At 33.2% G+C, this 72,089-nt stretch overlaps 2 protein-coding genes across 2 annotated transcripts; both read left to right on the forward strand.

The window, feature by feature from the left end:
* Positions 1–15,052: 15,052 nt before the first annotated feature.
* On the forward strand, positions 15,053–23,649 carry LOC131642295 (uncharacterized). The gene is made up of 3 exons (XM_058912572.1): positions 15,053–15,556; positions 23,397–23,454; positions 23,573–23,649. The coding sequence occupies exons 1-3, from the start codon at positions 15,053–15,055 to the stop codon at positions 23,647–23,649; spliced, it is 639 nt and encodes a 212-aa protein (XP_058768555.1).
* Positions 23,650–54,431: 30,782 nt separating this feature from the next.
* On the forward strand, positions 54,432–55,583 carry LOC131642296 (uncharacterized). Its single transcript, XM_058912573.1, has one exon. It carries the CDS (start codon positions 54,432–54,434, stop codon positions 55,581–55,583), a length of 1,152 nt encoding a protein of 383 aa, XP_058768556.1.
* Positions 55,584–72,089: the final 16,506 nt, after the last annotated feature.

Here is a 72,089-nt window from a genome sequence, read left to right on the forward strand (position 1 = left end):
ATATCATCAGTGGTACGGTGGTATATCTCTCTTCATATCATCAGTGGTACGGTGGTATATATCCCTTCATATCATCAGTGGTACGGTGGTATATCTCTCTTCATATCATCAGTGGTACAGTGGTATATTTCCTCTTCATGCCTTCAGTGGAACGTTGGTATGTGTTATCGTCAGTGGTACGGCGGTACATCTCTTCAATCATCAGTGGTACGATGGTGTGATTTCTGTTAACGGAAGATTGGCGTTCTAATTCAGGATGCATACTTCCTCATCCCTAGTGAAAGAGGATGATCCCCTTTTCTCATCCCCAGTGAAAGAGGATACTGTAATCTCTCTGACGCGAAGTGTTTTTCCAGAGAAGTTTCTTTTCCCACCAAAGTTCCGTCTCTCCAACAAAGTCCTGCTTTCCCCAGTGGAGTCTCTACTTGCAAGACATTTGTTTTCCCAGCGGAGTTATAGCAAGACATTTGTTTTCCCCAGTGGATCACTTGTTACTCCCCAATCTTGTCATCGCATGCATTCATTAACATTGCATTGCATCTTAGGATCAAAAATTGTGTCTTATATATTTAAGTCTCTTCGATTTTTGTCAAAACGAAGATTTCCAATCATCGTATTTCCAGATCGAAGAAACTTAAATAGGGGCATCTGTCATACCCCAATTTTTGACCCTAAGATCCTATATCATTCATATCCCAATCACTAATCAAGAGCTTCACTTGGAAGTTTGTTTATGGTGTTGCACTCACCTCATCAATGAGAGGGACCATCAAGCACCAATGATTGTTTACCTTGTATGCATATTATACTAACCCAAATACCAAAAATATTGCTTTGTTTCTTTGTAGGCTTTTGTTTTGTAGGTACCAAGCCAAGACATGCAATAAGCAAGGCATTTTTCACATTTTTGACTGATGAAATCGATTTCCCTACTGGGTAAATCGATTTCCCTGCAGCAATCTTCAACAAAATCACATTCTGGACAGCATGAAATCGATTTCCCTCCTGGGTAAATCGATTTCCCTAGTGTATTTTGCGCCAAATTCTCTTCTGGAACAGAGTGAAATCGATTTCACTCCTGGGGAAATCGATTTCCTTCAGGCGAAATTCAAAAAAAATAGAGAGGGAAGCTTGATTTGATTTTGGCACCTATTTTCTTTGACCATCTTTGTCATTTCACCAATTTTCCACCTCATCAAAATAATTCTCTTCATTAAACCCACTTAAACCCCTTTTTACCACTTTTTACCATTTAATTGCCACTTTAATCACCAATTAAACACAAGCTAATTACCAAATGCAAAAAGACCAAATTGCCACTACTCTTGCTCCAACTCTATAAATAGAGCCCTCTACTCTCTCATTTCTCAAGCTTTGGAGAGCCAAAAAACCTCTTGCAATTTCTCTCCTCATTCCTACCAAATTCACCAAAGCTCTTATTCTTTCATAAAGTTTGTGAGTTACACCTTGAACCTCACAAACTTTGAGCTAAGCCACCATCCATTTCACTCTTTTTTCTTCAATTGTTGAGAGATCAAGATTTGTGTTGGTGATTCTTGAAGTAGATCTAAGTTTTGTTCAAGATTTGGTAAATTTTCTTCATCCTTTTTGTATATCATGATGTAGATCTTTGTTGCTTGTGTGTGATGCATCCTTGATGCTATATTGGTGCTATTTGATGGTGATTTGATGGAAAATTCGTGCTCCAATTGATGATTGATCATAAGGTGCTTGTACATTTGTTCAAGTCAAGTTTTATGCCTCTAAATGCTGTTTTTGCTGATTTTTACACTGAGGAAATCGATTTCCTTAAGGCTGAAATCGATTTCCTGCTGAGCGTGACTTGTTTTTTTTGAAAAACTGCCTTATGGAAATCGATTTCCCTCTGCATGAAATCGATTTCCTGCTGGCAGAATGTGTTTTTTTGCCTTTTTTATGCTTGTTTTGGCTTCCTACTTCCTCCATTTCATTAATATCATTGGATCTAGGATGTTGATAGGTTTGAAAGAACCAAATCCATAATATTAGATGAATGATATTAATGATAGTGTGAGTTGATTCTTTTTTGTGTTTTCATTCTTAATTTCATCTTATCTTTCTTTTGATCGATGAAAGTCTTAATATCTTGAGAATTCTATGGATTCTTGATGAAGACTAGATCAATTTGTTTCTATTCTTATCTATTTCATCTTATCTTTCTTTTGATCGATGAAAGTCTTAACATCTTGAGAATTCTATGGATTCTTGATGAAGACTAGATCAATTTGTTTTCCTTATTATCTTTTCATCACATTTGCTTTTGATCGATGAAAGTCTTAATATCTTGAGAATTCTATGGATTCTTGATAAAGACTAGATCAATTTGTTTCTATTCTTATCTTTTTCATCTTATTTTCTTTTGATCGATGAAAGCCTTAATATCTAGAGAATTCTATGGATTCTTGATAAAGGCTAGATCATTTCTTCTTCTCCTTCTTATTTCTTTTGATTGATGATCTTGATACATGGAGAGTTCTCCTACATTTGTCCCGACTCGATAAAAGATCAAACATGGAAGAGAATTGTATGCGGTTGATTTAAGACTTGTGGAGGTTTTTTATCGTGTAGTCGCTATGATTTTATCAAGCTTCTGATAAGCCCCATTGACTTTAAATCCGAGTACATCATTCACTCACCATAGATCTTCCTACTAACTTTGATAACATACTTGACAAGTTTCAAGATGGTTATCTTTAACATTTAACAACTAACTTTAATTTCCGCACCTTTACTATACCGCTCTTTATATTACCGCTCTTTATATTTCTCGCTTTATCGCTTTACTTTATCATTTCATCATATTTACTTTCCGTCATTTTTTCTTTGTCCACTTGGACATATGTTTATGCTTCTGTTATTTTTCTTTTGTCCACTTGGACCATACTTTATTTTTCCGCTAAAACACTAATAAATAACCAAAATCTAAAAAATACATAAGGCTCTCTTTGGACTATCAGTTACTATCCCTAGCGCTTTGGAGATTCGGACTTATGGACCTAGTACCTCTGGACTCATTCTATTGCTATCCTGTGATTGTTCTGTCTGTCTGGCATTGTTCTGTTGTATGTTTATGTGTGCAGGTATTTCCTTGAAAGCCCTTGATGGTTAATTCCAAGGCATTGAGATAAGGATTTTACCCGAAAACAGCCGTTACTCTGCCCGATTTTCGTCAGAATCTTAATGTGCTTAATGAAAGAGGGTTCTAAGACAATAAGTTCATCTGGATCCCCAAGTGTTAATGTGTTGGTATTGATAAATCCAAAGGATGGGAAAACTACCTTGGCTTTTAATGTCAAGTGTTGGCTTTTGGTTAGACCGTTTCTTTCCTTAGCTTTTATTTTATGCATTCATCTCCTCCCATTCTTAAATTTTCAAAATCTTCTCCCTTTTTCCAAAATATTCTTATGTTTGCAAACCTTTTCAAAACCTTTTTCTTAAAAATATCTTTCGCCCTTAGTGGCTTTTCTTCAAAAGTTTAGACACCGTTAATTGTCGAAACGAGTGGTTATACCCCACGATTTTGAAATTGATTGATAATAACGAGATCTTTCCCGCGTGAGAGAGCTAGTGGCATACTCGTTGATTTTATCCGAGTTGGCGCCCTTCTTTCATTTGCGATGCAAAGAACTTGTTTGTTCTCATGCTCAAGATCAATGGCTGAGTATTTCTCTCTAACGACAACAAAGTGTTTATTCGTTTTTAAAACGTTTTTCCCAAAAGCGGAACTACATTAGCTCTGACTTCTCCATTGCACCGAGGAGGTATGTAGGCCCAAAGCTTAACGCTTTGCCGAGCTTATTTTAAAAATAAAACAAACCCTTTTTTTTAGCACACACACAACACAGATTTTCAAAAAGGTTCCCGTGGAGTACCACGGATATGAGGGGTGCTTTAAACCTTCCCCTCATATAATCAACACCCGAACCTGAGTTCTCTTTCTTGTTTTAAAAACAAAACTTTGGGTTTTACGTTCTTTTCCCTTTTCCTTTGAAAAAATAAAGCGCGGTGGCGATTTCAAAACGGAATATTGATTCGAGTCAATCCCATGGCTTCGATATCAGATTTTCCCCGCTACAAATACTCCAAAGTTGGTGATTTTTGACATGTATCAATTATGGAGTAGAAAGTGACCACATTTTTCTGGATTCCTTTATCTATTATTTCAATAGGCAACATTATAGAAGATTATACTAAATTTTTTTGCATAGTTCATATATGATTTCAGTATAAAACTTAACATATACTTTTAATCACGACATCTTAAAATCTCGATAAATATTCATCGCTTCCTAGAACATTTCCCATTCTGTGTACACGTCGACCATTATAGAGTAATATAAAGGATTTGGATTGTTTTGCTCCTTCATCTCTTCAAATAGTCTTTTAACTTCACCATAAATACCCTACCATTGTACCTAAACAGAAGAGCATTGTAACTTACAACTTCTGTTTTGATTAAGCTATTAATAAGGGCATAAAGATGGACATATTTGAATTAAAACAAATGTTGTAAAATATAAAGTCCAATTGTTTAAGTACGGAAGGAGTGACATGTATGATGAAGTTAGAAGACTATTTAAACAGGTGAAGGTGTGAATTATATATATATATATATATCCAAATACACTAACTTACTCTATAATGATTGAGGTGTACACTAAAGGAAAAATGTTTCAGGAAGCGATAAATGTTTATCGAAAATTCAAGATGTCATGATTAAAAATTGTGGTGTCTTTTATAAGGCAATCACTATTTGACATAATAATAATAATATTAACAATAAATAGTTAATCACCAATTAAATTTAAATTCAACATATACCAGATCCGGTGTCAAGAGCAACCGCATCAGTGACGAAGAGGATATCGACTTTGATAGAGGTGTCGATCTCGAGAAGAAGTCGAAGACAACTATGCGACTAGAGAGACCATGGCAAGAACTATCGTGAGCAGTGTTTTAAAACCCGGACCGGTGATTGACCCGGTCAATGTACTGGGTCACTGGGTTATTGGTCGAACCAGCGGGTCACTAATTAACCCGCATGATTATTGACCGGTCTCTTTAAAAAATTAAAATAATAAAACATGTGCATATACAATTTAAACATATTAAACTTAATAATAACTAATCCAAAATATAATTGATCTATATAGTATCTTAATATATTTAAATTCAATACTTTTTATAAATATACATGTATGCTATATTATAATTTATTTAAAAATAATATTATATTTTAATATATTAGATTTAACTAAAATACTATTTTATATATCTATATATAAAAAAGAAAAACAAAATAGTATACTACTATTATTTATTTATATAGTATTATATATGGTTTTATCTCTTATTAAAGTATATCTTTCCGGATATGAAATATATATAAATTATCTTATTCTTAACAAAGAAATATTATTGATCAAACGGTTGAAACCTTGACATATGAAAGGTAGGTTGTGTGTTTGATTCTCTGTTGGGCCTTTAAATTTTTTAATTAAATATTGAAGTAGTAATAAGCTAATGGTCTGACCGGTTCACTGGTTTGATAAAAACCGGCCGGTTATACCGGTTTACACCGGTTTCTTTGCTTGTCCGGTCCTATACTTTGATCAAACCGCTCATGTTACCGGTTTCCAATCAGACTAGTTCGATCGGCCGGTCCGGTTCGGGTTTTAAAACTCTGATCGTGAGGTGCTTTCTTCGCCACAGAGACTAGGCACTTGGATCGGAGCGTCGAGTACCAAAAACAAGAGCAACAAGAAGAAGCTGGAAATAACTAGAAGAAAAAAGTGACGAGTTTATTGATTTTTGTTTAGGTGAAATTTTGTGTATGAAGAATCTAAAATGCATTCAAATCATAAATAGAGATGAAAAACAATCACTTTTAAATATAAAAATATTTCACTTTTTAAGTTTATTAACAACAAATGTATTTAATCAACTATATAGACTAAATACACATGCTTATTAGGTAAAAAAAAAAGGCAATTTTATAGATTAAGTATTTTAATTGATGCTTTCTAAAGACATTATTTTTTTGGTTACATATCAAGGAAATCGATTCTTTTTGTTACATAAACAATATTTTTTTGGATTCATATCAAGGAAACATATTTTTTGCTGCTTAGTTTGTTTGATTTGTTTCTATAAGTTAAAATTAGAGTAAATTCAATAGTATTTGAATTGATGCTTTTTTGGAAACATATTTTTTTTTGCTTAATATGCTTACTTTTTTTAAAAGTTAAAAATAAATTTAAAAATCAAAAATCATTTTTATTCTTAATATTAATGCTTTTAAAAAAATTAAGTTTCAAAGTATGAGCAAGATCTTATATATAAAGTAAATTATGAATCATTTGATTGTTGAATTCAAAGTTGTTATCATAAAAATTATATGTATAAATTTATAGAAAAAAATTTAAAATTACAACTATGTAATTCTAATCCAGCTGGCCCAAATTACACTATAACAGGACTTATTTGATAGGACAACCATAGAAAGTGTTAAAGTTTGTATTGAAAAAGGCCAAGATAAATTGAACCAATTGGAGGAGGACATGCTAATGCAAAAGGCCAAGATAAATTGGTACAACTTGGAGACTTCAATAACTTCTTTTTCTGTGCCTCTGTCAAGGAGAAAAACAAACATAAAGGTATCTCTTTCTTGACTTCAATGGAGGGGGAAAAATCATTACACCAGAGGTCATAGAGGATGAAATTTTGCTCTTGTACACAAAGCTAGTGGGAACCAATGCTGAAAGGTTGGAGTGCATAGATATGTCTGCCATCAAAAGTGGGAGAATGCTGACTAGAGAAAGTGCCCACAACCTTATTAGACCTTTGAAGGAAAAGGAGGTGAGGGATGCTTTGAGTAGCATTGGCAATACCAAAGCCCCATGTATGTATGTTTTTAATGCGTACTTTCTTTAAAAATGCTTAGAATATCATTGGTAGAGATAGGGGTGTTCGCGGTGCGGTTTGGTTCGGTTTTGAGCATAAAAGTCATCCTAACCGCGAGATAAAAATACATGCGGTTCGGTTGATTTTTAAAAAGTCATCCAAACCAAACCAAACCAAACTAATGCGGTTAGATCGGTTCGGTGGACCGCGGTTTACACTATAAAATAAAAATGTACTAAAATAAAAGGAAAAAAGAAAGTAATTCAATGTCAATATAATATATGATATTATACCATACAAAAGAAATTATATTACAAGAACAATTATATTACAAGAACAGTAGAGAACTAAAAATACATTATAAATGAAATATATATATATTAGATAGTAGAGAATTACATAAATATGTAGCTCAATAAAATACAAAAACTAAGTGGATTATGCCAAAACTTAAGTTAATAAATTAATTATTAAAATTCAAAACGTGAGGTGTGGTTGTGTGCAATTGGATTTGGAAAGATAATAAATTAATTATTAAAATTCAAAACTTAAGTTAAATATGCGGTTCAGTTCGGTTTGGTTCGGTTTTGTGAAATAAAAACCGCAAACCAAACCGAACCGCGCGGTTTAGTCCAAAAATCATCCAAAATCATCCAAACCAAATGCGGTTTTTTGCGGTTTCGGTTTGGATTGGTTCGATTTGCGGTTTTGCTTTTGGATTGGTTCGGATACGATCACCCCTAGGTAGAGATGTGATACAAAGCCTTCAATTGTGCCATTGTGACCCTAATACCCAAGACTGCTTCAGCAAAAACTGCAAAAGATATGAGGCCCATTTCCTGCTGTAGCACCTTCTATAAAATAGTGTCCAAAATTCTCACAACATGTTAGAGGGAGTAATTAATGAGGTGATTGATGATAGTCAGTCTGCATTTGTGCCTGACAAGGTTATTCAGGACAATATAATGATGGCTCATGAGTTGATTAGGGGTATGGAAGGAAAAACATTTTACCTAGATGTATGGTGCAAATTGATATTTAGAAGGCCTGTGATACAGTGAGATGGTCCACACTATTGCACATCCTCAGAGAACTAGGCTTCCCTCAATTGTTTATTGACTGGATTTTTGTGTGTGTTACTACTGTCTCTTACAGGTATTCAATCAATAGAATTCCTTCAAGAGTGCTCAAGGCTAGGAGGGGGCTGAGACAGGGGGACCCCATCTCCCAACTTTTGTTTGTAATGATCATGGAGTATCTACACAGAGTGGTGCAGACACTAGCTAAAGTCTCAGACTTCAATTTCCATCCAAGATGTGACAAACTGAGTATTACTAACTTGTTCTTTGCAGATGATTTGTTACTATCTACTAGGGGAGATGTGATTTTAGTTCATCTTATGAGGCAAATATTAGAGCTCTTTAATAACAAATCTTCACTTTTCAACTTGTGAATCCAACATTCACCAATTTTCTCTTTTTCGTATGATAATAGTTATATGTGTTCCATGTTTGTATATATGTTCATGTACATATTTTATACTTGTGTTTTCCTTTATGTTCATTTAATCATTGTATATATTTGTACCCGTAACGTTTGTTGAGTGTTTTGGTTAGAAAACTTTCTTTAGGCTTGTGCGGTGAGACGTCACCATGGCATGACAGAAGGAAGCTACTTTCCAAACACCGAAACAATAAAGGCGTCGAGCTAACAACGTAAAACAAGCGCTTGTTGGGAGGCACCCCAACGGTTGTAAATGTTGTTTATGTTTAGGATTAAGAAGTATTTAGGTGAAATGGAGGAAAATTGGAACAACTGTTTCTGTTCTGGTTTTTCTGTCATCTGCTAAGCGAGCCTAGCTCCGCTAAGCGATGACAGTAAAATTTTGTTTTCTTGCTTTGTACTAGTGGGGTTCCCATTCCACTTGGTTCACTCATTTTTCCCACTCTCACCAAGGCTATTTAGTAGTAGATACTAGTTTTGTTTTTCTAATTCTTTTATTGGTGGTTTGTACTCGAATTTTGTCGGTAATTCGAAGATTTTTGAGGTGATTTTCCAAAGCTTGAGTGTTTCAACTTGCGAATGTATGGTAGGATATTGTTTTTGAAGTTGTATCATTCAAGGTACTCATTTATCGCTTTCTATAGCATAACATGTTTAGGAAACTTTTCATTTATACAATTACCATGTCATTCATTCTTTTGCATTACTTGCTTATTGATTGAATCACTTTAGTTCCCAAACCATAAATGTGATGAAGCTTTCCATTGTTTACATATGCTGGAAGCCACAATCTTTGTTTTAACTGGATTTTATTATGCTTAATCTTTTGTTTATGTTGATTTTATGAAAGCATGGAAAGGATCAAGGCATTTTGTTTCATTTTGAGCACAACCACCATAACCAAATAGTCAATTCACCTTGTGAGTGTGTGAGCATTTGTTAACCCTTTTGAGCTTTTTTTCAATGTCCATGTTGTTTTTGCTAAATGCTTATCTTTGAGTGTTTAGTAGTCATTTTTGCATGGATGATTGATTCTTTGTTTTCTTGAACCCTCAACCATGATTTTTGGTATGAATTTTTACCTTGCCTTAGAAAGTAGGGAGTATTCATATGATGGTGTGGTTAAATTCAAGTTGGGGAGAGAAATGGTTGCTACTTGTTTGGTTGTTACTATGAGGTTGAAAAGAAAAAAAAAAGAAAAAAATGTGAAAAGAAAAGAAAAAAAAAGGAGAAAAAGTTTTGAAAAGAAAAGAGAAGTGAATAATTGTGCTAATGAGTATTGTGATTGGTTTGAGAAACTTGTGGTTAAGGAAGAAGTTTAATCGAGATTTTGTTGTTTGAATCTTTGGTGGATTGATCACTCCCTTAGGTTTAGGCAAGTTTTTGTTTCTATTAGCCTTAGGACTTATCCCTTGTTTGTTAACCAAGCCACATTACAACCTTGAAAAGTCCTTGTGATTCTTGCTTTTGTATCTTCAATGTGATTTTTGGATGAATGCATAATTTAATCTTTTGTTTGCAAGATTGTTGGATGAGTGTTAAAAGTCCTTCACCTTTGTGTGTTCTTCATCCATTGATGAATTTTTTCTAGGTGTGATTCATGATGTGAGCATGTATTGTTTTAGAATGTTTAGTATGATTTTTGTACTTAGGATTCGTTTCGTTTACATGTTGTCATTGTAGGATAGTGGTAAGTATTTACTTAGTTTATACGTTTTTGTATTGAGACATACATTTGTTTTTGGTTTTCAAAACTTGTTGATTCACGATTCTTTGGTTTATTACTTTTGATTCTTTAATTTATTTGACATTGTTTGAGGACAAACAAAGTTTCAAGTTGGGGAGAGTTTGATAAGTGCCAAAATGTCGATATTTTGAGTATACATTTGTGGAACTTATCGATTCTATTCGTATAGTTTTTGTAATAAAATCCCAACTTTTGTGTAAATATGTATATATTTGAGTTTTGATGCGTTTATGTATCGTTTAATAGTTTTTCCTTTGTTTTTATAGGTATTCATGCATATCGGAGCCTTGAGGAATAAAGTGTCGAAGGCACGGCTTCGATTACGCAGTTTTGGAGCTAAATAAGGAAGTTGTGTAGCAGAAGGTCCGCTTAGCGGAGCTTGGCAGAGGCTGGAAGAATTTTTGGGTCCGCTAAACGGGATCACGTGTACTGTTACAGATATTTTGGGGAATAAGTGTAGTCCGCTTAGCGGAGGCAGCCCACTTAGCGGACCTGTGCAAAATTTTCTTTATATTCTCTTCATTTGTACATGTTAGGGTTATGGTTTTGGAGAGTTTTTGGTTCCAACTCCATCATTTTCATTCTTAGAGTAGGATTGGCTTAGAAAACAACACCGGGTCATGCACTTGGAATATCGGAGGTGGATTTCTCATCAACCGGAGCTGACAAGCCGCGAGATGTTTGGTTTATCTCTTCTATTCTCTGTGTATTTCTTTGTGTTGGGTTTGTTTGTATAGTTACTCGAATCTTATGTATATTTACCGATTATAATGTTATGTTTAACTTGCTTTACAAATCTGTGTTGATGTTGTTCTGGATTTTTCTCTATGCTGGGGATTTAGGTTGCTTTAGAGATAAACTTCTTGAATCCTTATCTAGGATGATTATCTGTTGGTTCTGAAATCTAGAGATAGATTTGGAGCTAGCATTCACTGTTTGTATTTGTACGTAATGCTTTCGTGTTTGAGCGGCGCGAGAGATCGCCGACGTGAGAATGCAGATGTTCTCGCGACTTCGCGTTAGAGATAACTGTAGTTGTGAGATGATCTCGTTTGTGCTCCAGAGATGGACGCTTATGTGAGAGATACGTGATGACATAGATGAGTATCGTAGGTTGAGTGTAACGGGTTGGTAAGTGTATGTTTGTGAAGAGTGAATATATTTACATTCCTGATAAGTTATTTCTCTTCTAAGAATGTGTTTATTCTTTTCCTGTCTATATCTTTGTTTACTTTTTGCTCATTCAATCCAAAGTTCGAAACCGTAGAAACTGTTGAATGGCATCTCTCAATCTCTGAGGACGATAATTCCCGGATCAATATTTCCAAATCTTTTTTGTTGCTTACCCTATACTGCATTCAACAACAATCAAATCAAACGCATATTAAGCATTCAATTACCAGCAACAACAAGCTTCTCAGAAGGAAGAATAGGAAGTAGCTATTGAGAGAATGGTTGCACAATATTCTCAGTTTCAAGAAGAGACAAGAAACAACCAAATGAACACCACAACTTTAATAAAAAATATGGAAGTTCAAGTGGGTCAGATAACACAACATCTAACTCTACAGGCACAAGGTACTCGTCTGAGCTAAACTGTGACAAATTTGAAAAATCAAGAGAATGTCAATGCAGTCACAACAAGAAGTCAGAAAGTGTCAAACTCTGAAGAAGAAAAGGAAACAGATGATAACTTGGTCATAAAGGTAGATCTGGAAGTGAGAGAGAATCAGAAAGAGCCCGAAGCAGTTGTACTACCGGTTATGCAACTTGATTAGTGGTTTTCACATGTTTATTTACCGTTGATTTTTGTTGTCTTTAATTTATATTGTTAAGTGTTTCATTGCTTTCTTCTACATTATTTGCTTTTGTTGTGTGTTTTATTATTTTTAGGCTCAGATGAATAAATCGCAATAAATCAATGCAAAACTCAAAGTTTCAGAGGAAGTTAAAAATCATGCTTCAAGAGGCCTAACACGGGTGACCGTGTTAGGACAAAGGCTTGGGCAGAGTTCATAAAAGGGGAAAGTCAGTGGTGCAACACGGGTGACCGTGTTAGCTGACACGGGCCGTGTTGCCTGTCCTGGGACTTAAATGGAAAAAAGAATTTGACAGAGACCCAACATGGGTGCCCGCGTTGCTTGACACGGTCCGTGTTGGGCTGCGACGCTAATTTCAATAACTTTGGTAATTTTGCTCATAGTTGGCATGCGAGGGTGTTTTTGGTATTTCCCACTAACTTAAGTAAGTCTATAATACTTAAATGAGTTTTGGAGAAGAATTAAAGGACTTTTTCCTAGAGGAGAAGAGATGATTAAACAATGGAGAAAAGAAGGGCTTGGGAGAGAAGAAGGTTTTCATGAATGGAAGCGATTGAAGACCAACTCTCATCTAAATTCTTGTAATGTCTCTATTCTATATTTTGTTTTCTTTGAACAATATGAGTAGCTAAATCCCCAATGCTAGGGGGTGTCCCTAATTAACATATGTAATGACTTTGATTTCCCAATTTCAGTAATCTATTTGTCTTTCATGTTCAATTTAATTTTATAATGTTTCTAAAGCTTTTCTTGTCAGACCAACAGGATTGATGCATGGATAAAAATTAGGCTGGACCGCCGTTGTTAAGGTTTTTCTACAATTAGACCATAATAGATATTGTCTAGGAATAGGGATACCCTATCGTTACCAGATTATTCGTGATTTAATAATGCGTAATTTCATCGGTAGGTTGCTATAGAAATATGGCTTAGGATGAATGATTACAGGTTTTCTCGCTACGGAATTAGGAGTAAACATCCTTACGAACTGGTAATTGATACTTAAGATAAATTGTTACAAATAGGGAATCAGAGTTGTTACATGTTAATGCACACACCTACCCTGGATGTTCCTCATATTTGGCCAAGGCAAACTGTTATTTTTATAGGCAATTTAATTCATAATTCTCCAAACTAAAATCCCCATTACTTTTGTTTAATTATATTTAAACATAATTCTATATCACCATGCAGTTCTTGATATCGATACATTGGGATTTCCCATTATTACTATATTGGCAGATTAGTATACTTGCTAATTTACCGATCAATGGACCTGCAAGTTGGGAATGATTTAGAACGTCCTATAGAACAGGCATATCGAAATGACAGGTCGTCACCTAGTTTAGTCTGAAAAGTACCATCAATGAGCATAACAGACAAATGCCTAATTGGACACTCAATGGTTTGTGAAGAACATTGAATTTCATACTCTGAAGTTGGCGATTTTTGACATGTATCAATTATGGAGTTGAAAGTGTCCACATTTAGCTGGATTCCTTTATATATTATTTCAATAAGCAACATTATAGAAGATTTTACTAAAACATTTTTGCATAGTCCATATATGATTGCAGTATAAAACTTAACATCGACTTCCCATCAAGACATTAAATTCTGGTTAAATATTCATCGCTTCCTGGAACATTTCACATTTCGTGTACACGTCGACCATTATAGAGTAATATAGTGGATTTGGATTGTTTTGCTCCTTCATCTCTTCAGATAGTCTTTTAACATAATCTTAAATGCCATACTATTTGTACCTAAACATCGGAGCATTGTATTTTACAACGTCTCTTTTGATTATGCTATTAACAAGTGCAGAAAGATGGACATATGTGAATCAAAACAGATGTTGTAACATACATAGGCCAATTGTTTAGGTAGAAAAGGCACGACAAGTATGATGAAGTTAGAAGACTATTAGAACAAATGAAGGTGACAGATACCATATACAAATCAATCATTTTAAAAATAAAAAATAAATAAAATGCATCGTTGTTGAACACAAAGAGGTGTCAGATACCATATACAAATTAAATCCATATGTAATGTGTAGATTCTATCGATTTAACAGCTATGAGCGAGGTAATAATGTGATGGAGTTGTAGAATGGGAATGATTTAGAACATCATACAGAACAAGCATATCAAAAAATGCAAGGTTGTCGCCCGATTTAATCTGAAGAGAACTATCAATCACCGTAGCAGACGATTATTCAATTGGATACTCAATGGTGTGGGAAGAATGACGAATTTCATAATTCAAAGTTGGTGATTATTGAGATGTATTAATTATGGAGTTGAAATTTTGCAATTCCAATTTACACGTTATCCTTTTACAGAGCACCCAAAAAAGTCTTGAAAAAACTGAGTCAATTACAAGGAAAATTTTTATGGAACATAAAGGAAAACTCCAGATCGATTCACTGGGCCAGTTGCAAAACAGTCAGTAAGACAAAAGAACAAGGAGGACTGGGAGTAAAGTATATTGAAGTCATGAACATAGCTTTGCTAAATAAGTGGAAATGGAGAATTCTTAAGGAATCGGACAAACCATGGGTGAAAAATTCTCAATAGTCGTTACGGCAACATCAAGGTCAAGGTCCAGGTGGGTAATGCTTCAGTCTTCACTAGCAGAGATTCTATATGGTGGAGAGATCTTATAAATTGCGAGTTCGATTTTCTGGCTGGTTACCGTAATTTTGCAGGCACAATTAATGTTTCAGTTGGTAATGGCGAACACACAGCTCTGTGGCAGGCGAGATGGGTTTGTGATCAATCTCTTTGTGAAGCTTATCCAGAAATTCATGAAAGGGTGTTAGACAAGAATTGTAATATAGCTCCAGCCGGTATGTGGGAAGGAAATCAATGGATTTGGAATGCTGCTAGATTTGTTGAAGAACCGGATACGCTGCCAATGGAAGTTCGGGAGGAATTCCAAGTTGTCTTGAACGGCAAGGATCTTCATAGGAATGATCAAGATCAATTTGAGTGAAGAGGGTAGTTTTTCAACAAGTTCAAACTACAACAGCATCATGGAGGAGAGAAGAGTGGCCACGGATCAAGCTTTACAGAAGGCTTTATCGTGTCTTTGGAGCATCAAGGTGCCGTCAAATACAACTTTGTTTGGTTGGAGATATCTCACAAATAGATTACCAACAAAGGTCTCTCTGCACCGGAGAGGCATATCTTTGGACAGAACTTGCGTCCTTTGCGAATTGGAGTTAGAATCTTCGTCACATTTGTTTGGCAGCTGTGTAATCACGGAAGGAGTGTGGAAAAGAATTAAATTATGGCTGGGAAATGATCTAGATCTGTCAAAGGAGGAGCTGCAAAACTTCTTTCACCATTGGAATAAGTTAAGCAAACTGAAGACTAGAATCACAGTAGCAATTGTGTGGCTCGCAACTATGTGGAGTTTATGGCTGGTAAGGAACGAAATCGTCTTCTCTAATTCAGAATTTAGTTTCAATGAAATCATGACGGTTATTGTTTCTAGGTCCTGGTATTGGATGTCTGCTTATGTTACTATTTCGACCGTATGTAATTTTTCGGTTTGGAACACCAATCCCCTCCTTTGCTATAGAGGGTGACTTTTTGTAATAGGGTGGAGTATCCCTTATACTCCCTATTATTGAATTACCTATTAAAAAAAAATTATGGAGTTGAAATTGACTACATTTTTCTTGATTCCTATATCTATTATTTTAACAAGCAACATTATAGAAGATTCTACTAAAACATATTTTTGCATAAGGCATATATATATATATATATATATATATATATATATATATATATATATATATATATATATATATATATATATATATATATATATATATATATATATATATATATATATATATATATATATATATATATATATATATATATATATATATATATATATATATTTAAAGTGACATCAGAAAAAATTAGTACAAGTTTAAAATATACTACACAAAAAAAAAATTATTTTTTATTTAAGTAATCAAAATAAAAGATTGATTACTAATGAAATAAAAAAATTCATTAAAACTTTTTTTATTTTTTAGTGATCAGTTTTTTATTTATTTAAGGATCATTAGCTGTGAATTCATTTATAACAATAACCAATGCTTATTTCCATATTACCAATTACCAAATTATTTATATATATATATATATATATATATATATATATATATATATATATATATATATATATATATATATATATATATATATATATATATATATATATATATATATATATATATATATATATATATATGAAGCATGATTCATTGACATCAGGTATAAATCTATATGGCTTACATCAAATCTCAATCGTTAATAATATTCAAACAATAAATAGCTTATTTTTTTAGAGAACGGATAGGAAATGTCAAATTGACAAACATCGTGATATTATTTATTTTGATAGCACTAAATAGCGAGAATGATAGTTTGTTTTATTATTTATGTTTTAAAAAGCATATGTTTGCTATAAAAATAGGGACATTTTGATATCAATTATAGACTGAAAGGGTATAATCGATGTCAGACTTATAATTTTGAACACTTGATTCTAAGACAATGAAAGTGTCTTAGAGTCAATTGAGAAAAGGAAATTATATTTCTCAGGGGATAGATGTCGCGCGCGATGTCTTGGAAACTAATACGACAAGTCAAACCATAATCACCATACTTGCACAAGATGATGGAGTAGAAAGCAATAAATAACACAATCAATTGGTAACCCACTTCAATTCAACCTGCATCTACGTCTGGAGGGTTGGCTTTCAACCCACGAAAGGAAATTCACTCTTAGTAGTTTAGTACAATTAGTCTTATAAGCAACAACAAACCCTATGTTGTTTAATGCCTCTTCCTAACATTAACCAATGATTTTCTTTTTAGGACTCCCCCTAAATATGAGACACTCTCTCACTTTCTTTTTCTTGCAAACACTAAACCCTAGTGTTTGGTTTACAATCACTAAAACCTAGTGTTCAAATTCAATCGAATCTATGAGTGATGTTGAATCTTAAAATTCAACTAGATAAGTCTATAATTATGCCAAAATTACTGAAACATAGTGTGGTGTACATACAACAATAACAAGGTCTCTAAGCCAACCTTAGCACTCTTAAAATATTTAATGTATTACTTACTTTCCAATGAGGATTTCGAGCTCCTTATATAGAATAATTATTTCAGGCTTTTCTTCATGGATGTTTGATTTGATTTCATCCATAAATAATGTAGAATTTGTTGGATATTATTTGTTCCACAAATCTCTCAAACAAGATATAATTTATTTCAATTTTAATTTGAATTAATATTCTTCCAACTGTCAAATAAATCACCTAATCATATTGATAAATGAATATCAATAAAATCTGATTCAATATTTGACCAGAAAGTCTTCCAAAATTATGCAACAATGGCATGTTGTGCAAGGCCCAGATGTTGTACTAACATGCTAGAACATCGTGTCCAATATATGTCCCTACGACACCTCCGTACAACTTAAGTAAGCTAGATTAATCTTGAACACTTTTAACACCTCTCCATGTTGTTATTTTGTAAAATGCATCCAATCCAAAGATAAAATTCACGAGGAACTTCAATTTCCCCCTTTGGAAAATTATGAAAAAACAACACTTCAAGATATCGCACTCATTCAGATCCGGACAAGTGACAGCCAATAGGTATAGTGGACTATCAGAGCATACAATCAACAACAGTTGCCATCTTCCAATTATTAGAGTTAAGCACCAGCAGCAACATAAATTAGTAGCATTAACATTCAAATACTTACACATAATCCATTCAATTACTCCAAATCAAATAGATAATCCAGCATGCAATCATTCACAAACTTAGTCATATATGTACCCAGTCATCACATACTTAGTCATGCATAACACAAACAATTTTGGTTAGTATCAAAATATGCATAAAACTACTAATATAACAACTAACTTTAAAAGGGCAGTTGTCTTGCCCGATGCTCCAGTATTTGCTCAAGCATGTAAGCACATCATTAGCATTTCAATATCATTACTAAACAAATGCATGTGAGTACATCATTAATACTTCAGAAATAGTAATAAACAACTACATGTTACTTGTTACTTGTTAGTTAGTCTCACTAATAGAGATCACACGACACCACTACTTCCCCTTTTTGCCATAATTTGGAAAAGGGTTAGCACTCTAAAATAACAACTAGAGGTATGTCATGGATAGGCTGGTATGTTAGTACATACACAACCAAATCATGATTAGAACCACTAGGACAACATCAAAAGATGCACAAGCATTATTTCAGTTATACAAGACAGTCTTTAAGAAAGGCTACTTAGCATTGGGTACCAACTCGGTATTCGATCCAAGATCCGACTAATCATAGGGAGACCAATTCCAAAAAATCCCACCGCGCACTTGTAGAGGTCCAACTTAATGCCAGAGCAAAGCTATGTATGGGCTGGCCTAACATAATAATATTAGCATCTAATGTGATTCAAAACTCAGACCTTAAGAGGAGCATACTCTCAGGTGTCAACTCTTCATCTATCGACAAACCCTTGGGAGGTTAGAAGTTTGTGTTGCAAATGAATCATATACTATGCAACAATGACATTTCAAATTTAATACATGTTTGGTGTCAGACAAATGTCAATGTCCGATGCTATTAACATTTTCTCAAATTATACCCAAAATCAACATGTCACTATTGCGTCTTGTGTCAGTGTATTGTAACATGTGTCCTATGATAGTGTAAAGTTCACTTTCAACTTAAATAATGCATACAGTCTTACACTGCATATACTCTTACATAAGAAAATCAATATCATATACAAAAACACAAATCAAAAACATGGTAATTTTTATTACAATGTTTTAAAGAACAAAGCTTTGATCTAACTTCTAAGCTTATATATAGAAGATAATATAAAAAAAATTTGTTAAAATCAATAATTCGATCTAAATAATAAATACTTCAATTTTCATAACTAGTTATATTCAATCATAATTTCAAGAAATAATAATATAAATGATAAATAGTTCAACACAAGCTCAAAACAGGATATTGGGTTGATACTTATAATTAATTTATTATAGAGAGAGATTTTAAGAGACTTTAACTAATAATTCTATAGTAGTACAATAAAATAATGAAATTGAAGAAATAAGAACCTAGATCAATTAAGAGAAATACTAGAAAGTAACAAGAGACTCATATCCGATGAAATACAGACACAAAGATGGACATTGAATGCAATATGCTTATACTAACAAATATTTTTAAAAAATAAATTAAAAAAATGCAATGGTGTTGAACACTGAGACCTATCAAACACGAGATATGTATTCAATCAATTGGTGCTACATAGCTTTTATTGATCTAATAGCCATGAACTGGATAATCATGTGATGGACCAACAGGTTTGAGAATGATTTAGAACATCAAATCGAATAAGCATATAGAAAATTGTCCGGTCGTCACCCGACTTAGTTTGAAAATCACCATCAATAAGTGTAGCAGATGATTGTTCAATTGAATACTAAATGGTTTGCAAAAAATAATGAATTGCATACTCCTAAGTTGGCAATTGTTAATATGTATAAATTATGCAATTGAAAGTGACCATATTTGACTTGATTCCTTATCTATCATTTCATTAAGCAACATAATAGAAGACTCTACAAACCATATTTTGCATAATGCATCGATGAATGCACTATAAAACACACCATCAACTTCCAATCGCAACATCTTGAATTCTCGATAAATGTTCATCGCTTCTAAGAATAATTCCTAATTCATGTACACGTCGATCATTGTAGAATAAGTTAGTAGATTTGGATATGTTTTGCGCCTTCATCTTTTCAAATAGTCTTATAAATTCAAAATACATGCCTTTCCATCTGTACGTACGCAACAGAGCATTGTATGTTACGACTTCTCTTTTGATGAAGCTATTAATAAGTGCAAGGAGATGGACATATCTGGAATCGAAACATAAGTTGTAACATACAATGCTATGTTGTCCAAGTACAGAAGGCATGACATGTATGATGAAGTTAGAAAACTATTTGAAGAGATGAAGGCCCGAAACATATATCCAAATACACTATCTTACTCTACAATGATCGACATGTAAACGAAAGGCAAAATGTTCCAGAATGAAGCCGAGTATGGCCACTTTCAACTACATAATTGATGCATGTCCACAATCTCCAACTTTGGAGTAAGAAATTTAAAGTAATCAGGAGACCATTAAGTATTCAATTACAACATCATCAATAGCTGAGATATCATTACCTGCATTGTAGAGACAAGAAAACGCTTAGTATACATCCTTTGTATGAGGTTGTTTGTTAAGTACTTCCCTTGGAATTCTAGAATTTGTTTTGCTACGAACCATGCTGGCCTACTTCCAAAGAACCCAGGGGTTAAAAAAGAATCCAATGTAGAGAAATTCCCAGCTCTATCACTTCTACTCTCACTGCTACTACCAGGAGCAACATCATTTCCACGTAACATGAACCACATCAATAAAACAATGTTCATCATTATAAATACTTTGGTAAGTGGTGAGATGGACATCAAACCTTGGTTATTGTCATAAACAAATTCACCGTAGTTGATTTTTTAACACCGAGACAAAGAATTAAGTTGAGAAACATTAAGAGAACGTGAGTTAAGAGATTGATCGATAACATGAAATCAATGAATGAATGAATTAAGATCCAAATATGAATGGAAGGGACAAAGTATTTATATAAAGAATAAGAAGAATTGAACAAGACATATGTTATGTTACTGCGTGCATGTTATATAAGGTGTTAAATATTTAATTAATAATTAATCAATTAATTAAGTAATTATTAATAACATGGAAAGTGGAGAGGGCGTAAAGGAAAGTAATTATGAAAACGTGTAACAAACGAAAATCTAATTTAGAAATTTTTAATATTTAGTTATTTTTAATTTTTTACCATAACAACTTTATAGAAAAAATTTTAAACAAAAATATTTTCCATAAAAATTCAATTATTAATTTATGAAATTGAATACATTTTTAGCAATCAATATTTTAAGGAATTTTTTTTTTATTTTATTTTATTTTTATAGTAATCAATCTTTTTTATTTCTTTTTTTCTTTAAATAAAAAATTGATTACTTAAAAAAAAAGAGATTTTTTTCCTTAAGAATTTAATTACTAATGTGAGAAATTCTTTACATTTTTAGTAATCAAGTATTAATGAAAAAATATTTTATTTTATTTTTTTTAGTAATCAATCTTTTATTTTACAACACAAGAAAATTGGGAAATTGCGATGGTAATTATCATAAGTTACAACGTTAAATCTGCCGCAATTTGCAATCTACGACGGATGCAGTACCGTCGCAGAAATGTGTGTCACCATACTGTTTTGCGACGGTTGTCGAAAAATGTCATACCAACCTTCGTTCTCACTCACGACTGTGAGGGAACTTATGTAAATTTAATATTGCGAGGGTTGCCAACCGTCGTGAATTTCGGTTTGATTTTTGTCTTCATTGTTGATTGCAACGGTTCAAACCGTCATGGATTTTATTTGTTGCTTTGTTTTTTAATACTAATTCTAACGGTTTAAAACAATCTACAGGGGGTTATAGCCCTGCTAAAATAATTAATTTATAAAAAAATCATAATAACAATAAAAATCCATATATTTTACCATAATATTAATAACCTTCATTTTGTCTTTCTTGATTACAAACTTTAGTATTTGACATTGAACTAAATGAAGAAAAAACGAATAACACCCTAAAATCTTGATAGCACAAATTTATATGATATATTTAGCTTAATTTCCATAAATATTATTTGTATTTTCCTTAATTATGTTATTTTATTCTGGTATTATGCGGGTATTTTCCTTTGTTTCAGGAAATGAGTCAGTGTGAGCATATTTGTGAAAAGAAGAAGAAACAGAGAAAAATTGATCTGTATTTATTAAAGAGAAGTGAAAAGAGGTGCAAAAGAAACCTAGAGGTGCAAACATACAAGACCCAAAGCAAAATGGTGGAAGCCCAGCCCACGAAGGAGCTGAAGCTGCCACCTCAGCATAAGGAGACGCCCGTCTCCAGGGCCCAATAGGCCGTCCCCACTTCAAAAGTCAAGTGAGACGTCCGTCTCACACCTCCCCAACCACGTCATCATGGAGACGCCTGTCTCCACATTTTTAGGGCACTTGAGACGCACATCTCAAGGACGTGCTTTGTTTTCGTTCCCGTTTCAAAAGCGCCACTATATTCACGGAGAAAAGTAAGGAGACGTGAAGACTGGAAGTGAGACGCCCGTTGCAAACCTAGATCTATAAATACCACATGAATAGCATATGAAAAGGGTCCGAAATTCTGCAAGAGTTGGCTCAAAGGAAAGGAGGAAGACCAACGAAGAAAGCTGTGTGAATCTAATTTGTATCAATGCAAAATCCAATTCCATTGTTGACAATTCAAAATGTTTGTTGGCCACTAAAACTATGTTTTCATGGTTCAATCTATATATATATATATATATATATACTTATAGTTTTTTTTGACACATGACAGGTTGCCAGCATGTGATGAAGGATCGAATATTAATTGGCAACTTAACTATTGGACTAAACTTTTATGACAGTTGGAGCAATGATGCATATATGAGTGAGTGGGAGCAACAATTTAGGTAGTGACAAAACACAACATCGACTTATTTTGTGGCTGCAGTTATTTTGTAAGTGTAATAGTAAACAAATAACATCGACTAATTTTAATTCCTGGACTAAACTTTTATGACAGTTGGAGCAATGATGCATATAGGAGTGAGTGGGGGCAGAAATTTGGGTAGCGACAAAACACAACATCGACTTATTTTGTGGGTGCAGTGATTTTGTAAGTATAATAGTAAAACAAATAACATTGACTTATTTTAATTCCTGAATTTAATAGGGGCTGTGAAGAAGAGAAATAGTTTGTGATGTTTTTTGGAACAATAGGTCTGGCGAACCCCTGATGGTTAACAGAGGCGGTCAAAAAATGACTACTAGCGATGCCACCCTGTCTCGATCACTTGGAGTGCTTCCCCTACTGCTCGAGATATTTTGAAGAATGCTTTGGGTGTAGTGGGTTATTGATGATCGTGAGTCCTATAACTTTCCTACTCCATTGGAAGTGTCAAACAAGAATGACGTTGATGTTGGCAGAATTCTATCATAACTACAAGTCTTATTGGATTGTTTTTTAACATATTGGATATCAATGGCAAACCGTCATGGCATTTTTGCAGGTCTGAACTGACTCGGTTTCTACGGGAACCCGTTTATTATTCGTTTTGGTTGAGCTTTATGCAGGGTTGCAGTTCTTATATGGTTTATTCCAGTACGAATATGCATGGTAGGTGGTTGAATGGTATTTTGGCTTGAGTGGGGTTTATTGGTTCTGAATTTGTATTGTACTGAATGGTATTATGGCATTGATATTTTTGTGACTGTTTGAATGTATATGGTTTTTCATTTGATATGTACAGGAAAGGACTTAAAAGATGCAAGGGTGCTAAATGATGTCGTTGATGTCCCTATTCAAGAATTCGATATTGTGGCATAGATGATAATAGAATGATGAATGTCATTGACGATTCTGTCAAGTTAGTGATGGAAGAGGTGTACTTGCCAATTTCTGATTCAGAATTGAAAATTACACCTTTATCATCCTCAGTATATTGTTTGTTAGCATTCACCCCACTATTGTAACACCCCCAACTCTATACTAAACAAATAAGACATACATTTGTGTAAATCAGAGTAAAGAAGCATGCATCTCACGAGGGCGTTACACATATTTCAAAATAAAACAAACATTTTATCTTTAAACATGCAATGGTCATTTCCAAATAACACGGGATTTAAAACAACATGCAAATCACAGCAGAATAATCATCTCATCAAATAAATGGTAAAGTCGAATGATTCCCATACATCATCCACCATATCTCAACATCTCGGCGCAAGGCCATTCATCAACAAAATAACGTATTCAAATACGAAATACAGTACGAGTAAACAAATATCTCATAACAACAAGTCATAAAATATAAACCCAACCCCATGTGTTACATATGACCAGAGCACAAGTGACTACTTAGTCAAGACACCTTACAAAGATATAAATCTCTAAGCTAAGCCTCATCCGAAGCATCACTATCCATGAAACCTGCACGTTACCAACAAAAGATAACATTCAAACAGAAGGGTGAGAATTCAACTTCTTATAGATAAACATAATATGGGAAATGTAAAACACAACAAGAATACATTTCAAGAATTCATCACTCTTCACATAAACATGCATCATATGCAATTAATCAAGATTCACATATTCATGTCATACAACTTAGCTCATTCAATTCCACATAATCAAACATGATTTCTAAACAATGTATATAATAATGTTTCACCAACATGTAGATTCTAAGTACATATCCTTTTCGACAACATTCACGAAGTAACAATTGTATTCAAACATAATCATATTCTAAATATACAAGTTATCATCACATAATCACATACACATGTTTTTCCAAATATATAGACATGTATAAGATTCACCGATGTATCACAAGTATGAACATGTATCACCAAATGCACATATTCATCTCTATCCCATTTCACAAAACATCATAGAATATATTTACATCATTGGAATCGTGTCATTAATATTACAAGTATACATGTAACCACCTCTCTTACACATGTATCATCCTCAATCAAACATGATTCACATATCCACACACACACACACACACACACACACACACACACACATATATATATATATATATATATATATATATCATTAGTACATATAAATTCGCATCTACATCACATATATCACATTCATAACACAACAACTATTCATATCAAATGAATCACAAATCCACATATATGCATATCCACCAACATCATTCCACACAATTCATATCACATAAATCACACCAACAACAACATTTCACACCGACACGTGCGACTCAAGTGTGACTCAATGCGATATGCACGTGGATCCCTCCGTTATCATTTTTCGGTCACGCCGATTGCCACTCTCTACGGACAAGATAACCACCTCTAAGCCCCATACTCGTTAAGCTTTCAAACCCCATACTCGTTAGGTTTGGGACAAGCAAATAATCTTCGCAAGATTACCCGACATTGCCACTTTCAAAGACTCATGCTTGTGTACGTGTGCAACAAAACAAGACTCATGCATTTAAGACGATCTCTCTATCTCTTAAACTACACAATCACATCTTTACAACTTTGCACAACATTACACAACATGACTTTCAATCCAATATCACACATCAATTAGCATTTATCAATCAATCACATAGTTCATGACATTAACATCTCATAAGGCATCCATGAACATTAGTCATACAAGATTCATCCATAACATACACATATAACTACATGTTATTTTCAATTAACATCATAATTAAATTAAACAAATGCCAATCAACCCTACTCTATCATGTAGAAAATCTCATTAGCTTCCTAACGCTTCGAACGGCGCATAAAACGGAGTTACGGATCAAAAGTTATGGTCTTTACAAAATCTGCTCAAAATTGAACCTCTAGGTCGACGCAAACTCAGTTAGGTCGACTCAAAACTCCTCTAGGTCGAACTAACAGAAGGAAAAATAGATTTTTGGCATTCTGGACTGTTTAGGTCGACTCAGGTTCTGCATAGGTTGACCCAGGCTGCGTGAAAACTCAGATTTCACCATTTTTCTTCCCTAATCCCTTCATACAACGCCCATTAACCCATATACAATCCCTACATCAATTGAAAACGAATTTTGCACATATACAAGGTTCCTAAACATGTTCCTAACCATGGGTCATCCATACAACACATTGAACATGAACAAATCACAAAATCCAATTGGTTTCACATAAACCTTATCATTTTCTAAATCCATGAAATGGAAGAATAGAAAGCATACACAACATTACCCAATCATATAAACCTATAAGAACTTGGATTCAAACCCTTACCTCTTGAATTTCTCCTTCTAACTTCAAGAAATCTACAATTCCTCTTCTCTTGTTCTTTCTCCTCTCTTCTCTTCTCTTCTTTTTCCCAAATTGTGTTATCTATAAAACCCTAGTTTTCCTCTTCTTACTATATTTCTCTTAATGGGATTAGTTATGTTATTACCCACCCATCCAATTATTAATTAGGCCCAATACATAGTATACTACTAATAACCTAATTAAATCATAAAACACAAATATGCATATAATTAGATATTTCAATTAATTAGTAATACCACATAATAATTAAATAAACAAATAATTAATAAAACACACAAATAAGCTAATAAATAAAATATCTAATAAAATCGGGCTGTTACAACTATCCTGTGAAATACCAATGTGCATAATTAAACTATGAAGATTTTGAATGGTCAGAATTAAACTGTGAATTTAAAACAGGTCATTAGTCCCATTCATTTTTTCTATAAATAGTAAAGTTTTAAGGCTATATTTATATGTTGGACCAAACTATGCATAACCACATCATGTTTGTGCAGTCTTTAAGTTGGCATAACATTCATGTTTTACATCTTGCAGAAGACACTGGATGATATTAGGATGTGCAGGTGCAAGTGGATTAGTGTGTCGATGGTTTTGGCCTCTTCGTCGCACATGTTACGGGGTATCTGTTTGATCGTAAGTGTTGTTTTCCGGTTAGAGTTTATAGTTGGCTTCTGTATGAATCGTTTGTTTGCTGCTCTGTGTTGGTTGGTTCTCTTCAATTCGGTGATGCGGTTAAACTTAGTCCCGTGGTGAAACTTAGTTCTCTTTTGTTTGAGACATGTCTTTCAAAGTTGGATAGATAAATTTCTGCAACTCCTTACGGCTCTCAAACTCTATGACTAACTTAGTTTAAATAATGCTTTTTTAATAAGTCCATGCTTGGCAATTTTGAAGCACATAAACATTGAAGTTTTACCAAAATTTTCGGTTCCATTATGCAGGTCCAATGTTAAGTTCTGGCATGTCTATTGAAGTTTTTCAGTTGAATATCTCTCCAGCTCTTGCATGTGTATTGAGGTATTGCTCCTGCATGTGTATTGAAGTTCCATCAATTCTCTATATTCAGAACTTTTATTACACTCTTTATCATTTTCAGTTGTTTACATTACACTTAAATTTGAGGTTTGATTTTAGGAAGGTGAAGAAGTCTTGCCATCATCAGAAGGTGCCGGCGAAAATGTGAGCAATGTTACAGAAAAGGTGATTATACAAAAAGTGATACCAAGTGAAGAAAGAGTTCAAGCACAAGCAAGGAAAGGGAAGTGAGAAAATAGAAATAGAAAGTGTTAGAGAAGAAGAATGAAGGAGGATGTGATGATATAAAGATCGCTAAATCAGGAGATAATATTTATAATAAAGTGAAGGAACATGGACTATTATGGGGAGGGTTATGTACTTATGTTTATAAAGAATGTTTAAGAATGATGTTCTGTAAATTAATCTGTCCACACTGTCTCACGCCTCTCGCAGACAACATAAGCACTAGGTGGGTTTGTATAAACTCAAGTAGATTTTTTATATTAGAAGGTAAAGTTGCTTTTTAAATCTAAATCTAATGTATTATATTGTAACACCCAATTTCATCTAGAAAGAAAATAAAATATGACAGGATATTTTTTCATTAAGTACATATTGAACTTTGAATTTCACTAAATTTTATTTTTTTAAAATAATTTTATAGCTCAAATATATTTATAATGTTTTACAACCTAATATTTTGAAATCATGACATATAATCTTAAATTTAGATCCGACTTTTATGGATTTTGACATATAATTCTTTTATTTAAAAAGAACTCTAATGACCTGATAGATTAATGGCTCTCTATTGAATGATAGAGTAAAATTATTTTACATTAATCAGTGTACTACTTTTTTACTTATAAATAATTAATAGTGATATTTCTAAAACAATTATTGTTGCAGGAAACTCTAAAATTGATAATTATTTAAAAAAATTGTTTGTCAAAATAATATTTAAAAATAAACTTATATATATATATATATATATATATATATATATATATATATATATATATATATATATATATATATATATATAATAAAGTTATAAATTTTACAGATGCTATTATACTTTTTCTATATTTCAATATTTAACGGTTTTTGTTAATGCCCGATGCTATTAACACATGTTTGGTGTTAATACATGTTTGCTATTAATACATGTTTGGTGTCAGACAAATGTCAATGTCCGATGCTATTAACATTTTCTCAAATTATACCCAGAATCAACATGTCACTATTGCGTCTTGTGTCAGTGTATTGTAACATGTGTCCTATGATAGTGTAAAGTTCACTTTCAACTTAAATAATGCATACAGTCTTACACTGCATATACTCTTACATAAGAAAATCAATATCATATACAAAAACACAAATAAAAAACATGGTAATTGTTTTTACAATTTTTTAAAGAACAAAGCTTTGATCTAACTTCTAAGCTTATATATAGAAGATAATATAAAAACAAAAATAAATTTGTTAAAATCAATAATTCAATCTAAATAATAAATACTTCAATTTTCATAACTACTTATATTCAATCATAATTTCAAGAAATAATAATATCAATGATAAATAGTTCAACACAAGCTCAAAACAGGATATTGGGTTGATACTTAAAATTAATTTATTATAGAGAGATTTTAAGAGACTTTAACTAATAATTCTATAGTAGTACAATAAAATAATGAAATTAAAGAAAAAAGAACCTAGATCAATTAGGAGAAATACTAGAAAGTAACAAGAGACTCATATCCGATGAAATACAGACACAAAGATGGACTCTGAATGCAATACGCTTATACTAACAAATATTTTTTTAAAATAAATTAAAAAAATGCAATAGTGTTGAACACTGAGACCTATCAAACACGAGATATGTATTCAATCAGTTGGTGCTACATAGATTTTATTGATCTAATAGCCAGGAGCTGGATAATCATGTGATGGACCAACAGGTTTGAGAATGATTTAGAACATCAAACAAAATAAGCATATAGAAAATTGTCCGGTCGTCGCCCGACTTAGTTTGAAAATCACCATCAATAAGTGTAGCAGATGATTGTTCAATTGGATACTAAATGGTTTGCAAAAAATAATGTATTGCATACTCCTAAGTTGGCAATTGTTAATATGTATAAACTATGCAATTGAAAGTGACCATATTTGACTTGATTCCTTATCTATCATTTCATTAAGCAACATAATAGAAGACTCTACAAACCATATTTTGCATAGTGCATCTATGAATGCACTATAAAACACACCATCAACTTCCAATCACAACATCTTAAATTCTCGATAAATATTCATCGCTTCTAAGAACAATTCCTATTTCATGTACACGTCGATCATTGTAGAATAAGTTAGTAGATTTGGATATGTTTTGCGCCTTCATCTTTTCAAATAGTCTTATAACTTAAACACACATGCCTTTCGATCTGTACGTACGCAACAGAGCATTGTATGTTACGACTTCTCTTTTGATGAAGCTATTAATAAATGCCAGGAGATGGACATATCTTGAATCGAAACATAAGTTGTAACATACAATGCTCTCTTGTCCATGTACGGAAGGCATGACATGTATGATGAAGTTAGAAAACTATTTGAAGAGATGAAGGCACGAAACATATATCCAAATACACTAACATACTCTACGATGATCGACATGTAAACGAAAAGCAAAATGTTCCAGAAACAATGAATGTTTATCGAGAATTCAGGATGTCACAATCGGTTATCGATATTGTCTTTTATAAAGAAATCATAGATGCATTATGCAAAAATGGTTTAGTTGAGGCTTCTGTTATATTGCTTATTACAATGATAGAGCAAAGAATGAAGCCGAGTATGACCACTTTCAACTACATAATTGATGCATGACCATAATCTCCAACTTTGGAGTAAGAAATTTAAAGTAATTAGGAAACCATTAAGTGTTAAATTACAACATCATCAATAAATGCGATATCATTACCTGCATTGTAGAGACAAGAAAACGCTCAGTATACGTCCTTTGTATGAGGTTTTTTGTTAAGTACTTCCCTTGGAATTCTAGAATTTGTTTTGCTACAAACCATGCTGGCCTACTTCCAAAGAACCCAGGGGTTAAAAAAGAATCCAATGTAACATGAACGTAACATGAACCACATCAATAAAACAATGTTCATCATTATAAATACTTTGGTAAGTGGTGAGATGGACATCAAACCTTGGTTATTGTCATAAACAAATTCACCATGGATGATTCTTTAACACCGAGACAAAGAATTAAGTTGATAAACATTAAGAGAACGTGAGTTAAGAGATTGATCGATAACATGAAATCAATGAATGAATGAATTAAGATCCAAATATGAATGGAAGGGACAAAGTATTGATATAAAGAATAAGAAGAATTGAACAAGACATATGTTATGTTACTGCGTGCATGTTATTTAAGGAGTTAAATATTTAATTAATAATTAATCAATTAATTAAGTAATTATTAATAACATGGAAAGTGGAGAGGACATAAAGGAAAGTAATTATGAAAACGTGTAACAAACGAAAATCTAATATAGAAATTTTTAATATTTAGTTATTTTTAATTTTTTACCATAACAACTTTATAGAAAAAATTTTAAACAAAAATATTTTCCATAAAAATTCAATTATTAATTTATGAAATTGAATACATTTTTAGCAATCAATATTTTAAAGAAGATTTTTTTATTTTATTTTATTTTTATAGTAATCAATCTTTTTTATTTCTTTTTTCTTTAAATTAAAAATTGATTACTTAAAAAAAAAAAGAGATTTTTTTCCTTAAGAATTTAATTACTAATGTGAGAAATTCTTTACATTTTTAGTGATCAAGTATTAATGAAAAAATATTTTATTTTATTTTTTTAGTAATCAATCTTTTATTTTACACCACAAGAAAATTGACAAATTGCGATGGTAATTTTCATAAGTTACAACGTTAAAACTGCCGCAATTTGCAATCTACGACGGATGCAGTACCGTCGCAGAAATGTGTGTCACCATATTGTTTTGCGAAGGTTGTCGAAAACTGTCATACCAACCTTCGTTCTCACTCACGACTGTCAGGGAACTTATGTAAATTTAATATTGCGACGGTTGCCAATCGTCGTGAATTTCGGTTTGATTTTTGTCTTCATTGATGATTGCAATGGTTCAAACCGTCATGAATTTTATTTGTTGTTTTGTTTTTTAGTACTAATTCTAACGGTTTAAAACAAACTACAGGGGGTTATAGCACTGCTAAAATAATTAATTTATAAAAAAATCATAATAACAACAAAAATTCATATCTTTTACCATAATATTAATAACCTTCATTTTGTCTTTCTTGATTACAAACTTTAGTATTTGACATTGAACTAAATGAAGAAAAAACGAACAACACCCTAAAAGCTTGATAGCACGAATTTATATGATATATTTAGCTTAATTTCCATAAATATTGTTGGTATTTTCCTTTAATTATGTTATTTAATTCTGGTATTATGCGGGTATTTTCCTTTGTTTCAGGAAATGAGTCAGTGTGAGCATATTTGTGAAAAGAAGAAGAAACAGAGAAAAATTGATCTGTATTTATTAAAGAGAAGTGAAAAGAGGTGCAAAAGAAACCTAGAGGTGCAAACATACAAGACCCAAAGCAAAATGGTGGAAGCCCAGCCCACGAAGGAGCTGAAGCTGCCACCTCAGCATAAGGAGACGCCCGTCTCCTGGGCCCAATAGGCCGTCCCCACTTCAGAAGTCAAGTGAGACGTCTGTCTCACACCTCCCCAACCACGTCATCATGGAAACGCCTGTCTCCACATTTTTAGGGCACTTGAGATGCACATCTCAAGGACGTGCTTTGTTTTCGTTCCCGTTTCAAAAGCGCCACTATATTCACGGAGAAGAGTAAGGAGACGTGAAGACTGGAAGTGAGACGCCCGTTGCAAACCTATATCTATAAATACAACATGAATAGCATATGAAAAGGGTCCGAAATTCTGCAAGAGTTGGCTCAAAGGAAAGGAGGAAGACCAACGAAGAAAGCTGTGTGAATCTAATTTGTATCAATGCAAAATTCCAATTCCATTGTTGACAATTCAAAATGTTTGTTGGCCACTAAAACTATGTTTTCATGGTTCAATCTATATATATATATATACTTATAGTTTTTTATGACACATGACAGGTTGCCAGCATGTGATGAAGGATCGAATATTAATTGGCAACTTAACTACTGGACTAAACTTTTATGACAGTTGGAGCAATGATGCATATATGAGTGAGTGGGAGCAACAATTTAGGTAGTGACAAAACACAACATCGACTTATCTTGTGGCTGGAGTTATTTTGTAAGTGTAATAGTAAACAAATAACATCGACTTATTTTAATTCCTGGACTAAACTTTTATGACAGTTGGAGCAATGATGCATATAGGAGTGAGTGGGAGCAAAAATTTGGGTTGCGACAAAACACAACATCGACTTATTTTGTGGCTGCAGTGATTTTGTAAGTGTAATAGTAAAACAAATAACATCGACTTATTTTAATTCCTGAATTTAATAGGGGTTGTGAAGAAGAGAAATAGTTTATGATGTTTTTTGGAACAACTGGTCTGGCGAACCCCTGATGGTTAAAAGGTATTTTGGCTTGAGTGTGGTTTATTGGTTCTGAATTTGTATTGTACTGAATGGTATTATGGCATTGATATTTTTGTAACTGTTTGAATGTATATGGTTTTTCATTTGATATGTACAGGAAATGACTTAAAAGATGCAAGGGTGCTAAATGATGTCGTTGATGTCCCTATTCAAGAATTCGAGATTGTGGCGTAGATGGTAATAGATTGATGAATGTCATTGACGATTCTGTCAAGTTAGTGATGGAAGAGGTGTACTTGCCAATTTCTGATTCAGAATTGAAAATTACACCTTTATCATCCTCAGTATATTGTTTGTTAGCATTCACCCCACTATCATGTGAAATACCAATGTGCAGAATTAAACTATGAAGATTTTGAATGGTCAGAATTAAACTGTGAATTTAAAACAGGTCATCAGTCCCATTCATTTTTTTCTATAAACAGTAAAGTTTTAAGGCTATATTTATATGTTGGACCAAACTATGCATAACCATATCATGTTTGTGCAGTCTTTAAGTTGGCATAACATTCATGTTTTACATCTTGCAGAAGACACTGGATGATATTAGGATGTGCAGGTGCAAGTGGATTAGTGTGTCGATGGTTTTGGCCTCTTCGTTGCACATGTTACGGGGTATCTGTTTGATCGTAAGTGTTGTTTTCCGATTGGAGTTTATAGTTGGCTTCTGTATGAATCGTTTGTTTGCTGCTCTGTGTTGGTTGGTTCTCTTCGATTCGGTGATGCGGTTAAACTTAGTCCCGTGGTGAAACTTAGTTCTCTTTTGTTTGAGACATGTCTTTCAAAGTTGGATAGATAAATTTCTGCAACTCCTTACGGCTCTCAAACTCTATGACTAACTTAGTTTAAATAATGCTTTTTTAATAAGTCCATGCTTGGCAATTTTGAAGCACATAAACATTGAAGTTTTACCAAAATTTTCGGTTCCATTATGCAGGTCCAATGTTAAGTTCTGACATGTCTATTGAAGTTTTTCAGTTGAATATCTCTCCAGCTCTTGCATGTGTATTGAGGTATTGCTCCTGCATGTGTATTGAAGTTCCATCAATTCTCTATATTCATAACTTTTATTACACTCTTTATCATTTTCAGTTGTTTACATTACACTTAAATTTGAGGTTTGATTTTAGGAAGGTGAAGTAGTCTTGCCATCATTAGAAGGTGCCGGCGAAAATGTGAGCAATGTTACAGAAAAGGTGATTATACAAAAAGTGATACCAAGTGAAGAAAAAGTTCAAGCACAAGCAAGGAAAGGGAAGTGAGAAAATAGAAAAAGAAACTGTTAAAGAAGAAGAATGAAGGAGGAAGTGATGATATAAAGATCGCTAAATCAGGAGATAATATTAATAATAAAGTGAAGGAACATGGACTATTATGGGGAGGGTTATGTACTTATGTTTATAAAGAATGTTTAAGAATGATGTTCTGTAAATTAATCTGTCCACACTGTCTCACGCCTCTCGCAGACAACATAAGCACTAGGTGGGTTTGTATAAACTCAAGTAGATTTTTTATATTAGAAGGTAAAGTTGCTTTTTAAATCTTAATCTAATGCATTATATTGTAACACCCAATTTCATCTAGAAAGAAAATAAAATATGACAGGATATTTTTTCAATAAGTACATATTTAACTTTGAATTTCACTAAATTTTATTTTTTTTAAAATAATTTTTAAGCTCAAATATATTTATAATGTTTTACAACCTAATATTTTGAAATCATGACATATAATCTTAAATTTAGATCCGATTTTTATGGATTTTGACATATAATTCTTTTATTTAAAAAGAACTCTAATGAACTGATAGATTAATGACTCTCTATTGAATGATAGAGTAAAATTATTTTACATTAATCAGTGTACTACTTTTTTACTTATAAATAATTAATAGTGATATTTCTAAAACAATTATTGTTGCAGGAACATCTAAAATTGATAATTATTAAAAAAAATTGTTTGTCAAAAAAATATTTAAAAATAAACTTATATATATATATATATATATATATAATAAAGTTATAAATTTTACAGATGCTATTATACTTTTTCTATATTTCAATATTTAACGGTTTTTGTTAATGCCCGATGCTATTAACACATGTTTGGTGTTAATACATGTTTGCTATTAATACATGTTTGGTGTCAGACAAATGTCAATGTCTGATGCTATTAACATTTTCTCAAATTATACCCAGAACCAACATGTCACTATTGCGTCTTGTGTCAGTGTATTGTAACATGTGTCCTATGATAGTGTAAAGTTCACTTTCAACTTAAATAATGCATACACTGCATATACTCTTACATAAGAAAATCAATATCATATACAAAAACACAAATAAAAAACATGGTAATTGTTTTTACAATTTTTTAAAGAACAAAGCTTTGATCTAACTTCTAAGCTTATATATAGAAGATAATATAAAAACAAAAATAAATTTGTTAAAATCAATAATTCAATCTAAATAATAAATACTTCAATTTTCATAACTACTTATATTCAATCATAATTTCAAGAAATAATAATATCAATGATAAATAGTTCAACACAAGCTCAAGACAGGATATTGGGTTGATACTTAAAATTAATTTATTATAGAGAGATTTTAAGAGACTTTAACTAATAATTCTATAGTAGTACAATAACATAATGAAATTAAAGAAAAAAGAACCTAGATCAATTAAGAGAAATACTAGAAAGTAACAAGAGACTCATATCCGATGAAATACAGACACAAAGATGGACTCTGAATGCAATACGCTTATACTAACAAATATTTTTTAAAAATAAATTAAAAAAATGCAATAGTGTTGAACACTGAGACCTATCAAACACGAGATATGTATTCAATCAATTGGTGCTACATAGATTTTATTGATCTAATAGCCAGGAGCTGGATAATCATGTGATGGACCAACAGGTTTGAGAATGATTTAGAACATCAAACAAAATAAGCATATAGAAAATTGTCTGGTCGTCGCCCGACTTAGTTTGAAAATCACCATCAATAAGTGTAGCAGATGATTGTTCAATTGGATACTAAATGGTTTGCAAAAAATAATGTATTGCATACTCCTAAGTTGGCAATTGTTAATATGTATAAACTATGCAATTGAAAGTGACCATATTTGACTTGATTCCTTATCTATCATTTCATTAAGCAACATAATAGAAGACTCTACAAACCATATTTTGCATAGTGCATCTATGAATGCACTATAAAACACACCATCAACTTCCAATCACAACATCTTAAATTCTCGATAAATATTCATCGCTTCTAAGAACAATTCCTATTTCATGTACACGTCGATCATTGTAGAATAAGTTAGTAGATTTGGATATGTTTTGCGCCTTCATCTTTTCAAATAGTCTTATAACTTAAACACACATGCCTTTCGATCCGTACGTACGCAACAGAGCATTGTATGTTACGACTTCTCTTTTGATGAAGCTATTAATAAATGCCAGGAGATGGACATATCTTGAATCGAAACATAAGTTGTAACATACAATGCTCTCTTGTCCATGTACGGAAGGCATGACATGTATGATGAAGTTAGAAAACTATTTGAAGAGATGAAGGCACGAAACATATATCCAAATACACTAACATACTCTACGATGATCGACATGTAAACGAAAGGCAAAATGTTCCAGAAACAATGAATGTTTATCGAGAATTCAGGATGTCACAATCGGTTATCGATATTGTCTTTTATAAAGAAATCATAGATGCATTATGCAAAAATGGTTTAGTTGAGGCTTCTGTTATATTGCTTATTACAATGATAGAGCAAAGAATGAAGCCAAGTATGGCCACTTTCAACTACGTAATTGATGCATGGCCACAATCTCCAACTTTGGAGTAAGAAATTTAAAGTAATTAGGAGACCATTAAGTATTCAATTACAACATCATCAATAGATGCGATATCATTACCTGCATTGTAGAGACAAGAAAACGCTCAGTATACATCCTTTGTATGAGGTTGTTGAAGGATAGAAAAACACTTAGAAAGGGGGGGGGGGTTTGAATAAGTGTAGTCTTAAAAACTTGAACGATAAAAATAAATTGCACAGTTATTTTTATCCTGGTTCGGTTTTAACTAAACTACTCCAGTCCACCCCCGCGGAGTGATTTACCTCACCTGAGGATTTAATCCACTAATCGTAACAGATTACAATGGTTTTCCACCTAGCCCCCGACTAAGTCTTCTAGAGTATCCTGATCACAACCTGATCACTCTAGGAACAAATGCATAGACACAAGCTAAGACTTTCTTAGAGTATCCTGACCACCACGTGATCACTCTAAATACAACTGCTTAGACACAAGCTAAGACTTCCTAGAGTATTCTGATCAACACTTGATCACTCTAGTTACTTACAAATTAATGTAATCAATTCTAAGAGTATTACAAATGCTTCTGAAAAGCTATAATCACAACAGTGATATTTCTCTTAAAGTTTAAGCTTAATCTCACTAATATATTACAGCAGCAATGTAGTGAGCTTTGATGAAGATGAAGTTTCTGAGCTTTTAATTGAACAGCGTTTCAGCAAGTTAATATTCACAGAATTTAGTTCAGAGTTGTTGTTCTTGCTTCTCATCAGAACTTCATATTTATAGGCGCTTGAGAAGATGACCGTTGGGTGCATTTAATGCTTTGCGTATTCCGTACAACATTGCATTTAATGTTTCACGCTTTTGTCAACTACCTCGAGCCTTGTTCACGCTGTGTCTACTGACGTTGCCTTTAATAGCTTCCAACGTTCCTTTTGTCAGTCAGCGTAGCCTGCCACTTGTACTTTCTTCTGATCTGATGTTTGAGAATACAACGTTTGAAAATCATCAGAGTCAAACAGCTTGGTGCAAAGCATCTTCTTGTCTTCTGACCTTGAAGTGCTTCTGAGCGTGATACCATCAGAACTTCAGTGCTACTGCTTTTGATCTCAAGTTCTTCTGATGCTTCCATAGACCCATGTTCTGATTCTGCCTTGACCATCTTCTGATGTCTTGCCAGACCATGTTCTGATGTTGCATGCTGAACCTTCTGAGACAAAGCTTCTGAGCGCTGATTTGTGCATACTCTTTATATATTTCCTGAAATGGAAATTGTAATGTATTAGAGTACCACATTATCTCACATAAAATTCATATCCTTGTTATCATCAAAAATAAGAATATTGATCAGAACAAATCTTGTTCTAACAATCTCCCCCTTTTTGATGATGACAAAAACATATATAAATGATATGAATTTGCGATCAGAAAGAGCAGACGGCTAAAGACAAATTACACAGCTATAGCATAAGCATGTGAATATGTCTCCCCCTGAGATTAACAATCTCTCCCTGAGATGAATAATCTCCCCCTGAAATAAATACTCGAAGAACTTTAATAATAAAAGACTTCCCTGATTATTTCGGTAGAGACGATCACATAAGCTTCGGTCTTCTGATAATTCATAGCTTCTGACTTCTGCTTCCATTGGACAGCTTCAGAACTTGAATTTCTTTAGATCCCTAGAACACTCACAGCTTCTGATTCCTGCTTCCATTTAGGACAGCTTCAGAACTTGAATTTCTTTGATCTTCAGAACATTCACAGCTTCTAATTCCTGCTTCCATTTAGGACAGCTTCAGAACTTGAATTTCTTTGATCTTCAGAACATTCACAGCTTCTGATTCATGCTTCCATTTAGGACAGCTTCAGAACTTGAGTTTTCTGGATCTTTAGAACATTCACAGCTTCTGATTTCTGCTTCCCTCGGATAGCTTCAGAGCTTTGAATTTCTTCTTACATCACTTCATGCTAGATTGTATCAGAACATTGTTGAATGTACCAGAGCATCATCAGAGCATCTCTACATCCTGAAATGTTACAGAACAAAACTAAACGACAAAAGTCAGCATGAATGAGTTAGAACATAAAATGTGTATCAGAACACAAAATATGTATCAGAGCCATATAAGCCATATAGAATATATCAGATCCAATAGACAATGTATCAGAGCAAATAGACAATGATTTGGATCATATTCTATTATCAGAATTTCTGATCATTCTTCCTTCTTGCTTCTGATTCTGAAGCTTCCTAGCACTCAGCTTGCTTCAAGAATCCAAGAGCTATTTCTGATCATTCTTCCTTCTTGCTTCTGATTCTGAAGCTTCCTAGCACTCAGCTTGCTTCAAGAATCCAAGAGCTTGATTCATTTTGTTGCTTCTTATGTTGATCTTGAATCTTTGATTCCTGCAACAACACAACTTAAAAACATAGAACTTTGCAAGTTCTGTTAGTAAATGTGGAGCCTTTTTACTCGGTAACTGATAATATTAATCAGATCATTTATCATATATTAGATCTTGATTCATTTTGTTGCTTCTTATGTTGATCTTGAATCTTTGATTCCTGCAACAACACAACTTAAAAACATAGAACTTTGCAAGTTCTGTTAGTAAATGTGGAGCCTTTTTACTCGGTAACTCATAATATTAATCAGATCATTTATCATATATTTTCTCCCCCTTTTTGTCATAACATCAAAAAGCATAAAAGATTCAGATGTAAAGCAAGAGACAAAAGGAAAGAAACATAAATAACTTTTCATTGATTTCAACAAGAAGGATTACAAAAGATGTATGCAGAAAACAGATGCAACAAGGAAAGAAAACTACAAAGACTTAAAGCCTAAGACTCTATCCTACGCAAAGACTGCGCAAACAACTCAAGAACCCTCTGGTCTTCAGTTTGTTCAGCCATGAAAGCTTGAAAACTCTTCATGCCTGTCCAGACTAGAACCTCCACTGTAGGAGAGATCCAAGAGACCAAAGAGGAAGTGAGGGACAGTTCATAGACAGGGAGCTAATGTTGCAAACGGGCTCCAGTGACTCAAGAAGGTCTTCTTCCTTTGGATAAATGTTGATAACAGCATTGAAGAAGAGATCTGTCTTGAAAGAGACTTGGAGAGCCATCCCAAGATATGCTTCACATCCTGTAACTGATTAACCCTTCTATCCGTTCTCATTGAGTTGAAAGGATTCATGATGAACGCTAGGTTGAAGATGAATGAACTAGGGTTTATGCCAAAGAAAAACTTTGTTGGACAAGAGAGAAAAAGAAAGAGAAAGAGAGCCAAGACTTATTGAAAAAATGCAACGAAATGAAGGAATAAATAGAGGGAAAAAGAAGAGGGAAACGTTCGAGGAATATAAAAAAGAAAAGAAGGATAATAAAAGAAATGATGAATGGCATTTAATGTAACATGACGTGAGGAGAGATAATAATGACAAAAGACGAGATTTGCACAGTTACCTAAGTAGACGTCCCCTCAACTGCACGCACGCTTGTCCAGAAATAGTGAACACGTGTTTACCATCTGGATAGCCAGTTACAGCTGTTTTGCTTTTAAAGAGATTCTGAATCAACTTAGACAATGAAACGTTAGTAATAACTGAATCACAATTTCTAATTGATTTCAATCAGAACTTCTTAAAAAAAATCCAATTTCATTTCAGAAGATACTCATACATAAGATCTTCTCATCTTCTCATTCTGGGCATAAATCCATACTGATATTCTTCAGAATGAACTTAAACCTATCTTCAGCAAGGGGTTTTGTAAAGATATCAGCCCATTGATGGTCTGTATCCACAAAGTTTAAAGATATAACACCCTTCTGAACATAGTCCCTTATGAAATGATGTTTAATCTCAATATGTTTAGCTTTTGAATGTAAAATAGGATTCTTAGATAAACATATAGCAGAAGTATTATCACAGAAAATAGGAATGTTACTCTCATATATCTGATAATCTTCCAGCTGTCTTCTCATCCAGAGCATTTGTGTGCTACAACCAGCAGCAGCAACATATTCTGCTTCTGTTGTTGAGAGGGCAATATTAGCTTGCTTCTTGCTGTACCATGAGATCAGATGACTTCCAAGAAATTGACAACTTCCAGAAGTGCTCTTTCTTTCTATTCTATCTCCAGCATAGTCAGCATCACAGAATCCTACTAAGTTGTAATCTTTAGATCTTCTGTAAACTAAACCAACATTAGTAGTACCTTTCAGATACCTTAGAATTCTCTTGACCGCTGTTAAATGAGATTCTCTTGGATCTGATTGGAATCGAGCACACAAACAAACACTAAAGAGAATGTCAGGTCTAGAAGCAGTTAGATATAGAAGAGATCCAATTATACCTCTGTACAACTTCTGATCTACCTTCTTACTTACCTCATCCTTACCCAGTACACATGTTGGATGCATAGGAGTTTTGGCTTCTTTGCTTTCAGAAAGATTAAACTTCTTCAGAAGTTCTTTCACATACTTCGTTTGATGAACATAGGTTCCATCGGAAGTTTGGTTGATTTGAATCCCAAGGAAATACTTGAGTTCTCCCATCATGCTCATTTCAAATTCAGCCTGCATAGACTCAGCAAACTCCTTTCCAAGTGTAGCATTAGATGTTCCAAAGATAATATCATCAACATATATTTGACAAATTAAAATATCCTTTTTAAATGTTTTACAAAAGAGAGTAGTGTCCACTTTTCCTCTAGTGAAATCATTTTCCAGAAGGAAAGAACTCAAACGTTCATACCAAGCTCTGGGAGCTTGTTTCAATCTGTATAATGATTTCTTTAATTTGAAAACATGATTTGGAGACATGGAGTCTTCAAAACCAGGAGGTTGGTGAACATAAACTTCTTCATCTATATAACCATTTAAGAAGGCACTCTTGACATCCATCTGATAAAGATTGATGTTGTGTTGAGTGGCAAAAGAAATTAATAGACGAATAGATTCTAACCTGGCCACTGGTGCAAAGGTTTCTGTATAATCAATCCCTTCTTGCTGACTATAACCCTGAGCAACCAGTCTGACTTTGTTTCTTACCACTTCACCTTTCTCACTTAGCTTGTTTCTGAAAACCCACTTAGTACCGATGATGTTAAATCCTTTTGGTCTAGGAACCAAGTCCCATACATCATTCCTTGTAAACTGATTTAGTTCTTCTTGCATGGCAATTATCCAGTCTGGATCTTCTAGAGCTTGATCAACAGAAGTTGGCTCGATCAAAGAAACAAGACCTAATTGACATTCTGCATTGTTCTTAAGGAATGCCCTTGTTCTGATGGGATCATCTTTCTTTCCAAGGATCACATCTTCTGAATGAGCTGAGGCAAGTCTAGGTGATCTTCTGATAGTTGGTTCTTCAGAAATCCTAAGATTCTCTAAAGATGCAGCAACTTGATCTTCTGATCCATTGCTTCTGAGACTGCCAGCTTCTGCAGCTTTGCTTCTTGATTCTTCAACTTTTGATATATCAATATCAAAATCTGCAAAATTCTCAAACTGCTTTGGTTTTTCAAGACCAAGCTTATCATCAAACCTGATATTGATTGATTCTTATACAATCAATGTTTCAGTATTGTATACTCTGTAGCCTTTAGAGCGTTCAGAATATCCAAGAAGGAAACATTTTTGTGCTTTGAAATCAAACTTACCAAGATGATCTTTAGTATTCAAAATAAAACATACACATCCAAAAGGATGGAAATATGAAATGTTGGGCTTTCTGTTCTTCCACAATTCATAAGGAGTCTTATTTAGAATAGGTCTGATAGAGATTCTATTCTGAATATAGCATGCAGTGTTAATTGCTTCTTCCCAGAAATGCTTAGCCATATTGGTTTCATTGATCATGGTTCTGGCCATTTCTTGTAGAGTCCTATTCTTTCGCTCTACAACTCCATTTTGCTGTGGAGTTTTAGGGCAAGAGAAATCATGGGCAATACCATTTTCTTTGAAGAACTCCTTAAAGAATCTGTTCTCAAATTCGCCACCATGATCACTTCTGACCTTTATGATTTTACACTCTTTCTCAGATTGAATCTGAGTGCAGAATTCAAAGAACACTGAATGAGACTCATCCTTGTGTTTCAAGAACTTTACCCACGTCCAGCGGCTATAATCATCAACGATGACTAATCCATATTTCTTCCCTCTGACAGATGCTGTTTTGACTGGGCCAAACAGATCAATGTGTAAGAGTTCTAACGGCCTTGAGGAAGAAACAACATTCTTAGACTTGAATGCAGGTCTGGAGAACTTGCCCTTCTGACATGCTTCACAAAGAGCATCTGATTTGAATTTCAGATTGGGGAGTCCTCTGACCAGATTTAGTTTGTTAATCTGAGAAATCTTTCTCAAACTAGCATGTCCTAATCTTCTGTGCCAGACCCATTGCTCTTCAGAAACAGACATAAGACAAGTCACCTTCTGATTCTTAAGATCCTGAAGATCTGTCTTATAAATGTTGTTCTTTCTCTTGCCTGTAAATAGGATTGAGCCTTCCTTCTGACTTACAGCCTTGCAAGACTTTTGATTAAAGATTATGTCATAACCATTGTCACTTAATTGACTTATGGACAATAAGTTATGAGCTAATCCATCTACTAGAAGAACATTAGAAATAGAAGGAGAGTTACCAGACTTTATAGTTCTTGAGCCAATAATTTTGCCCTTCTGATCTCCTCCGAATTTCACTTCTCCAGCAGATTTAAGCACCAGGTCTTGGAACATAGACCTTCTTCCTGTCATGTGTCGCGAGCATCCAGAGTCCAGGTACCATGACATGTTGTGCTTTTCCTTCTTTGCAGCCAAGGATATCTGCAATAGGAATAATCTTTTCCTTAGGTACCCACATCCTCTTGGGTCCTTTCTTGTTAGTTCTCCTCAAGTTCTGATTGAACTTGGGTTTAGCAAAATATTTAGCAGGAGGAACAGTATGATACTTCTTATTCTGAGTTCCATGATATTTCTTAGGTTGTGTCACATGCTTCTTGGTGTGTGTTATGTGAAAACTTTGTGCATGTGATGTGTGCTTAATATCATGGGAGTGGCCAAATTTAAATTGGTTATACAGAGGCTTGTATGATATTTTCATATCATCCACAGATTCAAGCTTGTATGGGATTTCACCCTCATAACCAATGCCAACTCTCTTGTTCCCAGACACAGCATATATCATAGAAGCTAGATGACTTCTGCCAATACTTCTAGATAAGAACTTCCTGAAACTTAAATCATATTCTTTCAGAGTATGATTCAGACTGGGAGTGGATTTTTCTGAATCAGAAGGAGATCCAACATTATTGGATAATTTTAAAACTTTTTCTTTTAATTCAGAATTTTCCAACTCAAGCTTCTTAGTTTCAAATTCAAATTGCTTTTTCAGCTTTTTGTATTTGATACTAAGATGAGCTTTTAATTCAAGAAGCTCTGTTAGACTGGAAACTAACTCTTCTCTAGATAGTTCAGAAAATACCTCTTCAGAATCTGATTCTGATGTAGATTCTGATCCATCATCTTTTGTCGCCATCAGCGCAAAGTTTGCCTGCTCTCCTTCAGAGTCTGGTCCTGATTCTGATTCAGAATCATCCCATGTTGCCATAAGACCTTTCTTCTTATGAAACTTCTTCTTGGGATTCTCCTTCTGAAGTTTCGGACACTCATTCTTGTAATGTCCAGGCTCATTGCACTCATAGCAGACAGCCTTCTTCTTGTCAGATCTTCTGTCACCAGAAGATTCTCCTCGTTCAAATTTCTTTGAACTTCTGAAGCCTCTGAACTTCCTTTGCTTGCTCTTCCAGAGTTGGTTTACCCTTCTGGAGATCATGGACAGTTCATCTTCTTCTTCAGATTCTAATTCTTCAGGATCTTCTTCTCTAGCCTGAAAAGCGTTAGTGCATTTTTTAACATTAGATTTTAAAGCAATAGACTTACCTTTCTTCTGAGGTTCATTATCGTCAAGTTCAATCTCATGACTCCTCAGGGCACTGATCAGCTCTTCCAAAGAAACTTCATTCAGATTCTTCGCAATCTTGAATGCAGTCACCATTGGGCCTCATCTTCTGGGCAAGCTTCTGATGATCTTCTTTACATGATCAGCCTTGGTGTAGCCTTTGTCGAGAACTCTCAATCCAGCAGTCAGAGTTTGAAATCTTGAAAACATCTTTTCAATGTCTTCATCATCCTCCATCTTGAAGGCTTCATACTTCTGGATTAGTGCAAGAGCTTTGGTATCCTTGACTTGAGCATTTCCTTCATGAGTCATCTTCAAGGACTCATATATGTCATGGGCCGTTTCCCTGTTAGATATCTTCTCATACTCAGCATGAGAGATAGAATTCAGCAAAACAGTCCTGCATTTGTGATGATTCTTGAAATATTTCTTTTGATCATCATTCATTTCGCTTCTCGTGAGCCTTACACCAGTAGCTTTAACAGGATGTTTGTAACCATCCAACAGAAGATCCCATAGATCAGCATCCAGACCAAGAAAGTAACTTTCTAATTTATCTTTCCAATACTCAAAGTTTTCACCATCGAATATTGGTGGTCTGGTGTAACTATTGTTACCATTACCATTGTAGTATTGCTCAGCTGAGCCAGATGTAGATGTTTGAGTTTCACCAGCCATCTTTTACTGAAGCGTTTTTCTCTTCCTGAATCTTTTCTAAACACGGTTAAGTGCTTGCACCTTAGAACCGGCGCTCTGATGCCAATTGAAGGATAGAAAAACACTTAGAAAGGGGGGGGGGGTTTGAATACGTGTAGTCTTAAAAACTTGAACGATAAAAATAAATTGCACAGTTATTTTTATCCTGGTTCGTTGTTAACTAAACTACTCCAGTCCACCCCCGCGGAGTGATTTACCTCACCTGAGGATTTAATCCACTAATCGTAACAGATTACAATGGTTTTCCACTTAGCCCACGACTAAGTCTTCTAGAGTATCCTGATCACAACCTGATCACTCTAGGAACAAATGCTTAGACACAAGCTAAGACTTTCTTAGAGTATCCTGACCACCACGTGATCACTCTAAATACAACTGCTTAGACACAAGCTAAGACTTCCTAGAGTATTCTGATCAACACTTGATCACTCTAGTTACTTACAAATTAATGTAATCAATTCTAAGAATATTACAAATGCTTCTGAAAAGCTATAATCACAACAGTGATATTTCTCTTAAAGTTTAAGCTTAATCTCACTAATATATTACAGCAGCAATGTAGTGAGCTTTGATGAAGATGAAGTTTCTGAGCTTTTAATTGAACAGCATTTCAGCAAGTTAATATTCACAGAATTTGGTTCAGAGTTGTTGTTCTTGCTTCTCATCAGAACTTCATATTTATAGGCGCTTGAGAAGATGACCGTTGGGTGCATTTAATGCTTTGCGTATTCCGTACAGCATTGCATTTAATGTTTCACGCTTTTGTCAACTACCTCGAGCCTTGTTCACGCTGTGTCTACTGACGTTGCCTTTAATAGCTTCCAACGTTCCTTTTGTCAGTCAGCGTAGCCTGCCACTTGTACTTTCTTCTGATCTGATGTTTGAGAATACAACGTTTGAAAATCATCAGAGTCAAACAGCTTGGTGCAAAGCATCTTCTTGTCTTCTAACCTTGAAGTGCTTCTGAGCGTGATACCATCAGAACTTCAGTGCTACTGCTTCTGATCTCAAGTTCTTCTGATGCTTCCATAGACCCATGTTTTGATTCTGCCTTGACCATCTTCTGATGTCTTGCCAGACCATGTTCTGATGTTGCATGCTGAACCTTCTGAGACAAAGCTTCTGAGCGCTGATTTGTGCATACTCTTTATATATTTCCTGAAATGGAAATTGCAATGTATTAGAGTACCACATTATCTCACACAAAATTCATATCCTTGTTATCATCAAAACTAAGAATATTGATCAGAACAAATCTTGTTCTAACAGTTGTTTGTTAAGTACTTCCCTTGGAATTGTAGAATTTGTTTTGCTACGAACCATGTTGGCCTACTTCCAAAGAACCCAAGGGTTAAAAAAGAACCATGCTTCCCACGTAACATGAACCACATCAATAAAACAATGTTCATCACTATAAATACTTTGGTAAGTGGTGAGATGGACATCAAACCTTGGTTATTGTCATAAACAAATTCACCATGGATGATTCTTTAACACCAAGACAAAGAATTAAGTTGATAAACATTAAGAGAACGTGAGTTAAGAGATTGATCGATAACATGAAATCAATGAATGAATTAAGATCCAAATATGAATGGAAGGGACAAAGTATTGATATAAAGAATAAGAAGAATTGAACAAGACATATGTTATGTTACTGCGTGCATGTTATTTAAGGTGTTAAATATTTAATTAATAATTAATCAATTAATTAAGTAATTATTAATAACATGGAAAGTGGAGAGGACGTAAAGGAAATTAATTATGAAAACGTGTAACAAACGAAAATCTAATTTAGAAATTTTAAATATTTAGTTATTTTTAATTTTTTTCCATAACAACTTTATAGAAAAAATTTTAAACAAAAATATTTTCCATAAAAATTCAATTACTAATTTACGAAATTGAATACATTTTTAGTAATCAATTTTTTAAGGAGACAATTTTTATTTTATTTTATTTTTATATTAATCAATTTTTTTATTTATTTTTTTCTTTAAATAAAAAATTGATTACTTAAAAAAGGAGATTTTTTCCTTAAGAATTTAATTACTAATGTAAGAAATTGTTTACATCATTTGGAACAACACACATTACATTACATATAAGTGTACATTACACCCAATACAATCCAAGACATCACCAATGCCACTTTCAGTTAGGAAATTCTTCTCTTCAAAAGAGCCTGCTTCAACTTGGTTTTTTCCAGAATTGCTTCTACCAACTCATTCTTCATTTTTGCCAACTCACACTGATTGCATACCTGTTCTGAAGGTGTGATTTCATCATCCCAAACAAAAAGCTCACAACTATTGTCCATCTGCAACGACAATACAATACGACTTAAACCCATCATTCATTACACATAGGAGACAAACCTCAAATAACCAAAAAATTTCGGTTCCAGAATACGACTTAAACCTAGCAACGACAATACATACGACTTATACAATATGACTTACCCCTGCATTCCTGCACTTCCAGAATTTCCGGTTGCGATTTTTGACGGTGTTAGCTACCCACATTTTCATAGGACGACTACATCCACATGTAGGAACCTTCGAAATGTACGAGTTGCAGCTAACGACACTTTTGCTAGATTACATTTTGTACGCAGAAGATAATGCAATGGAGGAACAATGGAGGAAGAAGCGTGAAGAAGATGGTGCAATGGTTATAGATTCGTGGAGAAGATGGTGATATGGAGGAACAAAGCTGGAAGAAGCGTGGAGAAAAAACCTAACATTTGGGGATTTCATGCTATCTACCCTAATTTTAAAATTCAATGTGCCAGCGTGTCACCCAATGCCACATCACCATGTACATTCTGTTCATGTATGCAATATTCAAAGAATCTGGCTCCATAAGGTTTTCCATTGTGGAATCTTTTTTTGTTAAGGGGCCAAGACAAAAAAAAATTTAATAGGGGGAAATTAATTCTCGCTACTATTGCAGGGGGTGAAAGCCATTTAACCCATATATATCTATTAAGGTCTAAATTTTGGTTTAGAGTTTCAAATACAACCACCAAGACAAACACAAATTAAGCTGCCAAACACACAAAATTGGGTTAATATCTAAAATTAATTTATAGTAGAGAGAAATTTTAGGAGACTTTTCTTAATAATTCTAAAATAATGAAATCTCAGAACTAAGAATTTTTTTTAAGCAGAACTAAGGGTTCTCAAAACCTGTTACATAAGAATGAGATAAACTCAACAAAAGAAAGTACAAACCAATTGAATCTACGAAAGAAAAAACACCGGGTCTTTACAAAAATCGTAGAAGTTGCAATTGAGATGTGTAATCCACAAAAAGACCATCTCCATATCAACGACTTAATATTCCAAATTATGTTAAGAACGCTCCACGCATCCTTCCGAAAAATTATACCATTACCTACAAACAAATATTATTTATTAAGTTTGTTCTTAGCTCTTATGATAGGAAAATATTAGAAAGTAACAAGAGATTTGTGTCATATTAAATATAAACAAAGAAATAGACACTGAATGCAATATGCTAATACTATAATAAATTATTTAAAAAAAAATTAAATGTAAGGGTGTTGAACACTAAAAGGTGTCACATACCATACACACATTAAATCAATAGGTGATGCATGGATTCTATCAATTAATAGCCATGTGTTAGATAATTATGTGATCGACCAGCAGGTTAAAAATTATTTAGAACATCGTACCAAACAAGCATATCCAAAAATGCCAATTCGTCACCCGATTTAGTCTGAAAAGCACCATTAATAAGCGTAGCAGGCGATTGTTCATACTCCAAAGTTGGCGATTGTTGACATGTATCATTTATAGAGTTAAAAGTAACCACAGTTGGCTTAATTCCTTTATCTACCATTTTAATAAGCAACATTATAGAAGATTCTACTAATTTTTTTCATAGTTCATCTAAGATTGCAGTGTAAAACTTAACACCAACTTCCAATCAAAAAATATTAAATTCTTGATAAATATTCATCACTTTCTGGAACATTTCTCATTTCATGTACACGTCGACCATTATAGATTAAGTTAGTGTATTTGGATTGTTTTGCTCCTTCATTTTTTCAAATAGTCTTCTAACTTCACAATACATGCCCTAACACCCGTACCTAAACAACAAAGCAATATGTTTTACGACATTTGTTTGATGGAGATATTAATAAGTTCAAGGAGATGGATGATAAGTGCAAATTGTATCTCTTGTTGTGTATAAGTTTTGTTGCACTTATCTATTCTTCTTAATATTATCGTTTGAATAAACGTCGATTTGTGTGCAAATACGTTTACTTTACGAATAATTGTATTTTAGTGTAATTGTGTACCGTTTAATAGTTTTAATGTCTTTTTGTAGGTATTATTGCATATTTGGAGTCTCGAGTAATAAAGTGTCGAAGACACGAATTTGGATGCGCGTTTTGAAGAAATAAAGAGCCAAAGTTCTGTCAAACTCGCTAAGCGCAAGTTCTAGCGCGCTATGGCCTGGTTTTTGTTCCTCTGGCAGTAACTTTTGCTTCGCGAGCTCGCTTAGCCAGCTTTTTCTCGCTTAGCCAGATTAGCTCCCTTAGCTAGATTTAGCTCGCTTAGCCAGCTCAAATTTTGTCGTTTAGTGTAAAATATTTGTAAATAGTGTACGGATTAGTGGAAGCTCGCTTAGCGAGATCTATGTGGCTTAGCGAGGTCTGCGAGTTTAGAATTGTATATATGTTGTAAAATCAGATTTTGTTAGGTTTAATCATCTCTTCTTTGACAAGTTGAGCTTTGAACCTTTCTTGATGGTTTAAAGGTTTAGGAAACACCATTGGGTGCTACATCATGTGGATTGGCTATGGATTTGTCTCGATTGCCTTGATACGGTGAGAGTTTCCGATTCATCTCCTTTCTTCCCTATGTTTCATTCCAATGGTGGGTTTTGTATGTATATTTCTATTCTTATTGTATGTATATTTGTTGATCTTGGGATCGTATATATATTTGCTTTACAAATCATTATTGTTGTTGTTCTTGATCTTTTTGCTTAAATGCTCTGAATTTGTGTTGTTTTAGAAATAGACATCATAGATCTTGATTAGGAATGATAGCTGTTAGTTTCTAGATTTCAGAAATGGATTTAGGGCTAATAACCGTAATGGGTATCAAATTTAATGCCTCTGTGTTGTTTGTGTCGGTTGAGACATTGCTGATGTGAATAGTACGGTTGAGCTTTCGTCGGTGTTTCAGACATGGACACTGATGTGGCGTCTCGATTGATGCCTGGTGATTTTGATGTGTATTGTGAGTGTGTTGCGATAAGATCTTCAGGTTTAAGTATTCGACGGGTAGAACGAAATGCAATTCCATAACTATTTCTCTTAGACTATTAAGATTGTTTATTTGTTTTTATTTACTTTTCCCGCATTTACTTTCCGTAACCCAATCATGAAACTTAGAACGCGAGGTAGCCGAACGGCAGTTTTTCTCACCAATCTCTGTGGACTACGATACGATATAACCTATATCACCCGGTAATAAGTAATACCTATTACTTTTTGCTTGCCGCTTTACCGCTTCAGTAATGGACATTAGTGGAATCAAAACATACATTGTAACAAACAATGCCTTATTGTCCAGGTATGCTGAAGTTAAAAGACTATTCGAACAAACGAAGGCGTGAAACATATATCCAAATACACTAACTTACTCTACAATGATCGACATGTACTCGAAAGGAAAAATTTTCCAGGACGCAATGAATGTTTATCGAGAATTCAATATATCATGATTAGAAATCAATGGTGTCTTTTATAAGGCAATCATAGATGCAATATGAAAAAATGGTTTATTGGAGTTTTCTATTATGTTTCTATTGCAATGATAGATCAAACAATCAAGTCAAATATGGTCACTTTCAACTTCATAATTGATGCATGTTAACAATTGTCATCTTTGGAGTAAGAAATTCAAAGTAATTCGCAAATCATTGAGTATTTAATTAAAACATGATTAATAGACGTGATAACATTACCTACATTATAGAGATAACAAAATGCATTATCTGCATCCTTTGTGTGAGGCTGTTTGTTTCATGTTGCGAGAATGTTTTTTTATTGTGAATCGTGTCTGCCTACCGCCATAGAATTTAGATGCCAACTTTAATTTTCTACAATCCAAGAAAGAGCCCAATATAGTGAAATTCACAGCTTTGCCATTACTTTTAGAATTTAAGTACCAAACCGGTATCCGACCCAACAACCGACTAATCCAAGAAAGACCAATTCCAACAAATTTCATTGTCCACTTGAAAGTCATAGCAAAGTTCTGTATAGATTGGCCCAACACAATAAGATGAGTAACTAGCGGGATTCGAACTTAAGACCTTAAGAGGAGCACACTATCAGGTCTGAATTCCTTACCAATCGACCAACCCTTGGAGGGTTAGGTGTTTGTGTTATAAATGACTCATATAATATGCAACAATGAAACTTCAATTTTAAGACAAGTTTGAGGCATGGACATTAGTCAAAAGGTATATGCAACGACACAAAAATTTAAGGGTTTTATCGCAATTTGAGTCATTGTAACACAAACTTGTCCATGCAACGACACAAAAATTTAAGGGTTTTATCACAATTTGAGTGTAAAAAAGATCGACTAAGATCATTCGCTATATATATATATATAATATATATATATATATATATATATATATATATATATATATATATAAAGTTTGGTTTACCTTCTCGTAGGTTTCAAATACAATAATTAAGGCAAACACATATTAAGCATTCGATCACAGAAAAATGGGTTAAAATTAATTTATAGTAGAGAGAAATTTTAGAAAATTTTCCTAATAATTCTAAAGTAGTGCAATTAAATAATAAAGTTGTGGAAATAAAAACCTAGACCAATCCAACAAACTAATATCATTTGCTAGGTTTGTTCTTAGAGCATATGACACGAAAATACTAAAAAGTAATAAGAGAATTACATCCTATGAAATACAAACACAAACATGGGCAACCAAATTCAATAAGCTGATACTAACAAATCATTTTTAAAAATAAAAGAATAAAAGTAAAATATAACGGTGTTGAACACAAAGAGGTGTCAGATACCATACACCTAATGAATAAATTATTAATGCATGGATTCTATCGATTTAATAGCCATAAGGTAGATAATTTTGTGATGGACCTACAAGTTGTGAATGATTTAGTCATGCATAACAAGCATATCGAAAAAAATGACAGGTCGTCACCCAGTTTAGTCCGAAAAGTACCATCAATGAGCATAACAGACAAATGTTCAATTGAACAATGGTTTGTGAAGAACATTGAATTTCATACTCCAAAGTTGGTGATTTTTGACATGTATCAATTATGGAGTAGAAAGTGACCACATTTGTCTGAAGTCCTTTATCTAATATTTCAATAAGCAACATTATAGAAGATTATACTAAATTTTTTTGCATAGTTCATATATGATTGCCGTATAAAACTTAACATCGACTTTTAATCACGATATCTTAAAATCTCGATAAATATTCATCGGTTCCTAGAACATTTCCCATCCCGTGTACACGTCTACCATTATAGAGTAATATAAACGATTTGGATTATTTTGCTCCTTCATCTCTTCGAATAGTCTTTTAACTTCACCATAAATACCCTACCATTGTACCTAAACAGAAGAGCATTTTAACTTACAACTTCTGTTTTGATTAAGCTATTAATAAGGGCATAAAGATGGACATATGTGAATTAAAACAAATGTTGTAAAATATAAAGTCCAATTATTTTAGTACGAAAGGTGTGACATGTATGATGAAGTTAGAAGACTATTTAGCCAGGTGAAGGTGCGAATTATATATATCCAAATACACTAACTTACTCTATAACGATTGATGTGTACACTAAAGGAAAAATGTTTCAGGAAGCGATAAATGTTTATCGAGAATTCACGATGTCATGATTGAAAATTGTGGTGTCTTTTATAAGGCAATCACTATTTGACATAATAATAATAATAATAATAATAACAATAAATAGTTAATCACCAATTAAATTTAAATTCAACATATACCAGATCCAGTGTCAAGAGCAACCGCATCAGTGATTAAGAGGATATCGACTTTGATAGAGGTGTCGATCTCGAGAAGAAGTCGAAGACAACTAAGCGACCAGAGAGACCATAGCAAGAACTGGCGTGAGCTGCTTTCTTCGCCACAGAGACTAGGCATTTTGATCGGAGCGCCGAGTACCAAAAACAACAACAAGAAGAAGATTAAGAAGAAATAGGATGGGAACTATTACGCATTTCCATTATAGGAATTTGAATTGAATGAAAAAGAAGCTGGAAATAACTAGAAGAAAAAAGTGACGAGTTTATTGATTTTTGTTTAGGTGAAATTTTGTGTATGAAGAATCTAAAATGCATTCAAATCATAAATAGAGATGAAAAACACTCACTTTTAAATATAAAAATATTTCACTTTTTAAGTTTATTAACAACAAATGTATTTAATGAATAATATAGACTAAATACACATGCTTATTAGGTAAAAAAAATAAAAATAGGCAATTTTATAGATTAAGTATTTTAATTGATGCTTTCTAAAAACATGATTTTTTTGGTTACATATCAAGGAAATCAATTATTTTTGCTACATATCTAGGAAACTATATATTTTTTGGATTCATATCAAGGAAACATATCTTTTGCTGCTTAGTTTGTTAAATTTTTTTCTATAAGTTAAAATTAGAGTAAATTCAATAGTATTTGACTCAATGCTTTTTTGGAAACATATATTTTTTTTTCTTAATATGCTTACTTTTTTAAAAATTAAAAATAAATTTAAAAATCATATATCTAGAGTAAATTAAGTTTTAAAGTATGAGCAAGATTTTATATCTAGAGTAAGTTATGAGTAATTTGATTGTTGAATTCAAAGTTGTTATCGTAAAAATTATATGTATAAATTTATAGAAAAAATTTAAAATTACAACTATGTAATTGAATACTCAATATTTACTTGTTAATGAATCTTTAAATGATTAATTAAGAGCGATGGGTCGCGGCCGTCCGAAGAAGAAGGTGGCTACGACTCCCCCGGCGGTGCCAGTTACATCACCGCCATCTACCTCTCACTCGAATAAGGGTTCTACAGCTAGCACAAGATCAGGACCACAGACTGAAAACCCTGTTCAGACGAAAATTCGAAAGGAAGTGGAGACCGTAGATGCAAATCGGAAGCCTCCTGAAACGAAACCTTGGGTAGATGTTATCAAGGGAAATCGTTTCAATGGAACTGCAATCAAGTACACGGCGCCTATGGTGGTTAACGGTGAGATTGAAGTTCAGATTGAGGAGCAAGATGTAGTATTAGAGAGACAATACTGGGGAAATGCCTTGATTATGTACGCTCTTGGAGAACCGTTATCGATGAATGCTGTGAAGAAATTTATGACTAACGCTTGGAATTTTGTAGCCCTACCAGCACTCTTCTACAATGAAGAGGGATATTTTATGATCAAATTCCAGTCACGTGAAGACAAGGATTCTGTCCTGCTACGAGGCCCTTACACTATCTACAGAAAACCTATGTTCCTTCATGAATGGACACCTGAGTTTCAGCTCAAAGATGATCTGCTCATAGTGCTACCTTTGTGGGTTATCTTCCCTCAATTGCCGCTGTTGTATTGGGGTGAGGAGAGCATTGGGAAAATTGCAAGTGCTTTAGGCAAGCCGATAATGATGGATGAGTGCACAACCAAGAAATTGCGGGTATCATATGCTCGCGTGCTCATTGAAGTTGATGTTACCACAGAACTTAAGGATACTATCAACATCAAGACTCCAAGTGGAACCAGAATGGTGCAGCAAATTGACTATGAGTGGAGGCCACCATTTTGTAAGCAGTGTAACAAAGTGGGTCATGAGTGCAAGAAGAAAAAAGTAATCAAGAAAACATGGGTTCCAAAACCAAATCCTCCACCTGATGCAGAGAAGCCAAAAAATGTGGAACAATTAGACCCTGTAGTGGTGAAAGGGAAACAAAAGGAGATTGAGGAAGAGGCCAATCCTTGGTTGCAAGTGACTTCAAATGGCAAGCCATTTAGAGCACTTAGATTTGAAGACAAGGAGGGTCTGGATTGCACGAATGGATTTGATATCTTGGGAGTTGGAAAATGCTCCACAGTCATTGAGACTGTGCCATGATGATAAGCTGGAACATTAGAGGGCTCAATAAGAAAGCAAGATACTTGGAGGCTGCAGCCTACCTCAAAAAGCATCAGGTATCTTGTTTTGCTCTTTTATAAACTAGGGTGAAAATAAATAAAGCTGGTAACATTAGAAAAGCCTTTGGTCAGTATTGGGATTGTAGTGATAATTATGTGCACCATCAGAATGGTAGAATCTGGTTTATGTGGAGGAAAGATAGATGGGAGGTTCACACTACAATTCCTCCACTGTGAGCTCTATCATCTTCCTGGAGACAAAGCTTTTAGTCTCACCATTATATATGCCCAGAATCAACTTATTAAGAGGCTTAGCCTTTGGAAGGAAATATAAGACTTAGCAAAAAATGTTAGAGGACCTTGGATGATCATAGGAGATTTTAATAATGTGTTAACTGAAGCTGACAGGATTGGTGGAAAGGATGTCCAACCTACTGAATATGTAGACCTGGTCACAATGATGGAAACAATAGGTTTAACTGAACATGAGACTCGAGGGGACCATTTCACATGGTCTAATAAACAGGCTAATGGAATGATATATTCCAGGATTGATAGGGCTATCTGCAACACAACATGGTACCAACAATATCCTCAAAGTGAAATTGAAGTGATGCAGCCTCACATCTCTGATCACGCCCCTTTGAAGATTCATATTGATAGTACAGCACCAGTGCATAAAACTCCATATGGCTTTAAGTTCTTGAACTGTATTACTGAAAGAAGTGACTACTTGCAGATGATTCACAACAAAATCAACATGTCATTATCGTGTCATGTGTCAGTATATCGTAACATGTGTCCTATGATAGTGTAAACGTCACTTTCAACTCCAATACTTCATACACTCTCACACTACATACACTCTTATATATAGAGTAAATTATGAATCATTTGATTGTTGAATTCAAAGTTTTTATTGTGAAAATTATATGTATAAATTTTAAAAAAATGAAAATTATAACTGAGTAATTTAATAGTCAATATTTACTTGTGTTTATACTAAAAATATAGTATATGCAATTGAATCTATTAAATGAAATAAATTTATTTTACAATATTTAAAAAATTTGTACATTTTTAACATGATAAATTTTTTGAATTCAACAGTCTAATTGTAATGTTTATAATAACGTTTTAAACAATATATATATATATATATATAAAGTTTGGTTTACCTTCTCGTATGTTTCAAATACAATAATTAAGGCAAACACATATTAAGCATTCAATGACAAAAAAATGGGTTAAAATTAATTTATAGTAGAGAGAAATTTTAGAAAATTTTCCTAATAATTCCAAAGTAGTGCAATTAAATAATAAAGTTGTGGAAATAATAACCTAGATCAATCCAACAAACTAATATCATTCGCTAGGTTTGTTCTTAGATCATATGACAGGAAAAATACTACAAAGTAACAAGAGAATCATATCCTACGAAATACAGACACAAACATGGACACTTGATTAAATAATCAATATGTTGATACTAACAAATCATATTTAAGAATAAAAGAATAAGTAAAATATAACGGTGTTGAATACAGAGAGGTATCAGATACCATACACCTAATGAATAAATTATTGACGCATAGATTCTACCGATTTAATACCCATAAGATAGATAATTATGTGATGGACCTACATCTTAAAAATCTCGATAAATACAGTGGATTTGGATTGTTTTGCTCCTTCATCTCTTCGAATAGTCTTTTAACTTCACCATAAATACCCTACCATTGTACCTAAAGAGATGAGCATTGTAACTTACAACTTCTGTTTTGATTAAGCTATTAATAAGTGCATAATTATATATGTTAATCAAAACTGATGTTGTAACATACAAAGCCCAATTGTCTAAGTTGCGAATTATATATATCCAAATACACTAATTTATTCTATAATGATTGACGTGTATACTAAAGGAAAAATGTTTCAGGAAGCGATAAATGTTTATCGAGAATTCAAGATGTCATGATTGGAAATTGATGGTGTCTATTATAAGGCAGTCACTATTTCACATAATAATAATAATATTAACAATAAATAATTAATCACCAATAAAATTTAAATTCAGCTTATACCAGATTCGGTGTCAAGAGCAACCGCATCAGTGAAGAAGAGGATATCGACTTTGATAGAGGTTTCGATCTCGAGAAGAACTGTCGTGAGCTGCCTTCTTCGCCGTAGAGACTAGGCATTTGGATCGGAGCGCCGAGTACCAAAAACAAGAGCAACAGGAGGAAGATTAAGAAGAAATATGATGAGAACTATTACGCATTTTCATTGTAGGAACTTGAATTGAATGAAAAAGAAGCTGGAAATAACTAGAAGAAAAAAGTGACGAGTTTATTGATTTTTGTTTAGGTGAAATTTTGTGTATGAAGAATCTAATATGCATTCAAATCATAAATAGAGATGAAAAACACTCACTTTTAAATATAAAAATATTTCACTTTTTAAGTTTATTAACAACAAATGTATTTAATGAATAATATAGACTAAATACACATGCTTATTAGGTAAAAAAAATAAAAATAGGCAATTTTATAGATTAAGTATTTTAATTGATGCTTTCTAAAAACATGATTTTTTTGGTTACATATCAAGGAAATCAATTATTTTTGTTACATATCTAGGAAACTATATATTTTTTGGATTCATATCAAGGAAACATATATTTTGCTGCTTAGTTTGTTTAATTTTTTTCTATAAGTTAAAATTAGAGTAAATTCAATTGTATTTGAATTGATGCTTTTTTTGGATACATATATTTATTTTTGCTTAATATGCTTACTTTTTTTAAAAGTTAAAAATAAATTTAAAAATCATATATCTAGAGTAAATTGTGTGTTTTACTACTGTCTCTTACACATATTCAATCAATGGAAATCCTTCAAGAGTGCTCAAGACTAGGAGGGGGCTGAGACAGGGAGACCCCACGTTGGATGAAAATCGGGCTCACGCCTAAAGGTTAATATGATTTACTAATGGTGAAGAGGAAAAACTGCCAAAGCAAAATTATGAAAATAGCTATTGAAGAAATGGTGTACATAGTCGAGATTGTTAGAAACCACAAACTCTTTAAGGCCAATAGTGGGAAAGAGTTAGTAAGCCAAGAGATAATTCAGAGTAACATATGGGGGTAAGGGTGTAATGCCAAATTGGCTGAACACTACAGTAGGATTTATGGCTAGTTGAGATATTTAGCTTTTGAATGTCATGTTCTCATGTCGTACCCTGGATCATATGATTGGCTGATTGCACTAAACTATTTTTTGGAATAAAATTATTCTTAATTGCTAAAAAAAACATGAAGTATCAAATTATTTTACAATATTTAAAAAAATTTGTACATAGTTAAAATAATAAAAATTTAGAATTCAACAGCTTGATTGATAATCCTTATAATATCTTTTTAAACAGTATATATATATATATATATATATATATATATATATATATATATATATATATATATATATATATATATATATAAAGTCTAAAGTTTAGTTTACCATCTAGTAGGTTTCAAATACAACAATCAAGGAAAACGCATATTAACCATTCAATTACCAGCAACAACAAGCTTCTCCGAAGGAAGAATAAGAAGTAGCTATTGAGAGAATGGCTGCACAATGTTCTCAGTTTCAAGAAGAGACAAGAAACAACCAATGGAACACCACAACTTTAATAAAAAATGTGGAAGTTCAAGTGGGTCAGATAACATAACATCTAATTCTACAGGCACAAGGTACTCGTCCGAGCTAAACTGTGACAAATCCGAAAAATCAAGAGAATGTCAATGCTGTCAAAACAAGAAGTCAGAAAGTATCAAACTCTGAAGAAGAAAAGGCAACAGATGATAACTTGGTCATAAAGGTAGATCTGGAAGGGAGAGAGAATCAGAAAAAGCCCAAAGCAGTTGTACTACCGGTTAAGCAACTTGATTAGTGGTTTTTACACGTTTATTTGCCGTTGATTTTTGTTGTCTTTGATTTATATTGTTAAGTGTTTCATTGCTGTCTTCTACATTATTTGCTTTGGTTGTGTGTTTTATTATTTTTAGGCTCAGATGAATAAATTGCGACAAATCAATACAAAACTAAGAGTTTCAGAGGAAATTAAAAATCATGCTTCAGGAGGCCTAACACGGGTGGCCGTGTCAGGGAAAAGGCTTGGGCAGAGTTCAGAAAAGGGAAAAGTCAGTGGTGCAACACGGGTGACCGTGTTAGCTGACACGGGCCATGTTGCCCGTCCTTGGACTTGAATGGAAAAAATAATTTGGCAGAGACCCAACACGGGTGACCGTGTTGCTTGACACGGCCCGTGTTGGGCTGCGACGCTAATTTCAATAACTTTGGTAATTTTGCTCCTAGTTGGCCTGCGAGGGTGTTTTTGGTATTTTCCACCGACTTAAGTAAGTCTGTAATACTTAAATTAGTTTTGAAGAAGAATTAAAGGACTTTTTCCTAGAGGAGAAAAGATGATTAAACATTGGAGAAAAGAAATGCTTGGGAGAGAAGAAGGTTTTCATGAATGGAAGCGATTGAAGACCATCCTTCATCTAAATTCTTGTAATGTCTCTATTCTGTACTTTGTTTTCTTTGAACAATATGAGTAGCTAAACCCCCAATGCTAGGGGGTGTCCCTGATTAACATCTATAATGACTCTAATTTCCCAATTTCAGTAATCTATTTGTCTTTCATGTTCAGTTTAATTTTATAATGTTTCTAAAGCTTTTCTTATCAGACCAACATGATTGATGCATGGATAAAAATTAGGCTGGATTGCCATTGTTAAGGTTTTTGTACAATTAGACCATAATAGATATCACCTAGGAATAGGGATACCCTATTGTAACCAGATTAATCGTGATTTAATAATGCATAATTTCATCGGTAGGTTGCTATGGAAATAGGGCTTAGGATGAAAGATTACAGGTTTTCTCGCTACGGAATTAGGAGTAAACATCCTTACGAACTGGTAATTGATACTTAAGATAAATTGTTACAAATAGGGAATCAGAGTTGTTACATGTTAATGCACACACCTACCCTGGATGTTCCTCATATTTGGCCAAGGCAAACTGTTATTTTTATATGCAATTTAATTCATAATTCTCCAACCAAAACCCTCACTGCTTTTGTTTAATTATATTGAAACATAACTCTATATCACCATGCAGTCCTTGATATCGATACTTTGGGATTTCCCATTATTATTATATCGGCAAATTACTATACTTGCTAAGTTGGGAATGATTTAGAACATCCTATAGAACAGACATATCGAAAATGACAGGTCGTCACCAAGTTTAGTCTGAAAAGTACCATTAATGAGCATAACAGATAAATGTTCAATTGGACACTCAATGGTTTGTGAAGAACATTGAATTTCATACTCTGAAATTGGCGATTTTTGACATGTATCAATTATGGAGTTGAAAGTGTCCGCATTTAGCTGGATTCCTTTATATATTATTTCAATAAGCAACATTATAGAAAATTTTACTAAAACATTTTTGCACAGTCCATATATGATTGCAGTATAAAATTTAACATCGACTTCCCATCAAGACATATTAAATTCTTGTTAAATATTCATCGCTTCCTGGGACATTTCACATTTCGTGTACACGTCGACCAATATAGAGTAATATAGTGGATTTGGATTGTTTTGCTCCTTCATATTTTCAAATACTCTTTTGACATAACCATAAATGTCATACTATTTGTACCTAAATAGCGGAGTATTGTATTTTACAACGTCTGTTTTGATTAAACTATTAACAAGTGTAGAAAGATGGACATATGTGAATAAAACAGATGTTGTAACATACAAAGGCCAATTGTCTAGGTACAAAAGGCATGACAAGTATGATGAAGTTAGAAGACTATTAGAACAGATGAAGGTGACAATCATATATCCAAATACACTAACTTACTCTACAATGATCGACGTGTACACTAAAGGAAAAATGTTTTAGGAAGCGATAAATGTTAATCAAGAATTCAATATCTCATGATTGGAAATTGATGGTGTATTTTATAACGCAATCACTATTTCACGTAATAATAATATTAACAATAAATAATTAATCACCAATTAAATTTTAATTCAGCTCATACCAGATCCGGTGTCAAGAGCAACCGCGTCAGTGACGAAGAGGATGCTGACTTTAATAGAAGTGTTGATCCCGAGAAGAAGAAGATGTCGAAGACAACTAAGCGACCAGAGATAAATTTCAATATATGTCCCTACGGCACCTCCGTACAACTTAAGTAAGCTAGATTAATCTTGAACACTTTTAACACTTCTCCATGTTGTTATTTTGTAAAATGCATCCAATCCAAAGATAAAATTCACGAGGAACTTCAATTTCCCCCTTTGGAAAATTATGAAAAAACAAAACTTCAAGATATAGCACTCATTCAGATCCGAACAAGTGACAACCAATAGGTATAGTGGACTATCAGAGCATACAATCAGCAACAGTTGCCATCTTCCAATTATCAGAGTTAAGCACCCGCAGCAACATAAATTAGTAGCATTAACATTCAAATACTTACACATAATCCATTCAATTACTCCAAATCAAATAGATAATCCAACATGCAATCATTCACAAACTTAGTCATATATGTACCCAGTCATCACATACTTAGTCATGCATAACACAAACAGTTTTGGTTAGTATCAAAATATGCATAAAACTACTAATATAACAGCTAACTTTAAAAGGGGCAGTTGTTTTGCTCGATGCTCCAGTATTTGCTCAAGCATGTAAGCACATCATTAGCATTTCAATATCATTACTAAACAAATGCATGTGAGTACATCATTAATACTTCAGAAATAGTAATAAACAACTACATGTTACTTGTTACTTGTTAGTTAGTCTCACTAATAGAGATCACACGACACCATTACTTCCCCTTTTTTCCATAATTTGGAAAAGGGTTAGCACTCCAAAATAACAACTATAGGTATGTCATGGATAGGCTGGTATGTTAGTACATACACAACCAGGTCATGATTAGAACCACTAGGACAACATCAAAATATGCACAAGCATTATTTCATTTATACAAGACAGTCTTTAAGAAAGGCTACTTAGCATTGGGTACCAACTCGGTATTCGATCCAAGATCCGACTAATCATAGGGAGACCAATTCCAAAAAATCCCACCGCGCACTTGTAGAGGTCCAATTTAATGCCAGAGAAAAGCTATGTATGGGCTGGCCTAACATAATAATATTAGCACCTAGTGTGATTCAAAACTCCAACCTTAAGAGGAGCCTACTCTCAGGTGTCAAATCTTCATCTATCGACAAACCCTTGGGAGGTTAGGAGTTTGTGTTACAAATGAATCATATACTATGCAACAATGACATTTCAAATTTAATACATGTTTGGTGTCAGACAAATGTCAATGTCCGATGCTATTAACATTTTCTCAAATTATACCCAGAATCAACATGTCACTATTGCGTCTTGTGTCAGTGTATTATAACATGTGTCCTATGATAGTGTAAAGTTCACTTTCAACTTAAATAATGCATACTGTCTTACACTGCATATACTCTTACATAAGAAAATCAATATCATATACAAAAACACAAATAAAAAACAAGGTAATTGTTTTTACAATTTTATTAAAGAACAAAGCTTTGATCTAACTTCTAAGCTTATATATAGAAGATAATATAAAAACAAAAATAAATTTGCTAAAATCAATAATTCAATCTAAATAATAAATACTTCAATTTTCATAACCACTTATATTTAATCATAATTTCAAGAAATAATAATATAAATGATAAATAGTTCAACACAAGCTCAAAACAGGATATTGGGTTGATACTTAAAATTAATTTATTAAAGAGAGAGATTTTAAGAGACTTTAACTAATAATTCTATAGTAGTACAATAAAATAATGAAATTGAAGAAATAAGAACCTAGATAAATTAAGAGAAATACTAGAAAGTAACAAGAGACTCATATCCGATGAAATACAGACACAAAGATGGACACTGAATGCAATATGCTTATACTAACAAATATTTTTAAAAAATAAATTAAAAAAATGCAATGGTGTTGAACACTGAGACCTATCAAACACGAGATATGTATTCAATCAATTGGTGCTACATAGCTTTTATTGATCTAATAGCCAGGAGCTGGATAATCATGTGATGGACCAACAGGTTTGAGAATGATTTAGAACATCAAACAGAATAAGCATATAGAAAATTGTTCGGTCGTCACCCGACTTAGTTTGAAAATCACCATCAATAAGTGTAGCAGATGATTGTTCAATTGGATACTAAATGGTTTGCGAAAAATAATGAATTGCATACTCCTAAGTTGGCAATTGTTAATATGTATAAATTATGCAATTGAAAGTGACCATATTTGACTTGATTCCTTATCTATCATTTCATTAAGCAACATAATAGAGGACTCTACAAACCATATTTTGCATAGTGCATCTATGAATGCACTATAAAACACACCATTAATTTCCAATCACAACATCTTAAATTCTCGATAAATATTCATCGCTTATAAGAACAATTCCTATTTCATGTACACGTCGATCATTGTAGAATAAGTTAATAGATTTGGATATGTCTTGCGCCTTCATTTTTTTAAATAGTCTTATATCTTAAACACACATGCCTTTCGATCCGTACGTACGCAACAGAGCATTGTATGTTACGACTTCTCTTTTGATGAAGCTATTAATAAGTGCAAGGAGATGGACATATCTGGAATCGAAACATAAGTTGTAACATACAATGCTTTGTTTTCCAAGTACGGAAGGCATGACATGTATGATGAAGTTAGAAAACTATTTGAAGAGATGAAGGCCCAAAACATATATCCAAATACACTAACATACTCTACGATGATCGACATGTAAACGAAAGGCAAAATGTTCCAGAAACAATGAATGTTTATCTAGAATTCAGGATGTCACAATCGGCTATCGATATTGTCTTTTATAAGGAAATCATAGATGCATTATGCAAAAATGGTTTAGTTGAGGCTTCTGTTATATTGCTTATTACAATGATAGAGCAAAGAATGAAGCCAAGTATGGCCACTTTCAACTACGTAATTGATGCATGGCCACAATCTCCAACTTTGGAGTAAGAAATTTAAAGTAATTAGGAGACCATTAAGTATTCAATTATAACATCATCAATAGATGCGATATCATTACCTGCATTGTAGAGACAAGAAAACGCTCAGTATACATCCTTTGTATGAGGTTGTTTGTTAAGTACTTCCCTTGGAATTCTAGAATTTGTTTTGCTACGAACCATGTTGGCCTACTTCCAAAGAACCCAAGGGTTAAAAAAGAACCATGCTTCCCACGTAACATGAACCACATCAATAAAACAATGTTCATCACTATAAATACTTTGGTAAGTGGTGAGATGGACATCAAACCTTGGTTATTGTCATAAACAAATTCATCATGGATGATTCTTTAACGCCGAGACAAAGAATTAAGTTGAGAAACATTAAGAGAACGTGAGTAAAAGAGATTGATCGATAACATGAAATCAATGAATGAATGAATTAAGATCCAAATATGAATGGAAGGGACAGAGTTTTAAGATGAAGAATAAGAAAAATTGAACAAGACAAATGTTATGTTCTGTGTGCATGTTATATATATAACAAGGTGTTAAATATTTAATTAATAATTAATCAATTAATTAAGTAAATATTAATAACATGGAAAGAGAAGAGGACGTAAAAGAAAGTAATTACGAAAATGCGTAACAGACGAAAGTTTAATTTAGAAAATTTTGATATTTGGTTATTTTTAATTTTTTACTATAACAACTTTATAGAAAATATTTTAAACGAAAATTTTTTCCCTAAAAATTCAATTACTAATTTACGAAATTGAATACATTTTAAGTAATCAATTTTTTTAGGAAACAATTTTTATTTTATTTTATTTTTATAGTAATCAATCTTTTTTATTTATTTTTTTCTTTAAATAAAAAATTGATTACTTAAAAAGGAGATTTTTTCCTTAAGAATTTAATTACTAATGTAAGAAATTGTTTTCATTTTTAGTAATCAAGTATTAATTTTATCATTTTTATTTTATCTTTAAAAGTTTTTTAATTTTATTTTATTTCTTTAATAATTGTACATATTTGGAATATTTAGGCCGATCTGACAAGTCAGACCCAAGTGTCATATCCCAAAATTTGCCCTATCATTTTAATATCCAATTATTCTAAATAAACTATATCACTAATTTTATTTGCAACCTACTGTACAAGTTTATTTTAAAGAGGTATCTATTGAACTCATGGACTTAACATTTAAATTGTTAAGCCCATTCTTGAAAACAATGTATTTAAGGATGGGGTGTATTTTCTTTTTGTTGAAAAAAAAACCATTGGAACTTAAGCCCATTAAGGAATAAAAGGCTTGGAAATCTAAAAAAAAAAGAAAAAACTAAGTGTTTAAGTTTTAACGTATTATATATATATATATATATATATATACCTTTTCGTAAATTAATATTTGTTAATTACATTACTAAATTTTTGTTTTTTTATGTAACTAATATTAAGTGTTAATTTTTAGTTTTATATTAATTATTGGTTAATAATAATACTAATTGTTAAATCTTTAAAAAACTATTTAATTAATTTATTTATAATCATTATTATTATTTTTAGTCTTTTCCTTGCAGCGTTGACCGAAGTCAACTAGGGTTACTAGACCCTGTTCATCTTCTTCTACCCGCCGCGACCACCACCATTCCCAAATGCAAACCCTAAAAACTAGGCCCAAACCTAGAAACAAGAATTGAATCACATTTGGGCAAAATCAGAAATCAATCATTCATTAATTGAAAATCGGATTACATTAATACAAGTTTTAAAGGTTATAACAAAGAAAGCAAATCTTGCTGGAAATTCGGATTATACATAACAACATTCAATCAAATACTTTCTAATTTAAAAGTCTAATTAACAAATCAAATCCTTAATCCATCTGAATCAAAAAATTAAAAGCTATTTCTTAATTAATCTAACTCTAATGACTATAAACTGAAACCTAAGACTAATTTCAAAAGGAAAAAAAATCAGAGGGAGAGACGAGGGGAGTGAATTGGAGATTGAGTCGAAGCTTGAAGCGCAGAGCCTTCAAACCTTGTCATCAACATCGTCCCAAAGGTGTTCCTGAAACCAAAAAGAAAGAGGATCAGAGAACAAAAATCGGAAGATCAAAAGAGGATTAAAGCAAAGAGGTAACTCGACTCATCCACTTAGCTTTTATGATTGCATGTTGATTTCTGGAAAATATTAGAGTTAGGGTTCTTGATTTCTTCACGTTTCTGGGTTAGGCTAAGGTTAGGGTTCATGGATTCAAGGTTAGGGTTCTTAGATTGCTAGGTTTAGGGTTAGGGTTCTTGGGTTTGAGGTTTCGGTTGGAGGTTGAAGATGGCTATTCATCTTCATCTGGGTTTGGATGAAGAATCTGGATTGAGGTTTGAAGTTTCTGATGAATTTTCATCGGGAAACTGGGTTCTACGGTGGTCATAGGGATGGTTCATGGCGGAGAGGGGGGAGGTTTCTGGGCGTGATGAATTGTTTGGAGAGAGCTAAGAGAGAGTGGACCGAAGAGAGAGAAAGGAAGATAGGAAATGAATGGGAAAGTGGAAGGAAGTGAGAGATAATGTAACGCCCCGAATTTAATTAATTATTTAATTAGATTAATCAAGGATTTATTCGTTGGAATTAGTCGAAGTCGGGATTTATTGGTATTATTCTATAGGCGTAGTTGGATTAATATGTTGATTTGAGCTGTTAAGTTTATGGTCGGATTATTCGGAGAAATATAATTGCGAGTTGGTATTAATTAAGTTATGGAGCAATTGTAGTTGTGGAATATTATTGGAAATAATATTCTTTATGTTATGTGATTATTTATTTATGTGTGTTATTTGGCTTAATGGAGTAATAAGAGGAATATTATGAATTGGGCATAAGTGAAAGAAATATGACACAATGAGATTGGAATGTGGGTTAAGCCCAATTAAGAAAAGAAGGATAGTGAGAGTTAGGGTTTTAGAGGTTTGGTCCCATAACTCATTTTGTGAAAGAAGAGAATGAAGAAAAAGAAGAGAAAGAAGAGAAAGAAGAGAAGAAGAGAGGAAGCTATGGCATGAAGAGGAAGAACTCCATTGAAGAAAGTGAAGCTTTTGATAAGGTAAGGGTGGGGTTCTTACTCTCTAAGGGTTGGCATGATGATGTTTATGGTGGGTTAGATTGTATGTTATTCTCCATGGATGTGTGAGTTTGAAATTGTTAGGTTTGAGTGAAATCAATTGGGTAATGTTGTATGTATTGATGGAAATGATATGTTATAATGCTTCTTACCATGATTCTATGTGTGGGTTTTGAATTATAGCATGTTTGATGGAAAGAATGTGAAAACCTAACTTTTGGGATTTGGGTGAAATTCATAGATTTGTATGATTAATGAGGTTTTGATGAATCTAGGGATGCATATGAGTTGTATATATGATATGTATGTGAATTTCGTTTTCAATTTTGAGCTAGAACATGGATTTGGGTGTTGGGATGAGAAGGGGGTTATGCTGAACTCGTGCAGGGGAATGTTTCTGAATTGCGTTCGCGGCGCGAACAATAGGTGGTGGCATGAACTGAGTAGTTTGGAAATGGTAGGCTACTGACTCGTGGTTCACGGCGCGTCTGTAGGGTGGCGGCGCGAGCTATAGGCAGATTTGGGAAAATTCAAATATGTGTAACTTTTGATTCGTAACTCCGTTTTATGCGTCGTTCAAAGCGTTGGAAAACTAACACAATGAACTATACCATGATGCAATGAAATGATTCATAGGATTCAGTCTCCTATTATGTTTATTAGGATTAAGTGATGAGCTATGTTGTATTAACATATGAAGTATGCTCTTTGCGATGAATTGTCATAATCATGTTGCGGTATAACTTGATGCATGTTTTATTATGACGATACTATGTTATTGAGATGATGATATGTACTTTCCTTATGATGAGATAATGATGTATGAGATGATATGCATAATTGATAAAGCTGTTGTATGCTATATGCGATTGATTGTGCGTATTTGATATGTATGAGTCGACGATGATGCCATGTGATGAATTAATAATGAATATGTCTTTATTAGGAAGTTGAATATAACGTGTTATGATGATTACTTGAATTAAATAATATGATGAATGTGTTGATGTTGTTGGTAATATGATGAATTGTTGATGTTTATTGTTAACATGATGAATTGTTGTTGTTGTAGAATGTTGATGTTTGTTGTTGTTGTGCTAGTATGTGGAATTTGTCATTGTTGTCGTAGACCCTATGGTCAATGTTGATAAGTTGTATTGTGATTGTTGTTGTGAAGTGAATTAATGTTGTATGATGATATGACATAGCGACGTGATTGTGAAGTGATGCATTCTTATGATTGATGATTTTGTTTTTGTTGAAGTTTGACATTATATTAATAATGTTCGATGGTGATTTAGACGATGTTGTGAAGTATTGTTTATGTGTTTGTGGATGTGTGTCATTGTGTCGCATCCATTGCATAGGCGTCCTTTAGCCTGAGAATGGCAACGACTATTAGCCTGAAAGATGGCAACGACTATTAGCCTGAAAGATGGCAACGACTACTAGCCTGAAAGATGGCAACGACTATGGCCCAGTGGCAATGATTGATTCAGAAATAGTAATAAGCAACTACATGTTACTTGTTACTTGTTAGTTAGTCTCACTAATAGAGATCACACGACACCATTACTTCCCCTTTTTTCCATAATTTGGAAAAAGGTTAGCACTCCAAAATAACAACTAGAGGTATGTCATGGATGGGCTGGTATGTTAGTACATACACAACCAGGTCATGATTAGGACCACTAGGACAACATCAAAAGATGCACAAGCATTATTTCAGTTATACAAGACAGTCTTTAAGAAAGGCTACTTAGCATTGGGTACCGACTCGGTATTCGATCCAAGATCTGACTAATCATAGGGAGATCAATTGCAAAAAATCCCACCGCTCACTTGTAGAGGTCCAATTTAATGCCAGAGCAAAGCTATGTATGAGCTGGCCTAACATAATAATATTAGCACCTAGTGTGATTCAAAAATCAGACATTAAGAGGAACATACTCTCAGGTGTCAAAACTTCATCTATCGACAAACCCTTGGGAAGTTAGGAGTTTGTGTGGCAAATGAATCATATACTATGCAACAATGACATTTCAAATTTAATACATGTTTGGTGTCAGACAAATGTCAATGTCCGATGCTATTAACATTTTCTCAAATTATACCCAGAATCAACATGTCACTATTGCGTCTTGTGTCAGTGTATTATAACATGTGTCCTATGATAGTGTAAAGTTCACTTTCAACTTAAATAATGCATACTGTCTTACACTGCATATACTCTTACATAAGAAAATCAATATCATATACAAAAACACAAATAAAAAACATGGTAATTGTTTTTACAATTTTATTAAAGAACAAAGCTTTGATCTAACTTCTAAGCTTATATATAGAAGATAATATAAAAACAAAAATAAATTTGTTAAAATCAATAATTCAATCTATATAATAAATACTTCAATTTTCATAACTACTTATATTCAATCATAATTTCAAGAAATAATAATATAAATGATAAATAGTTCAACACAAACTCAAAACATGATATTGAGTTGATACTTAAAATTAATTTATTATAGAGAGATTTTAAGAGTCTTTAACTAATAATTCTATAGTAGTACAATAAAATAATGAAATTGAAGAAATAAGAACCTAGATCAATTAAGAGAAATACTAGAAAGTAACAAGAGACTCATATCCGATGAAATACAGACACAAAGATGGACACTGAATGCAATATGCTTATACTAATAAATATTTTTAAAAAATAAATTAAAAAAATGCAATGGTGTTGAACACTGAGACCTATCAAACACGAGATATGTATTCAATCAATTGGTGCTACATAGATTTTATTGATCTAATAGACAGGAGCTGGATAATCATGTGATGGACCAACAGGTTTGAAAATGATTTAGAACATCAAACAGAATAAGCATATAGAAAATTGTTCGGTCGTCACCCGACTTAGTTTGAAAATCACCATCAATAAGTGTAGCAGATGATTGTTCAATTGGATACTAAATGGTTTGAAAAAAATAATGAATTGCATACTCCTAAGTTGGCAATTGTTAATATGTATAAATTATGCAATTCAAAGTGACCATATTTGACTTGATTCCTTATCTATCATTTCATTAAGCAACATAATAGAAGACTCTACGAACCATATTTTGCATAGGGCATCAATGAATGTACTATAGAACACACCATCAACTTCCAATCACAACATCTTAAATTCTCGATAAATATTCATCGCTTCTAAGAACAATTCCTATTTCATGTACACGTCGATCATTGTAGAATAAGTTAGTAGATTTGGATATGTTTTGCACCTTCATCTTTTCAAATAGTCTTATAACTTAAACACACATGCCTTTCAATCCGTACGTACGCAGCAGAGATTGTATGTTACGACTTGTCTTTTGATGAAGCTATTAATAAGTGCAAGGAGATGGACATATCTAGAATCGAAACATAAGTTGTAACATACAATGCTTTGTTTTCCAAGTACGGAAGGCATGACATGTATGATGAAGTTAGAAAACTATTTGAAGAGATGAAGGCACGAAACATATATCCAAATACACTAACATACTCTACAATGATCGACATGTAAACGAAAGGCAAAATGTTCCAAAGACAATGAATGTTTATCGAGAATTTAGGATGTCGCAATCGAAAATCGATATTGTCTTTTATAAAGCAATCATAAATGCATTATGCAAAAATGGTTTAGTTGAGTCTTTTGTTATATTTCTTATTGCAAAAATAGAGCAAAGAATGAAGCCATGTATGGCCACTTTCAACTACATAATGGATGCATGACCATAATCTCCAACTTTGGAGTAAGAAATTTAAAGTAATTAGGAAACCATTAAGTGTTAAATTACAACATCATCAGTAGATGCGATATCATTACCTGCGTTGTAGAGACAAGAAAACGCTCAGTATACATCCTTTGTATGAGGTTGCTTGTTAAGTACTTCCCTTGGAATTCTAGAATTTTTTTGCTACGAACCGTGTTGGCCTACCGCCAAAGAACTCAGGGGTAAAAAAATAATGCAATGTAGAGAAATTCCTAGCTCTGTCACTAAAACAATGTTCATCATTATATATACTTTGGTAATTGTTGAGATGGACATCAAACCTTGGTTACTGTCATAAACAAATTCACAGTAGATGATTCTTTAACTCCAGACAAAGAATTAAGTTGAGAGGCATTAAGAGAATTGAAGTTAAGAAACTGATGGAT

The sequence above is a fragment of the Vicia villosa genome, unplaced genomic scaffold (assembly GCF_029867415.1).
Source record: "Vicia villosa cultivar HV-30 ecotype Madison, WI unplaced genomic scaffold, Vvil1.0 ctg.004761F_1_1, whole genome shotgun sequence".
NCBI lineage: Eukaryota > Viridiplantae > Streptophyta > Magnoliopsida > Fabales > Fabaceae > Vicia > Vicia villosa.

What these genes read in the sequence shown, in the direction of transcription:
- LOC131642295 (XM_058912572.1), top strand. Translation starts at nt 15,053, where the DNA reads ATGGAGGAGAGAAGAGTGGCCACGGATCAAGCTTTACAGAAGGCTTTA. An exon ending in CTTATGTTACTATTTCGACC is followed by an intron (nt 15,557 to 23,396) that starts GTATGTAATTTT and finishes AGCTTTATGCAG; the next exon opens with GGTTGCAGTTCTTATATGGT. An exon ending in GCATGGTAGGTGGTTGAATG is followed by an intron (nt 23,455 to 23,572) that starts GTATTTTGGCTT and finishes TGATATGTACAG; the next exon opens with GAAAGGACTTAAAAGATGCA.
- LOC131642296 (XM_058912573.1), top strand. Translation starts at nt 54,432, where the DNA reads ATGGGTCGCGGCCGTCCGAAGAAGAAGGTGGCTACGACTCCCCCGGCG.